General features: G+C 36.9%; 1 protein-coding gene and 1 long non-coding RNA gene across 4 annotated transcripts; both read left to right on the top strand.

Annotated features, from left to right (window-relative positions):
- The first annotated feature begins 34,666 nt into the window (after positions 1–34,666).
- Positions 34,667–37,305, top strand: LOC110924971. The gene is made up of 7 exons (XM_022168944.1): positions 34,667–34,830; positions 34,986–35,382; positions 35,479–35,610; positions 35,815–35,910; positions 36,095–36,241; positions 36,314–36,471; positions 37,026–37,305. Exons 1-7 carry the CDS (start codon positions 34,667–34,669, stop codon positions 37,303–37,305), a joined length of 1,374 nt encoding a protein of 457 aa, XP_022024636.1.
- Positions 37,306–59,014: 21,709 nt separating this feature from the next.
- Positions 59,015–62,172, top strand: LOC110921130. Of its 3 annotated transcripts, XR_004863099.1 has the most exons (5): positions 59,015–59,398; positions 59,471–60,713; positions 60,978–61,064; positions 61,429–61,646; positions 61,774–62,172. It is a non-coding gene; the product is annotated as an uncharacterized LOC110921130 (long non-coding RNA). The 3 variants fall into 3 exon arrangements; XR_002582200.2 differs by lacking the exon at positions 60,978–61,064 and having other exon boundaries at positions 59,016–59,398; positions 61,815–62,172; XR_002582199.2 differs by lacking the exon at positions 60,978–61,064 and having other exon boundaries at positions 59,016–59,398.
- Positions 62,173–72,089: the final 9,917 nt, after the last annotated feature.

Here is a 72,089-nt window from a genome sequence, read left to right as displayed (position 1 = left end):
TGTTCTCCAAAATACCACTTGTAAGTATGGTTCAATCAAGTTCAACTTAATGACCTTTATTAACCACTTGTCAATGAAAACCTCTTTCAACCACTTACAGATTCACTCATCAACCATAATCACTTGTAAATCAAAATATAACAATTTAAAGATATCACCTGTAGATTTACCAAACAAACATTTCAAGAATGATGCCGATTCTTGCTCCACTCTTACCAACATGGGAGCTCTGGCAAGCCAGGTGTTTATTCAAACATAATGTCCACCCAAGCCTGACCAGCCTTGGGTGATTTTGGTACACATCTATCCCACCAACATTTTGATTTGTAAAATTCTTTGGCACCCTTTACCTTCTTGTCAACCATCTTACCGAAAATATGTTTGACTTTCCCATTGAAAGCCTTCTCAACATCAAATTCTCCCTTATCAGCGAAGAATTGATTTGAGATCTCTACCTTTCCCACTTTCGACATCAGATTTTCCTTTGACAATTGAGGAAAATTTTCATCGTTCACTTCTAGAACGGAACTCACAATCTTTTTCTCAACCAATGACTCCTCTGATTTTATGGAATCAGATTCATTGTCAGAATAACTATCTGTTTTAATCACCCACATTTCTTTAATCAAATCACCTCTTCTTTTGTAAAACCTTTTTGAAGTTTCTCCTTCCTCAGAAGTAGAATTTTCAAACTTTTTAACATTTTTCACAGGTTGCTCTTTCTTATCAACACAAGTCTTTCTCAAAACAGAGTTAGAAGAAACTCCCTGTTTTTGGTAGTTGGTCTTTGGACAATTCCAAGCTATGTGTCCAACTTCCAGGCATTTGAAACAGGTTCTTCTGTCAACTCTTTGAGCAAACTTTCTCACATTCTTCTTCACTTCAGCAAGAAACTCTTGATTCGACTGCTTCCAGAATGGTTTCTTCTGTTCATCCTCTGAACGTCCTCCTGCAACAAATTTTGTATTTTGTTTATAAGTTTTCTAATTTTTATAATTTTCTGATGAAATGAAACCAAGACCTTTCTTTTTGAGATTACCATTATGGTTTGGTTTCTTTTGAAAACCATAACCACAACCATAACCCATTTTCTTGTTTACTCTTGTTTACTCTTTGTTTAATTCAGAAATATTAATTTCTGTTAATTTGAAAACCTTTTTGATCATTTCAGTTTTAACACTTCTTATTGGGAATTCTTCATCAGAAAATAATTTGTCTGAATTATTCAAGGTGTATGCAACCTTAAACACTTCATCATTCAAATTATTCTTTGATAACAAAAATTCTTTATTATAAACCCTCTTGACCGGCGAACTCGGACTCTTCTCAGACAAACTCGAAGTATCTGACTTAGACTCCGACTTTGACTCTTCATCCATATCCAACACTTGATCGACAACTCTCTTAACTAACTCAGACTCATGATCAGTGTCAAACGCTGTGAATGTGACATCAATATTTTCTGGTAATTCATCAGTGATTTCAGACTTTAATTTGATGTTTAGAGCCTTGTCTACTCGTTCCTCATTTGGTTTCCTGGGGGAATAACTCTCAAAGATACGAGGCGGACATCTGTTATACTTGACACTTGGTTTCTTACCAGTATCAATATCTTTAGTCTTTTCTTTCTTGAAAGCCTCAAGACCTACAACAGTAGGATATACACGATCAATCAAATAATCACAAGTAGTATAACTCAACAGTAATCGTTTAATCCTTTCACTCTCAATCTTCTCGAGTTCCAACTCCTTCTTCAGCTTAGCACAATCTTCAATGTACTCATTGATAACGCTCTGCTTTGTCATTAAAGTTGCACTCATTTTGTCATTTGCTTTTTCAATTTCTGAATTCGTTCTTTTCAAACTATCAATTGTCCTATTCAGCACATCGTACGACTCCTTCACATACTTCACATCAGACAATAAATCTTCTTTAATTTTCTCTAATTCAGCAATTTTCTTGTCTTTCTCCTCAAAAGCTTTGCACGATTCTGAATATTTCAAGCATGGTTTTTAAACTTCAACCATTTTTTCTACTATTTTCTCAACTTCGACAGTCTTTTCAACTTCAACAATCTTCTCTACTTCAACAACTTTTTCAACTTCAACAATCTTTTCAATAATTTTCTCAACTTCGACGACTTTCTCTACCACTTTCTCCACTTCAAAAATCTTTTCTGTTGCATTCTCAGTAACTGCTTCAACTTTTGTTTCTCCAGCTTATGTCTTTGCCTTTTCATCAGCGAGTAACTTTGCTGCTTCTAGCTCCCTCTTCAAACGGGCAATCTTCTTCTAATTCAGCATCTCAACTTTATCTGCATAGAAAAAATTAAAGCTGTCAGGATCAGTGCTTTTTCTACATTTGTTAAGATATTCTTCCTCATCATCTGTATCAACATCACTTCCTAGATCTGGAAATATTGGAATTCTTTTCTGACTAGCTTCATCTTCACCCAAAATTCTAGCAACAAGAGCCACATCAGGTATAGCCATATCAGGTATGTAATTGTCCCAGCTAAATCCCTCTGCAACAAACTCATCATCTTGATCTATTATCCCAAAATAAGCTTTCTTATTTGCTTCTTCGATCATTTTTCCATGAGCAGTTTTCTGATCCTTTTGTTGAGGTTGTTGATCGATCTGATGAAAGATTGATTTCTGATAATAGTTGTTCTTTTCTTGACTCCCAGTTAATTCTTGGTTTTTACACTCCAGTTTAAAGTGACCTTTTCCTTTACATCGGAAACCGGTAACCTTTGACTTGTCAAAACCCAGTGGAGAGGTAGCCATTCCTCGAAACTCATCTCTGCCAGTAATTTGTTGAAATTTTTCAGCTCTCCTACAAGCACTAGCCAAACACCACTTCACATCCATCAATTTAAGTTCTTCTGCATCGATTTGGTTGTAATCTTCTTTCGTGAGCATCGGATTACCAATTCTTCCGACAACTAAGCTTTCATATGACTCTAACATGGTGACAAGAGATGCCATGTGATGCTTCGTCAGCTCTGGAGAAAGATGTTGACCACTCTGAATGTTCAAGGTCACATTGCAATGCAGATTTGTAGGATTCTGTTGTTGAGGACTTGACTTTGTACTATTTGGATCAAAACTTGAGAATGATGAAGAATATCCACCACTTTGAGTTGTAGTACTAGCATTTGGACTTGAAGAACCATCAGCACTAAAAGAAGTACTAGTCTTTGGACTTTGACTGGGAGTAGTCTCAAACTTGTTCCCTTGGTAATACAAACTAACATCTTGTTTGGCATTTGGATTTGTCATGATAGCAGTTTTCCGAATATCCAATTCCTGCTCTTCAATTTTCTGAATGAACTGTGCCAAATTCATACTCTCGGACTTCCTCATGAGCTTTACAATCATCAAATAAGTTCCCCACTTCTGTTGGGGTAAAGCCTCAGCTAGCTTATCGACCCACTCATCATCCTCTTTCTTAATGTCCAATCTACCCATTTCCAATACCAGATGACAATATCTATCAATTGTCTGCTTTGTTGTTTCATGATCAAACGCTGTAAACATATCAAACGATTTCTTCAATAGAGCCTTTTGTTTTTGATCATATCTGCACTCCCTCTGAATTTCTGAATCAAAGCTTCCCAAATTGATCTAGCTGTACCATTATGTTGAAGCAAAACAAAAATATCTTCTTTAACTGCTTGCTGAAGAATGCTGATCATCAACTTTTCACTTGTGTATTTCAACTTGTCAGCTTCTGAAAAATCATTAAAACCCTTTTCAAGCCCACGTTCACTCTTTGGTCTCTCGTAATCTTTCAGTAATGAACACTATGCATCAAATTTGTATGCCTGAACCCAGTTCTCAAATCGACTTTTGCATCCCTGAAAATCCTCAATGTACATCAGCTTCGGTGGTTTCTGATGAGTTACCGTCTCATTCTCACTGTACAATGTTTCAGCAGCAGTCACAGGAGCAACCGGTGTAGCGAATGCATTGTAGAATTCCTCAGCCATGTTTCAATAATCAGGTTATACTTCGGGAAACACCTATAGAAAACAAAAACAACTAATCAGTTTAAACGAACTAAGAAAATGTGAACGCGTGTAACGGTTGAGTCGATCTAGAACTCGTGTCGAAAATTTGCGAACTCGTTTCAATGTTGTTGAAGTGAAATCACTGAATGAATGGGCCGATCAAAACGAAATGGATTTAATACTGGGCCGAGAACTGTAAAAGGCTGACGACAAATCCTTCACATTCAAGCACTTATATCGACACATGGGCCGATCACAATGGACAACTAATGGGTCTGGGCTGATCACAATGGACAACTAATGGGTCTGGGCCGATCACAATCGACAACTAATGGGTCGGTATCTTATTGATATTAAACAATTAATATGTACCACAAACTTGTTGATTGGACCGAGAATCTTGAATCACATGCAATTATCAACTCAAGCAACCTTAACCGACAAAATAAATGCGATCTGATTTAATGATACATCTCGAACTATTGATATTATCAACTAAAATGGCCGACACCTGTAATTGAGTTAATATGTGGATTGGGCCGGTAACAAAACATATGTTGATTGGGCCTCAAATATCAATAGTCAAACTAACAAGATTGGACCTCAAATTAAACGTCAGACAACTATCAGTCAACATTCACATGGATTTTATCTTTTATCAATACAATTTAACACAACTGATTGGGCCGCAACATTTTCAAGAAACACTTAGCACATGCAAACTGACTATATATGGCAGAAAACAATCTTTGATTTCAAAATAGATTGGGTCGCTTTAATGTAGTGGGCCGGTGCATCTAATTTGCTAAAAGAGTTTCACTTGACTTTATTAACAACCAAACGTGATTGGGTCAAAATTTTTTGTAATTATCAGATCACATGCAATTGCTAAACATGAGCCGACAACTAAGATACCAACTGATTGCTGATTGGACCGATTATCTGTCTTGGGTTGCAAAACGATGACAGTTCAAGCGAAATTAGTCAATAAAGTTCGAGCGGAATAAACTGTAAGTCTCAAGCGGAATCCCAAAGTAATTTGGAGCGGAATCAAATATCACTTTCGAGCGGGATACCAGTTCGAGCGGAATCAACTCGAATTTTCAAGCGAAACCTCACGTTCAAGCGGAATCAAGTCAACTCTTTCAAGCGGGATCAAGTATAAAACGTGATTTCAAGTGAAATCAGACCCAAAGTATTGCTGACGTCATCATACTTTCGAGCAATTTCAAGCAGAACCTTAAAAATGATCAGTTTTAGGTCGATTTTAAAGCTGAAACTTTCAAGGATTCTTTAAAACATGTTTACGCACAACATATGTGAATTTTATCTGATTTTAACCGTGAAAAGTTTTGAATTTTGAAAAAGAATGGTGTAGAAACAGAAATTGTGATGAAAAACAGGCTGTTTTGGCAAGATCTCTTCATCCTGAGCTCTGATACCACTTGAAGGATCGAATCGCGACCTGAATGAGTCGTTCGGAAGAGTTCTTAGGCTATACGAAAGGCGGAAACAGACGTATAGACTCGAAACAGCTTGATTATAACTTTAAACTTCTTGTATGTTGAATTAACAGCGATTACAGTCACAAGAAATACCGGCAGCACTTTGGTACAAGTTCCTGATTCCCCACCAAATGACATGATCACTAGCCTATTTATAGAGATTCTAATTCCCCACGAAAGTGCAATGTTCATTTCGTGGGAAATCAACATTTCGTGGGAAATCAGCATTTCGTGATTTCGTGGGAAATCATCATTTCGTGGGAAATCAACTCTAAAACTCTATTTTCCAGTACAACGTGCCCTGATCTAACATATCTAGTGTAAGACTCGATACAAGACGAAGTCGACAGATGTATGCACTAACAGCCGTGAGTGGGGAAAGAAGAAGGAGAAGGATGGTGTGTGAAGTGTGTGTGAGAGATATGAGAGTTATGATCTCCTAAGTTCACTTATATCCATCCAATTCTTCTATCCCTTGGACAACATGTTCCATTAGTACATAGCAAGATCTTCTAGCAATATTTACAAGATCAAGTAAAATCCATGTGTGGGGTCACTTTGTGACCGTCCCAACAAGAGGGGGGGTATAGGTTGTGTTTCAATGGTAAGTTAGAGATACTAGTTAGTTTTTAAGTGTAGTGTTTAGTGTTATGCATAATGTATGTCACATAGTGTGTTAGGGTGTTCGGGAACCATAAATAGTTCAGAAAATTAAAAACAATGTTTCTAGTAATATTTTTGTGTTCCGGGTAGTGTCCGGTTGTTCGGTTATATACCGTTCCGTTAAAGTGCTTAATTAATCCGTAAGGTGTCTTTTATAATACTTTTTGTGACACCTTTAATTCCTGACACTTTGGAAAATATACAGGACCATTTTGTCAAGTTCTAGCACATTACTAGCATAATTAAATGCTGAATTTTGTTATTAAGTGCTGAATTATGCATTTAGAGTGTGTTTTAGGCACTACCCGACACTTTAACTATCACCTAGTGACGCAGTTTTATGGTCCTCACTTCCCTACATTCCCTACTAGTGTAGTACCCTGTCTCTGGCTCATACTGGCCTCAAAAGTATTGTCTGTCTAGGTGCAGGCATTGTCAGCATATTTCTGAGTTATCCGCTCACTGTGCTAATTGTGCTTTGTGCATCAAATTTGTCACTAAAGGTTGTATGTAATATATGGAGTGACAGTATGAATGTGATGCATATGTATATATGATGCAAAAATCATAAAGCAGTTTAATTCGTCAGTTGTAATTAAACACAGTCATTAAGCATAAATCAATATTAATTAAACGTACGGATGCATGCAAATTTGACAGTTGTCACATCGTCCTTGTCTATTTGTTGATAGTCTTCATTTGTCAAATTAATGTTTCCAATTTGACCAACGACTAATCCACAATAAGCACTCACCATTGTGTTTAGAAGTTCTATATGTTCCCGAGTACCTTCCACACTTACTTTGGTAAAGTTTGAGGTATCTTTGTCACTAAAGGTTGTATGTAATATATGGAGTGACAGTATGAATGTGATGCATAGGTATGTATGATGCAAAAATCATAAAGCAATTTAATTCGTCAGTTGTAATTAAACACAGTCATTAAGCATAAATCAATATTAATTAAACGTACGGATGCATGCAAATTTGACAGTTGTCACATCATCCTTGTCTATTTGTTGATAGTCTTCATTTGTCAAACTAATGTTTCCAATTTGACCAGCGATTAATCCATAATAAGCACTCACCATTGTGTTTAGAAGTTCTATATGTTCCCGAGTACCTTCCACGCTTACTTTGGTAAAGTTTGAGGTATCAAATCTGATGGTGTTGGGGTTTGAATGTTGAGAGTTGTTGTTACCATAAAAGGCTTGTTGAGAGGCTGGTTGAGAAGCTTGTTGTTGGATTTGTTGTGGAACAGCTTGTGGAAAAGGAAGATAGGCTTTTGGATCAAATGGTTCGCTAAAAGGGTTTGTAAGAGAACCAACTGATTGAACTGGCTTGGGTGGTGGTAGAAAGGCTTTTGGATCAAATGCTTATCCATAAGGGTTTGTATTCGACATAAACGCAGTTTGAAGCTTCGGTTGCTGATTGGTACTAACATTGGTGTTAATACCTCCAAAGTACATCTCAGGATTTTGTGGAACTGGAATTCGTTTTACCTTCTCAAGCTTTTGAACGAATTCATAAATACTAAGCCCATCTAAAACACCGGTATGCTTTAGCAACTCAATGAATTGACTCCACTTGGGTGGTAAAGCATCAGCAAAATGCATGACCATTTTTGTTGTGAAGCATTAACCTTGTATGAGTGCATCTCACTAAGCAAATGATAGAACCGAGTAGCCATGCCGTTTAGTGTTTCATTTTCCATGAACACAAATCTTTCAAACTCCTTCTTTAACAGATCATGACGGATCTTTCTTGTTGTTGCATTTCCTTTTTCCTCTAGCTTCCAAGACCTCCCACAAATTCTTTGTAGTGGTATAATACGTGAATTGATGATAAATATCCTTATGAAGTGCTTGAGTAAGGATAGCAAAGGCCTTTTTCTCAAGATCATAAGCCTTCTTATCACTTTCGCCCATTCCTGCCAAAGTAAGAGGATTGGAGCCTGTTTCTTCGAGAGCTTCATTGTATGGTGTAGTAAAGCATGTCCACAACTCGGTATTTTGACCTAGAACATACATATGAAAGCGAATTTTCCATGATGGATAATCGTTCATATGATTTAACTTTGGTGGACGATTGTTGCTTCCAGTTTCACTCTCGCTTATGAGAAGGTTTTGAATACTCAGATTTTGATTAGCAACACATGCCCATTGACTAGCGGTGATTGATTTTTTAGGCATTAAAGATTGTATCCATTGTGAAGGATCTTGACTTGTACTCAAGCTCTCACTCCAATCCCAAGGATTTGTACTCATCTTGGATTGAAAACATACAACTGTGGAAAATACTAACTTGCCAAATCTACGGAAAACAAGTAAAGACCACCAAAAATGATTTTCGACTAAGAATGATTAATGATTGTCCACTAATTTTCACAACATATAATAGATTAAAAAATCTTCTGATAAATAAAAACAAAAGTCCACGAGTGTAACACCTCGTAAAATCATACACAATAAAATAAAGACACGTGTCATGTAAGATAAATGGGCCAGGAACCCGGATCAAGTAAAAGATGTATGGTAGGATTTAAAAAGGTCGACATGTTAATAGACACCTCTGAGCGACCAAATTATAAATCCCAAGACCTTAAATCATTATGATAAACATCTGATATATTTAACCGGTTATTCCTATAATAAATAAATTCAGCTTATAAAAGAATTTGGGTATTTAAATAATGTTACAACAAAGTTCCTAACTAAAATTCTTGTTCAAAAGAATTAAACTTCATTTAAAAGAATTAAACTTCATTTTAACACTGATTAAGTGGTCCAATTCTGTTTCAAAAGACCCAAGATTCGAACCACGAAAGATTGCATGGTCAAAGCTTGTAAGTTTGGAAGTTTTTTTTTTCGGGTCATCGGATACGGACCGTATGGCCTTAGGCTTACGGTCCGCAAGCTCTGCAACTGGGCGTTATAAGCCAAGGTCGGTTACGGACCGCAAAGCCAAGGGCTTACGGTCCGTAAGAGGTGCATACGGTCCGCAAGGCTTTTTGCTTACGGTCCGTAAGACAGTTGCTGGCAGCAGAAAATGGACAGATGCCTGTTCAGCCTGTTGCACCGCCTTAAGAGAGTGGTTTTCGAAATCAGGGTCTTGGCAACTGGTTTTGGCATTATAGGGACACATGGGACCATCATAAAACATTAGTAGACTTGGTTGGCATCATCTCATGCAATCTAAGTTTGTATATAAGGAACATTGTTGAAACACTTGGGACTTGCTCATTTCATTCTCATTCAAGACACTTCTCTGGAGCTCCCTGGTAAGCAACAAGCTTCCATAGGATCCCTAAATCATACTTAGGACCCTTGTAAGTATCCTTAATTTTCTTTAATTCGGTTTAGCTTAGCTTATTAGCTTAAAGTCAAACCGTCGTAATTAAGGTTTGACTTCGAGATTAATCAATAATTGTCCAGTAAAATCTCGAATTAAAAGTACCTATAAGTTGGTAATTATGTGGGCAATAAACCCTTAAAAGGGCACCCTCTGATTCCCATTCCTACTAGGTCAATTGTCGGGTCAATTAATGCATAATTAGAAATGTAGAAGCCAAGCAACCCGTTTTATCATTAATATAACTTGGTAATTAATGTAAGAACATGTCTAAACATGTTCACGCCGACAATTTTCAGTTTAGGCTCGGTTCTGGACCGAAAGTCGCATAGTTTGACTTCTGCTTTGACTTTCAGTTCTGACCCATTTGAGCATAGTTTAGAATTGCCTTAGAGCCTTATTAGGACCAGGTTTCATATAAGTATAACCCTCTGTGATTATACAACTTGGTTCATTAGTTATCCGATTCATATGCATGTTTCCGTTAATTGCTTAAATGTTGACTATTATGCCCTTTTCACCTTTAAATGTGATTTTTCATAAAGTAAAAGAGTAGAAACCTTCATTACTGATTTATAAACTTGTCCCTAAAATTTGACATCAGTTTGAGGTGTAGATTAGGAGTTATGCTCATTAGCGTAAATAAGAAGCTTTTTAGTAATTAAATGGCATAATTAGTATATAGCATATCTAAACCCAATTTTTGATATCAAACTTTTTACCTACTAATATAAAAAACATATTTTGGGATTTTTGGAGATTTTTGTTTATTTTCAGGCTGAGCATAACGTAGCGTTCTAAGTTTAATTCGGTTATTGTCGGTTTTGCCTTTTTGGGCCATAAAATGAGTTTTACAAATCCTTTTGATACCAAATCTTTTTCTACTGATCTAATATGATAAATAAAATATTTTGAGCCTTTTGGAATAATAAAAATATCAGCTTTCTTTTGAAAACCCGGAAATAGCTCCAAATCGCATTTTTAAGCGTTTTTAACATATAGCATGCATCAAAACTGTTTTAAACATGTAAGGTTTGATGCCTACTGATATATTCAGTAAATTTTTATATTTTAATAGTAAGCAAAAGTTTTAAACTTAGATTTCCAGTTTTGATCTTTTAGGCTTATGTAAAATTACCAAAATGCCCATACGGTGCATAGTATGGTTATAATTAATAAATTTCACGTATATATGATACCTTGCTGTTATAACTTATTAAACTAAGTATTTTTTACTGATTAAATAAGACCTGTAACTCAGATTACTATTTAAAATCTTTTATAACCTTTAAAGTGACCAAAATATCCCTACGAGGCATAGTTTGGGTTTAAAATCATTTTGGGCATAATAGAAGATATCTTACTGATGTCACAACATATTTCAGTCATATTAACTTAGGAAACCTGTATATGACTCTTATGGTTACCCATTACGCATTATTCGCGTTCGGTTTATGTAACTAGTTTGCATAAATTGACCAAAACGGGTCAAACCTTATTGTTTTTGTCTCAAAATCCAGAATGTGTTTAGTTTACCCATATTATAAAAGTCTCCAAACTTGTCGGGTCTAAATCACATTCTATGCCGGTCTTCGCTTAGTCATGCGTTTGAACCGTATCTTTCTTTAAAACTAACCGGTCTAAGCTTAGGCTAAATTAAAGACCCGTTAGGAATCTAATAGGTTATTATAAACCTTCGTTCCAGAATAGGAGACCCGGTAAAAGCTACGTGCACTTGCTTATTGTGATTATTACTTGCAAAGGTAAATACTTTTCACTTATTTTCCCTTATACGGGCTTGGGGTACGGTATATAAAATACCGCTTGGTCGGTTATTGAATCTTTAATCGTATGATGGTTAATTTATTGAAAGACATGTTTAAATTGTTTTGTTTGCTTAAAGCCTTTGGGGGGTTAATGACCATGTCCCGGATATCCTTGGCATCATTCACAGAAATGGCCACGACCTTAGCACACGCGGGTGTAGGCGTACACCCGCCAGTGCATTTATAAATAATAAGGTATAACTGCCAGTTTCGGGAATAACCCGCCGTGGGACTATACCATGTGGTGTGTCAATTAATCTTTAACCCGGTGTTCAGCCCGGACTACTGAACGTATAAGAAACATGTAATTCTTTTACAAGTTTATATATAAATAATTATCCCAAGTTATAAAATCTTTTGTGCCACGTGCATTCAAATCAATTTCTAAACATTTTCAAAATGAGTTAGTTAAATTGTATTTACCTGTGTAAACTGACGTATTTTCCCAAAAAGGCTAAGTGCAGGTACTAATCGGAATAGGCTGGTCTCTCCTAGCATCAAATAGAAGTCTCGCAAGCTTAGATGCCTAAAGTCTATTGAACAAGTTTCCTCTTTATTTTGATCCGCCTGTGGATCTGTTTCAACTGTTTTGTGATACTTAATATTATAATTTATTCGGTTGAAATAAATCTATCTTTTGCTTCCGCTGTGCGTTTATAATTTGTGTTGTTTGACTATGATGATATCAACTACGTCTCGATACTCCCACCGGGCCCACCGGTAATACGTGGAAATATCGGGGTGTGACAGGTTGGTATCAGAGCTAACACTGAGTGAATTAAACACTAGCCTTTTGTGTTTAATCTCAGTTACACAAATTGCACATTCCTCGATCCTCGAGTCTAGACAAATAACATAGGACAAATTCTGTTTTGTTTTATTTTGTCTTTTATTTCATATATATTCTTGTTGTTATCTTTGTTTATGTTGACAGGTTTAACAATGCCGCCACGATTCAGAAGGGGTAGAGGCAAGGCCCCAGTGACGGGCCATGATCACGAGGCCGGACCTTCCCACCGGCGCACGCCATCCATCACCATGAGCACCACTCCCCAAGAACCTTGGAGGACTTACATTGAACCGGGGAGACGATCCGTCTCCCTAAGCTCCTCACCATCTTACCTTCATTCCATTGGGCCACAATCGGAAAATGAGCCCAACAACCCACACCCTTCGTTTATACCTCTACAGCGATCCAATTCGCACCATTCCTTTGGCGACCCCACTCCTGTCTTTCAGAGCCGGTTCAACCCGGCAAACTATATTGAAGAAACCGTGGGTTTTAACCCACTAGGACCCGAAGACCATTTCTCTGGCGATCATGCCATGGATATGGACGAGGACACGGATCCCGTCGAGCCTGCAACCGGACCCCAAACCACCCCATCGAGATCTCTGATGGGTCCTCTTTTCATGGATCACCTTACCGTGGTCCGGATAGTTATCAGGCAAGGTTCAACCAGTTTGAGTGGTATTTTACCCCCTCTGAGCACTCGTCGCCCTACCAGCAGCAACAGCAGCAGTAGGATCCTTCTGAGGATTCGCGCTTTGTGGTAGTTACTCCACCGCCACCACCACCAGTTCAGCAGCCGCCTCCGGAGCCACCGAGGCGACGAAGATCAAACGCACGGATGTCCATGCGAGGAGGAATGCGTATCAGCACCCCTCAACCATCAAGTGGCAGCCACTACCCGCCACTCCAAGAAGGACCGCAGATGGGGGGACCTTCAAACCCCGTCTCAGAAGCAGACTCTGCACCTGTAGCGCCACCATTGGGTTTTGATAAACCAATCCCTGCATACGCTGGTTCGGCGGCATACAACCCATTTGAGCAGCCGACCCATACCAGCTACAACTATGCAAAGGTCGATCCATATCAAGCAGAGTGGGACTACAACGCTCTGCATCCTGAAGGGCCCTATGGTGGTCCTTGGACCACTAGGTACCCACCTTATGTGTACCAGCACCCGCCACCTCCTCAACCTCTGCATCAGCAGCCGCCACAGCCGCAACTGATCCCGTCAGAACGCCAACAAGAGGTTCTCGATAGATTGGACCGAGTTGAGCGGGAAGTTCAAACAGAGCGCAGAAACAACCGAGGCTTCTTCAAATGGTTATCAGACCTGATCAAGGGGAAGTCCAAGAGAAGGGATTATTGAAGATCCTTGTTTACTTATTTATTTATGTTGTAATCAAATCCCTACGTGGACTTTTGTTTCTGTACTCAGCCCCTGCGTGGGCTTGTCTTTTTGTATTCTGCCCCTGCGTGGGCATGTCTTTCTGTTGGCCCCTGCGTGGGCATGTTATTTCAGTAGAAGTCCTGTTTAGGGCAAAATTTGTACTTATTTGAATTTGTAATGGAATGATTAATTTAATTTTCATTTTTGTTGTTAATTATATGCATAAACATAAAACATAAAATAAATGAAATATAACATTCCTTTATATAAGATCTACCATTATAATAAAATGGCAATATATAAAAAGGGACAAGACCTAGCCATGTGTCACCTTAAGACAGGGCCAAGATGGTAGTTCCACAATTAGGATCAGATCCATATTAACATCTCACATTAGGATTGTTCTCCGTTTAAATATTAAAAAGAATCTTAAAGGTAAAACCTAGTCTATATGTTATTGCAGACATGGCTAAGACGGTAAAACCTATCCAAAAGATTCAAATCCTTGTTAACATCCGTAGATATGCTAACATTCTTGGCAAAATGTGATTCGATAAAATCGCATAAGTCATCTTTAAATTGGGTTATTCCAATTTCCTTATTTATATAACCATCCCTTAAGGGTGAAATGCCTACGGGCTAAAATTAATGTCCTTTGGGACTAAAGACAGTAGTAGCCTACAACTCCCTGTCTAGAAAAGGTAATGAACTTTGATTCAAACCTTAATACCTCGATTCTATAAAATCCTGGTTATAAATTAAATTTGTCTGTCTGACTAGGCTTTTTGTGCTATTATTATATTATAATAAGGGATGGTAATAAAGGTCCTGAATATGCATAAATAATTAACAAATTAACCAAAATGGTTATTAATGAACACTTCTGTAAATGTCTACTGCTGCAATTAAAAGTAATAAGTTAGTTTAGGTGATTGGATAATTCTGTTGCTCAAAGTTAGACACCCCTATAGACAATTTTTGCCCATGTTACCCTCCATTAATGATGGTATCTCATTTTGTTTTACCTTTAAACTTAGGAGATACTTGTGATATTCTTTATTTTTCTTAAGTATCTTTTTTTTTATCACCTAGACATATGCACCAAATTATCCAGATCTGATGACTGATGCTGTGTACATTGGCTTAGTAGTTCCATAGGGTATTCTATCAGCTACTCTTTATTAGATAAAAATAACCTTTTAAAGTTTATGTAACACTAATAAATAATAAAATGTTTGTGTTAAGCCACCCGCGAAATTCGCGGGTTCTTAGACTAGTATATGATATATGATTATGTTCTTATTGCAATAATACCGATTATAATACGAATTTTGGAGCACTACCCTCAATTATATAACGAAATTGAAATGTTTGATGGTAAAATCGATATGACGAACGGTTTATGGTGTATCGTTATCGCTACTGATGTAATCGAGACGAAGACGAAGACGACGAAGACGAAATACAGAGAACTGCTAATGCTTGAGAACTGAGAACTGCTGATGTAATTCGAGTGTCAGACGTGATTCTTGTATAAATACACCATCTTGCACATGTGCAGCACTTTACCATTACCCTATAACCATCACCAATAATCTACATCCTGCACATGTGCAGCACGTTGCCATTATCCTATAATCATCACCAATAATCTGTTTATCATTTATACAACATTCTTACACATAACATTTACCTTATTAAATATCAATTTTTACCATTTCTTTATTCACTTTTTAACATTCTTTCTATATTTTCAGGAACATTCATACACAATGAAGCTGCTACCATTGTTGCTGGAATTCCGTACCCCCCTATCGATGAAACCAATTCTTATTCCGATGATGAAAATGATACTAATGAAGATACATATGATGATTCTGAATACCCTTCACATACAAATGTACATGAACAACCCCTTAGACGTTTATCCAGACGTCATAATGCACCCAACCATCAAAAATTTGATTAAGTTCGTCGTCAAAATATTGATCATTTTGTTTTATTATTCGTTTTACATTTAATCTAAACTGTTTACATTCAAGTTGCTCACCTACGTTGAACTGTTGTTTACACTTAATTTGAAACGTCTGCGTTCATTTTGATTATGTTGAATTACTGTTTACATTCAATTTGACCTACACGTTTACGTTGAACTACTCGGTTAAACATCATTTAAACTATGTATTCCGATATTATGATTACAAATTCCGATGTTAATGATTGCACTTGCACTGTTTATGATTGCACTTGCACGGGTGATACTTTTTTTATCACTCATATTGTTATTGTTTCTACCAATGCACATGTGCATACATGAATATTTTACCTACATATAACTCGTTTCCTTTACATATACATCAACATATGTAATGTGGTACCCATACATAATAGGGTACCACATACGTATTATCATATGAACAAATATACAATATCTTAAAAAATACATATATTCATTACTACCATGTTTATTATTTTTTATTCATACACAGGTGCATTACCAACATTAACACACTATCACACAATCGTTATTACACATATGCATCACCAGCATATACTATACTAAACAAAATATGACATCCTAAATTAACGAATGTTACCATTCGTAATACATTATACATTACCAATATGTATGTTATATCAAACTTTGCACATGTGCAATACCAACATTACCTCTACCAAATAACATAATACATCATATATTAAAAGACATAATCATCCGTATTGCATGTCCACAAACTACCTACACCTAACATTCGCTTTAGTTCGCAACCTCACACCTTCTACTCTTCTTTCCAATTTCTATGCATCTTCCAACACTCCTCATGTTTCAATGCATCTTCGTCTATCGTTTTCCGATAATTTTTCATCCGTCAACCTATTAATCAAATACATCCTTGCTGTCAATCCATGAGCAGTTTCGAATATTTTTTCCTGCATACATTACATCAATTATTTCATGTATGCACATGTGCAGTAATCATATTACATACAATATGTATAATGCTTATGTTTTAAGGTAATAATGCACGTTTGCATATGTCGTAATACATTCATATTAACTTAATCTGACAAAATATGCACATGTGCATTAACATGACTGACCTTATCAACAGGTTTGTTTCAATAAAAAAATTAACCCTTACCAAATCAAAATTCGTATTACCACCAATCATATTTAACATCAATTAGTAACAAAACTATTATGACAAACTATGCACATGTGCATAACTTTTTTTTTAATGCAAATGTTATTCATGGAAGCTAACCTCCAAAACAGAGGCGGTCGAACCAACCGCTACAGCAAATCGAAAAACAACAACTCAACACAAGAACCTATAGACCGAAACAGAGCAGCCACCTTATATCGAACCTATACCATTTTTCCCAACTCACGGACCTATTTTTGGACCGATTCTTATACCATAAAAACCGACGGACTTAATATTACGGATAATATCTCCGGGAACCTTTTCTTGTTCCTTGCTAACCATATACACCAATTTGTCACGAACATAATGCCATATAAAGCTTCTTTCACTTCTCTATCCAGATGGTAAAACTCAGAGGCAATTCCGATATCTTTAGCTGAAAACAGAATAAAAGGACTCACCTTGCACCACTGACTGATGTGATACCAGACAGTTTACGCTACCCAGCACGAACAAAGAAGGTGTTTAGCTGTTCCATTGCCATCTTCACACAGACAACATTTCACGTCTCCGCCCCAACAGTTCCGATCCCAGAGTGAAGTCAGCGTGGAATACGATCTAAAACCTCCCTCCAAACAAAAATATTGCATTTTTTGGGACCCATTTCGACCATTTCACAACGTGCCTGCTACTGAAATCGGAGCCGCTATACAGGAAGTTCTTTACAGCATGACTGAAAAATCAGAGTCATTACCTCCCAACCATTCCCAACCATCTTTGCCATTGGACAAATTGACATTATCGAGGAGCCCGATCAACTCGTGCCATTACAGTATTTATTCGGCAAAGCTTGGGTTTCTCGAAAAATTCCAAACCCCCATAAAGTTTATATTATCCTGATTGTACTGGTCCGCCATCAGTCGTCGTTTCTCTTGTTCCATTCTAAATATATTTGGGAAACGGGTTTTGTGCATAATTATGCACATGTTCATTAACATGACTGGCCTTGTTAGCATATTATGACAAACTATGCACATGTGCATCAACATGAATGACCTTATTAACCTATTCTATCAAATTATGCACATGTGCATAACTGTATATCACCCAATGCTACCTTATTATCATATTCAACCATGAGTTACAGGTTCATATAACTTCATAATATAATTGATTACATAATAATATAACTACATAACTGTATGTCATAACAAAAAACAACACCAAAATAACAATACATACAAATTATATATCATTTATGAATAAATAATTGAGATTAGTATTCAAATTAATGTGCATATTAACAAACTATGACAATTTATGCATACGTGCATAACTATATAAAACACAAAATCACCTTATTATATTGATTTATTAAGTGAATCCTATTCAAATTTTTGTACACGTTAACATACTATTACGTTTTATGCACATGTGCATAACTATGTATCACACACCTCATTGTCTTATTCAGTGTATTCGTAATTTGTCAAACTTTGCACATGTGCATAACTGTATAGAACATAAAATTAGTTTATTCATGTTTCGTATAAACCTATTATGTATAAGCCTGTTATGTCGTGTTAATGCACATGTGCATTGACTGTATATATCATAAAATTATCTTATTATCCTGTTTCGTATAAGCCTATTCTGCCTTTTCTGTATAAGCCTATTCTGCCGTGTTAATGCACATGTGCATTAACACCACATAACTTGTCGACAGTCATAATTCAGTACTAAAACCCTATCACTTACCAAATCAACTTCCGTGTTGCCAATCATATCCAACATTATGCATATAACATCATTATTTAATAAAAGAATACATAAAACAACACATCAGAATCACATTACACATAGTTCATCACAACATTAGCCCTTCTGTTCACTCAAAAATCTGCATTAACTGTATATATATATCATAAAATTATCTTAGTATCCTGTTTCGTATAAGCCTATTCTGCTTTTTCTGTATAAGCCTATTCTGTGGTGTTAATGCACATGTGCATTAACACCACATAACTTGTCGACAGTCATAATTCAGTACTAAAACCCTATCAGTTACCAAATCAACTTCCGTGTTGCCAATCATGTCCAACATTATGCATATAACAGCATTTCCTTAATAAAAAAATATAGAAACAACACATCAAAATCACATTACACATAGTTCATCACAACATTAGTGTAACATCCTGTTTTGTGAACCAATAAAATTATATTTAAAATTTATAATTTATATATTGTTGAACGACTAAGTACAAGTAAAATGGTTAGTTGAAATATTTAGTTGAAATATGAGAAATCTGTACAAGCCCTGGCTATTATAAGAGACCGTTTAATATTAATAAATAAATATATTATTTTATTTACCTTACTCCGTTTTTAATGAAACTTAGGTTAAAACGTAGATAAAAATATGCTTGTTCTAATGACATATTCATCGTTTTATAAAACGTCATATTTTAAAAGTTATACAAGAAAAACGAGTGAAGCAGCTGAATTAATATAACTAAGCTAGCTAGCTAGCACGTCAAGCTAGCTAGCAAGCACGTCAATGTCCCACATCGCCCAGAAAGGAATTGAGGTGCCTGCTTGCTTCACATATATATAGGAGTTAAATTGTAGGATTTTAGATACACCAAAATTTTAACGGGAACGCTCTAGTATTGAGAATCCCGCGTATACGATACCCCGTTGGGTGTTGTTAGTAGTCGTTTTTGGAGCACGAGTAGGAGGAGGAGTAGGGAAACTCTACATCAACGTGCCGTAGATAGTCTTGAGGTATACTCTCGTTTAAGTTTATGTTTAGTTATTTATTATTTATTTTTAGTAGTTAATATTAGTTTTATTATTAGTAATAACGAGTTGACGCTAACCCGCGCATTGCGGCGGGATGTTGGTTATAATCTTTCATTTACATTACGCCTTGGGGACAAACGACGCGTTCATAGCACGTGCATTCGCCAACGCTGGTGTTGACTACCATATAACCAATCGAAAAGTATATGTAATAATTGTGAACCTGTTGCGGTGTGTTAATGCATAAAAATTAGATCGAGACGTAAAACATAGAAAATAAAAACTAAGTTGACCTAGTAACCACGCATTCTAATGGGCTATTAAACGGAAAAAATAGATTAAATGTTGATCACACACGTATGTTAAAGCGTCTTAAATCACAAAATTTAGATTGAAACGTAAAACGTAATTTTTTTTAAATTAAATTGAATTCATTTATGTGTTGCTAACAGTTAGTCTCAGTCATCATTAAGAATTACAGAAAGGCAATTCGATATCATAATTGTATAGTTTTCTATGTAGAAGTAGGAACATTAAACAATCCCATTATTTAATTAAAAGAATCTATATGTCACTCATATTATACAACTTGTGTATATCAAACAAATTATGTATATCAATACTTCACAACAGAGGATGGTAAAATATAAATTGCCCTCTAAATTTTAATCACAACTTCATATTTTTTACCAAACTACAAATTCTGCTAAAAAAGGAAATTAATGTACCAAAAAGATAATGTTAAAGTTCTAGTAAAACATGGGTTTCACTTTCAAAATTACAACAAGTGAAAAAAACATTCATCCATAGTAATATCATGACAGAGATAATGTAAACACAACTATGAAAGCATGGAACCGTAGCACGTTTTGATTCTTGCTCCTCCATAGTGTTGGTGGCAGCGAGTAATCTCCTCGCGGCTTCTCTCTTCTTAGCCGTGTGCCAACGAATCTACCCAATGGGCCATTTCTTTTTTATTTCCGCGTTAGTGGACGTTTTATTCTTGTAGCACGGTGGATTACAGTGGTGGGGGATCTGATTGGTTCCACTTGTACCATCACCCTCACTTATATTTTAAAACATGATTGTGATATTGATGTGTTATTACTATGAACAAATTTTGGCAGATAAATCCCAAGGATGTTACCGGAAGTCATGATGGTTTCGTAAAAGATGCAACGCATCGGTTTATGGCTTTACAATAAGTTGCCCCTCTTCATTGCTTGGTAAACATTGATTGTGAATTTAAGTTGCGCCTCTCCGTTGCTTGTTAAACATTGATTGTCAATTTTGTAGCGTTATTACTATAAACAAACTTTGGTTGTTAAAAATCCCAAAGTTTTATGGAACGCACGAAGAAGACTATATGTTTCAGTTCCAGGTGTAATCAAAACGACGCGCCGCCTAATCGTGTTTGATCATCTTCACAATAAGATATGCCTTTTGATGTTTTATTACTATAAACCCATACCAATGATGGAACACAGAGACATTCAATACCAATGTAATTTCACATGTACATCAAAGAAAACTAATGATTTTCTTCAGACGACGACATAAAACAAAAAAAAATTGTATTTGTAAAAACAAATTAACCATGAACTTTAAACATACTTATCGATTAAATGAATCTGCACCGTTAGTTGTAGATTGTACAAACAAAAAATCACACACAAACAGTTAACATTAAAAGGAATGTGTTGTTCATACCACACATGAGAGAACCGAATAATCAGAAAAGAATAAGACGGCACCGGTACCCCTTTTGATCGTCTTCTTGATTTGATTTGTTCTTCACAACCTTTGATATGATTCAAATTTGATGGCCCTATAATCGGATCAATAGACGCGTATGAATCAAGATGAACACGAACAATTAAGAAGAACCCTACCGACCCTATTTATACCCACCGGAGGATGTTACCGGAGTAGACACAACGGTTCCGTAAAGGATGCGACGTTTCGGTTTAGATTAGAAAAGTGGGGGAGAAGGTAGTTTTTGTGTGGGTACAAAGTCAAACGGTGCGTGCGTACGTGGGGAAAATTTTGGAAAGTAGTGTGAGTTATGACTTTACGATACAAAGCCAAATGGTGGTGCGAAGCATTGCGCCTATTCGTTGTTTGTTAAACCTTTCGTTGCTTTTTGTATTATGGGTATAATATATTAGTGGTAGTAGTGTTAGTATTATTTTTAGGTACTAGGGTTATTGTCAGGGGCGGGTATTGGGTAGCCTAGCCTTAGTTAGACATGGACTGGTCAACCATGCTTAAACAAGGTAGGGTTAACCAATATCCAACCATGATAATGACTAGTTAGGTGTACCATTACCTAACTTAGGATTATGTAAATTGTGTCAGGACCTCGAGATAGTACCTGATCATACTAGCAATTGTATCAACGGTTAGCTACTAGCAAGAGGTGAGTTTTATGAATGCTTTTCAAATGTGAACATGCTTGTCCTAAACTGTAATAATATGGCATGACTGTTGTACGCCTGTATATAACCTGAGCATGACATACACATGATATTTGTGGTCCCTTATACGTGCCGCTACGGCGGGATTTGTCGGTACTACACCTGTGGTGTAGTGGGCATTAACTGTATGGTTATGTAAGTTACGTGGTAACGTTGGGTTACGATAACATGGGCGTGTACAAGTCATGATTAAATAATGTGAATTGTAAATTGTGTATATTCATAAACTCACCAGTGTAATATCTGACGTCTTTTAAGCATGTGTCACAGGAAATGATGGTTAGTCTTGGGCGGGTTGTTTATCTCGGATAGGCGTGACTAGTGAAATAAAGTATCTCAAACTTTCTTATCTGGTGGAAATTTTGCGTGATCAGCTAATAGTAATTTGACTAAACTTTGTACCTTTAAGCTTCCAACTTTTGTACATTACCGTTTGTATCAATAAAGTAAGTGTTTACTGGTAAGTTGGTATCAATTGTGTATGGTGCATCCTTATCTGGGTGTGGTGTCGCAGTTGGTATCAGAGCCACAGGTTTTAGCGAATTAGGTATTTGGTATGGATACCTAGGCTTCAACCTAAGAGAACACGCCAGTTTATGTAATTTTTAGGATGCTCTGGCTGACTTTGAAATACGAATAATAGATAAATCCGGGTATGAACTTACTAAGGATATAGAGTCATTAGAAAATACCCATAGTAATAATTACAACCTATAAATCCTCATTTCGTTACCACTTTGTACACACTGCCCTTAACAATAATTACTCGTAAATCTTGTCTTCTTTACTCGTTAGGAGAAAATAGTAATAATAATAATAATAATAATAATAATAATAAAATCTAAAGAGTAAATTACAAAAATCGTCCTTTATGTATGTCACTTATTGCAAACTGTGTCCTTTGTCTTCAATAATTACAGAAAACGTACATGATGTTTGCAAACTCTTGCAAGTTATGTCCTTTAGCCCTAACTCAGTTAAATTTTGTTGTTAAATCTGACCAAATGAACCTCACATGACGGTATTTTGTGGTTAAATCTGACCAAATGAACCTCACATGAGAGTAAAATGACCAAAATACCCTCATGTGGGGTCCATTTGGTTAGATTTAACCACAAAAAATTAACTAAGTTAGGGCTAAAGGACATAACTTGCAAGGGTATGCAAACATCAAGTACGTTTTCTGTAATCATTGAAGATAAAGGACACAGTTTGCAATAAGTGACATACATAAAGGACGATTTTTGTAATTTACTCAAATCTAAAAGATAAAATGTAATACGTATATGTTGTATACATGAAGTGCATATATATAATTATACTTGTGTATTATTTGAGTAAGTAACATTTCTTCTCAATCAAGTATCATAGAGTAAAAAAAAATGAAGGCGGCCAATAGCTTACTTCATTGTTAATATAAATAGATGACAACCTCCTTCATACAAATCATACACAACCTTCTCTCGCACATAAAGCACATGAGCAGGTTAATGTTTAGTTAAACATTAATTCTTTTAAGTTTCAATATTAAAAATCTTTACTATGATTAATTAATTTATAAATTTAATTATAGTAAAATGTTCATAGTAGAGTTATATTTTCAACATGTTACATTTGAAAAATATTGTATTATGTGAATTAATTATTCTAAGTGCTCATTAATAAATAGAATATTGAAGTAGTATTTTTCATGAAAAATAGAGAAAATGTCGGCAGAACCTTCGGTTAACAACAATCGTCAACCTAACCCATCAGTTAATCCTGCTCGTCATAGCGAACCTGTACACTTAGGAGATGACACGATCGATCGGATTGCCGTCCGAGTTGCGCAAATCCTTGCCAACGCACAGGGACGCGAACGTCAGAATACAGAATGATCAGGGCAATCTGAGGGAAGCACTACACCTACACCTACACCAACTCCACGAGAAGAACCTCGCCCGGAAAAGAAGGTAGATGATACGAAAGTATCTAAAGCTATAGAAACAGAAATCTCTAAAGAATGTAATTACAAGACTTTCATTTCATGTAATCCTCCTTCATTCGACGGGAAGAAAGGTGCTATTGAGGCACATGAATGGCTAAGTGAGGTAGAAGCCATTCTAGACGTCAGTGATTGCCATGAAAGAAATAAAGTTAGGTTTGCTGTTCATTTGTTTAAATCCGAAGCCTTATTTTGGTGGAGGATACAAAAGCAAACTAGAGGTGATGATCTGGCACATCGCCTGAGTTGGAAGGAGTTTTCAAAACTGTTTACAAATTACTTCTGTCCACCAAGCGAAACTGACAGAATAGAAAAGGAATTTTTGCATCTTGAACTCGGGAATAAGACATACCGGGAATATGTCACCAAATTCAATGAAATGTCTCGAATAGTGTCTTACTTGGTGAACCCTGAAGAAAATCGTATTCGAAGATTCCTGTGGGGACTCCCCACAGAATATCGCACGTTTATCAAGTCTACCAAACCAACTACCTATCATGATGCGGTAGAGGCTGGGGCAACTATCGCCACTGAGATCCAACAAAAGAAAACCCCAGAAACTATCCCGAAAAGGAAATGGGAAAACTACCAAGAACAAAAGAAACCCAATTACAGAAATTTCAAGAGGCAATGAGGACCCCCACCTAGGTGCCCAACTTGTGGAAAAGGACATTCCGGTCCATGTAACCAGTTAGTTTGTAGAAACTGTAAGAAACCTAGACACAACTATCGTGATTGTAGAGAGCCACGTAAGTGTTTTAAATGTGGAGAGACAGGCCACTATAGTGATAGCTGTCCTAAGAGGAATGAGGAACCTAATAAAGCAAGAGGGAGAGCTTTTGTTCTGAATACTGAAGAGGCTCGTAGGAACCCTGATGTCATAACAGGTACATTTCTCCTTAACAACTTTTATGCTAAAATACTATTTGATACTGGTGCTGATAGAAGTTTTATATCTGAGCACTTTAGAGTTTTGATTAATCAGACTCCTTGTAAGCTAGATAAGCCATTTATAGTAGAACTAGCAGATGGGAGGGAAGAAGAAATTGTGAGTGTGGTAAAGGATTGTACCATCCAGATTAGTAAGACCCCAATATCCATAGACTTACTACCACTGAAACTTGGAGAGTTCAACGTAGTAATAGGAATGGATTGGTTATCTAGTCACCAAGCTCAAATATTGTGTGATAAGAAGCAAATTCAAATTAAGGACCCAAAAGGGGGAACTGTAACAATTGATGGGGAAAGACCTAGTAAACCCATAAGTTTTATTTCCATGATAAAAGTATCCAAGTGTATTCAAAAGGGTCGTTTAGCTTACCTAGTATATGCACTAGAGGCAAAGGAAGAAAAGAAACTAGAAGAGGTAGCAGTAGTGGCTGAATTCCCTTCCCTGAAGATCTTCCCGGATTACCACCTGACAGACAAATTGAGTTTAGAATCGACTTGATCCCAGGAGCAACCCCTATTGTCAAAGCCCCGTACCGCCTTGCCCCGACTGAAATGAAAGAGTTGAGAAACCAACTCCAGGAGTTACTGGACAAAGGATTCATACGTCCTTGCACGTCACCATGGGGAGCGCCGATTCTCTTTGTCAAGAAGAAAGATGGCTCAATGAGGATGTGTATTGATTATAGAGACCTGAATAAGATCACTATAAAGAATCGATACCCACTCCCAAGAATCGATGATCTTTTTGATCAATTACAAGGCGCAAGCTACTTCTCGAAGATAGACCTAAGATCTGGGTATCATCAATTAAAGGTTAGAGAAGAAGATATACCCAAGACTGCCTTTAGGACAAGGTATGGTCACTACGAGTTCCTAGTGATGCCTTTCGGCCTCACTAATGCACCAGCTGCCTTCATGGACCTTATGAACCAAGTCTGCAAACCATACTTGGATCAATTTGTAATTGTCTTCATAGATGATATCCTAATCTACTCTAAGAGTAGAGAAACACACGAGGGTCATCTCCGTGCCATTCTTAAGTTACTAAAAGAAGAAAAACTTTATGCCAAGTTCAGTAAGTGTGAATTCTGGACTAGGGAAGTCCAATTTTTAGGTCATGTTGTTAATGAAAAAGGCATACAAGTGGACCCTACAAAGATTGAAGTAGTTAAGAATTGGGAGGCACCAAGAAATCCCACAGAAATTCGACGTTTCCTAGGGCTAGCAGGGTATTATAGAAGGTTCATTCAAGATTTCTCTAAGATAGCGATGCCTCTAACGACACTGACTCAGAAAAATACCCCATTTGTCTGGGGCAGCCAACAAGAAGAAGCTTTTAATCTTTTGAAAACAAAGTTATCCAGTGCCCCAGTACTTGCATTACCCGAGGGTACCGAAGATTTTGTAGTATATTGTGATGCTTCTCATTATGGACTAGGGTGTGTGTTGATGCAAAGAGGCAAAGTTATCGCCTATGCATCTCGACAGTTAAAGATATATGAAAGAAATTACACCACCCATGATCTAGAACTCGGAGCAGTAGTATTTGCCCTCAAGATATGGAGACATTACTTATATGGAACTAAGTGTGTGATCTACACTGATCACCAAAGCCTAAAGTATATATTTGAGCAAAAGATGTTGAATATGAGACAGAGGAGATGGATGGAGTTGTTGAATGACTATGATTGTGAAATTCGTTACCATCCAGGAAAAGCTAATGTAGTAGCAGATGCCCTTAGTCGGAAGGACAAAGTTAAACCTTTAAGAATACGTGCATCTAGAATTGAAGTGAAAATAGGTTTACTAGAACGAATTAAGGATGCACAAACACATGCCCTGAAAGTTGAGCAGATTAACAAAGAAAGGATGGTGGGAAAATAAGAACTACTTGTTAAAGGAGAAGATGGAATACTAAGACTCCACAATAGGATTTGGATACCTATTGTGGGAGGACATGGTGATGGAAGAAGCACATAGATCAAAGTATACAATGCATCCTGGCAGTACGAAGATGTACAAGAATATTCGAAATGAATATTGGTGGCCAGGGATGAAGCAATCAATCAATGAATATGTGGAAAAATGCATGACGCGTTCACAGGTCAAAACAGAACATCAGAAGCCTGCAGGATGTTTAATCCAACCCGAAAACCCTGAATGGAAATGGGAGATGATAACCATGGATTTCATTACTAAACTTCCACGAACTAAGAATGGTCACGATACTATTTGGGTTATAGTAGATCGTTTAACTAAGTCTGCTTATTTCTTGCCAATACGAGAAGATTATAAAATGGATAAATTAGCAAGAATTTATGTCAAAGAAATTGTCACCCGTCATGGAGTACCTATCTCCATTATATCAGATAGAGATAGCCGTTTTACGTCCAGATTTTGGAAAAGCTTCCAAAAGGAATTGGGAACAAAAGTAAATTTAAGTACGGCTTATCACCCACAGACAGATGGCCAAAGTGAAAGAACCATACAAACACTGGAAGACATGCTTAGGGCATGTGTGATAGACTTTGGAGGAAACTGGGATGAGCATTTACCTCTAATAGAGTTTGCATACAATAACAGTTATCACGCAAGCATCAAGGCGGCTCCATTTGAAGCACTATATGGAAGAAAGTGTCGTACCCCAGTTTGTTGGACTGAGATTGGTAGAAATCCATTAGCTAGACCCGAAATTATTGAAGAAACTACCAATAAAATCATACAAATCTGAGAAAGAATGAAGACTGCTAGAGATAGACAGAAAAGTTATGCCGACAGACGAAGAAGACCCTTAGAATTTCAAGTTGGCGACAAGGTATTACTTAGGTCTCGCCTTGGAAAGGTATCATTCGTTTCATGAAGAAAGGAAAACTAAGTCGCGCTATATTGGACCATTTGAGATAATCGAAAGAGTTGGTCCTGTAGCATATAGGTTAAAATTGCCAACAGAATTACAAGGAATTCATGACACGTTTCACGTGTCAAATTGAAGAAAGTGTCTAGCGGAGGAGTCACTTAAGATACCCTGGCAGGAGATCCAGATCAATGACAAGTTGAACTTCACAGAGCGCCCCATTCAGATCATAGATCGACGCATAAAGAAATTAAGAAACAGGGAGTTTCCTCTAGTACGAGTCAAATGGGATGCAAGGAGAGGACCTGAAGAGACATGGGAAAAAGAAGACGAGATGAAACAAAAATATCCACATCTCTTTGCTTAAATTTCGCGGACGAAATTTCTATAAGGTGGGAGAGAGTTGTAACATCCTGTTTTGTGAACCAATAAAATTATATTTAAAATTTATAATTTATATATTGTTGAACGACTAAGTAACAAGTAAAATGGTAAGTTGAAATATTTAGTTGAAATATGAGACATCTGTACAAGCCCTGGCTATTATAAGAGACCGTTTAATATTAATAAATAAATATATTATTTTATTTACCTTACTCTGTTTTTAATGAAACTTAGGTTAAAACGTAGATAAAAATATGCTCGTTCTAATGACATATTCGTCGTTTTATAAAACGTCATATTTTAAAAGTTATACAAGAAAAACGAGTGAAGCAGCTGAATTAATATAACTAAGCTAGCTAGCTAGCACGTCAAGCTAGCTAGCAAGCACGTCAATGTCCCACATCGCCCAGAAAGGAATTGAGGTGCCTGCTTGCTTCACATATATAGGAGTTAAATTGTAGGATTTTAGATACACCAAAATTTTAACAGGAACGCTCTAGTATTGAGAATCTTGCGTATACGATACCCCGTTGGGTGTTGTTAGTAGTCGTTTCTGGAGTACGAGTAGGAGCAGGAGTAGGGAAACTCTACATCAACGTGCCGTAGATAGTCTTGAGGTATACTCTCGTTTAAGTTTATGTTTAGTTATTTATTATTTATTTTTAGTAGTTAATATTAGTTTTATTATTAGTAATAATATATTAGTGGTAGTAGTGTTAGTATTATTTTTAGGTACTAGGGTTGTTGTCAGGGGCGGGTATTGGGTAGCCTAGCCTTAGTTAGGCATGGACTGATCAACCATGCTTAAACAAGGTAGGGTTAACCAATATCCAACCATGATAATGACTAGTTAGGTGTACCATTACCTAACTTAGGATTATGTAAATTGTGTCAGGACCTCGAGATAGTACCTGATCATACTAGCAATTGTATCAACGGTTAGCTACTAGCAAGAGGTGAGTTTTATGAATGCTTTTCAAATGTGAACATGCTTGTCCTAAACTGTAATAATATGGCATGACTGTTGTACGCCTGTATATAACCTAAGCATGACATACACATGATATTTGTGGTCCCTTATACGTGCCGCTACGGCGGGATTTGTCGGTACTACACCTGTGGTGTAGTGGGCATTAACTGTATGGTTATGTAAGTTACGTGGTAACGTTTGGTTACGATAACATGGGTGGGTACAAGTCATGATTAAATAATGTGAATTGTAAATTGTGTATATTCATAAACTCACCAGTGTAATATCTGACGTCTTTTAAGCATGTGTCACAGGAAATGATGGTTAGTCTTGGGCGGGTTGTTTATCTCGGATAGGCGTGACTAGTGAAATAAAGTATCTCAAACTTTCTTATCTGGTGGAAATTTTGCGTGATCAGCTAATAGTAATTTGACCAAACTTTGTACCTTTAAGCTTCCAACTTTTTTACATTACCGTTTGTATCAATAAAGTAAGTGTTTACTAGTAAGTTGGTATCAATTGTGTATGGTGCATCCTTATCTGGGTGTGGTGTCACAATTAGCCCTTCTGTTCACTCAAAAATCATATATATATATCACGATTTTCAATAATTCATTTATGAAACAACTGTTTAAATGTAATAACCACATAATAACATGTCTGAATCGACTGTTGATAGTTGTTTTATCATATACGAGTACAAAACAAGGTGTATGAACTTACAATTTCACGGAACGGTGCAACAGAGGATCGATAGTCCGTTGGATGACTTGTGTTCTTCCGATTATCCCTATCTGTGCATTACGATCGTTTTGCCCTAATTTAGACTGGAATACAAATGTGCAATTGGTGATTATTTTGTTAATGCACTGATATATACTAATTTTGATGACGAATACATGATGAATTTTGGGGGATTTGGAGTGTGACGTGAACTGAGCTGATGAATTGTGTAGAGATTGGATCTGAGATGATGAATGGATGTGAACTGAATATAAATGATGGTTTAATCTGATGTTTGATGTCCAGGAGGAGGAGAGGCAGCTGATTTAATTTTTATTATGTATTTACAATAATGCCATGTGTTCACATTGGTTCTCGCGGTTCTCGCAATAAAGATGGTTCTCGCATGAACCCTACCCTATATATATATATATATATATATATATATATATATAGAGCGTGAGGTTCATTGGGGAACACTAAAAAAGTGGGGAAGCGGGGAACACTCTTAAAAATTTAACTTAATATGTTAAAAATTAATTTTTTAAAAATCTTTTCTGACGCTTCTCTTTATATATACTTGTAGAAGCATTTTTAATAAAAAAATCAAAAACTAAAAATATTAAAGAAAAACAATTAAAAAAGGCTAAAAATTTTTTTAGAAAAATTATTTTTTTTATTCGACCATTTTATAAAGAAAAGCGCTGAAAATTTAAAAAAAAATTGATTTTTAACATGTTAAGTTAATTCTATAAGATAGAATTGTTTTTTAAACATTTTTTTATATTTTTAGTTTTTGATTTTTTTTATTAAAAATGTTTTTACTTGTATTTATAAGAAAAAGCGTCGAAAAAAATTTAGAAAAAAATAATTTTTAACATGTTAAGTATAATTTTTAAGAGTGTTCCCCTGTTCTCCACTTTTTTGGTGTTTCCCAATGAACCCTCCCATATATATATATATATATATATATATATATATATATATATATATATATATATATATATATATATATATAGGGAGAAGATCATGCGAGAACCACCTCTTATTGTGAGAACCGCGAGAACCAATGTGAACACACCAAAAATGCCTAAAAATAGCTAAAAATCACACAAAAAAATTTTTTTTTGAATTTTTTAATATTTTTATAAAAAAATCGCTACTTTTTGAAGCCAAAAAAAAAATTTTAAATTTTTTTTTTTGGCTTCTAAAAGTAGCGATTTAACATAAAAAATATTAAAAAATTCAAAAAAAAATTTTAGATTTTTTTTTGATTTTTTTAGATTTTTTTAGGTTTTTTGGGGGTTTAGTTTTTAGCATTTTAGCTTGGGGGGGGGAGTTTAGATTTTTGGGGGTGGGGGAGGGGGGTTTAGGTTTTTTTTTTTTTTTGGGGGGGGGGGGGGTTAGGTTTTTTTAGCTGTTTTAGGTTGTGTTCACATTGGTTCTCGCGGTTCTCGCAATAAATGGAGTTCTCGCATGAGCCCCTCCCTATATATATATGAGAAGGATCCGTCAGGAACCACCCTTTATTGCGAGAACCGCGAGATCCAATGTGAACACAACTAAAAATACCCAAAAATAGATAAAAAAAACACACAAAAAAATTTTAATATTTTTTACATAAAATTCGTTGTATTTCGTTATTAAAAAAATTATTTTTTTGGCTACTAAATGTAGCGATTTTTAAGTAAAAAATATAAAAAAATGTGTATTTTTTATATTTTTTAAGGTTTTTTTGGGAGGTTTGGTTTTTAACATTTAGCTTGGGTAGGGGGTGGGGTTTAGGTTTTTGAGGGGTGGGAGGGTTATGTTTTTTTAGGTTTTTGAGGGTTTAGTTTTTAGCATTTAGCTTGGAGGGGTGGGGGTGGGGGTGGGGGGTTAGGTATTTTTAGGTTATTTTGTTGTGTTCACATTGGTTCTCGTGGTTCTCACAATAAAGGTGGTTCTCAAATAAACATTACCCTATATATATAGTATAGGATTAGGTTCAAACGTGAACAAAATCTCAAGAGTGAACTTCGTGAACTGATCTGGGCCCTTGATTTTTATGATCTGGAGATTAAAGTGAGTGGCATGATGGTAATTATTTGGTTAATTTTTTTCATTTAATTAAATACAAAAAGGGTATATGTGTAATTTCAATCTTAAATTGATTGCATAAATCTCTCACAAATCAAGTAATCAATTATCCTCTTAAATTGATTGCATAAATCTCTCGCAAATCAAATCAAGGATTAGGAAAGATGTAAATTAATTCAATTATTAAAATAATTATTTGTTTAAATGCGATGTACACATGTGTATTCTGATTTTGCCCTCTTTTTAATGCGATGTATACATGTGTATATTTTCTTTTTTTGTGATACCTCAGAATTTTTTTTGTATTGAATGTTGATGTACACCTGTGAATTACTGTACACATATGTACGATGTTGAGTACACATGTGTACTGTTCTATTTATATCCAAGTACACATGTGTATACCGTTGAAATATGAAGGTTACGTGGATCTTAAAAATCAAAATTTGAATTCTGATGATGAAATCTGAAATAAAAATTAAAACTGAAATATGGTGATTTGTTGTTTGTTTCGATAATTATCTTATTAATAAATAAACATAACGTGGATAATTAATTTAAATTAGGAAAGATGTAACTTAATTCAATTATTAAAATAATGATTTAAATCTAATTTTTTTTATATAATTACAATCCTACCCTTAACAACTAAAAAGGAAATCAAGGGTCCATATCTGTTCACGCAGTTCACTCTTGGGAGGTTGTTCACGCTAGAACCCTACCCTATATATATATAGAGGCCGGTTAACGTACAATACCTCTTATCCTACATTATGTACGCGATGCCCTCAGCCGTACGATCTTCAATCGATCAAACGCGAGCGAAACTAATTTAAATGATTAAATTAATCATTTTAATATATCTAAATCATACCAGGAAGGTTAAACGTCATTGCGAGGTCATAAATCTCTGTAATTGACCGATGATAGTTCAAAATTAAACCCTAAATCAAATTCAAAAACCTGAAAATCTTCTTCCCCAACCTCTCTTCGTTCCTTTTAGTGCGATATCGATAATAAGAACTACTAATTTGGGAGTTGTAAGGGTCAAACGGAAGAAGACTGACAATGATTGACCAACAATCAAAGAAGATGAACAGTAACACACACACAGATTTTTCACATGCGATATTCAATTTTCCACATGCGATTCTACACACCCCATGCCATTTTTCACATTACCCCATGCTAGCCATTTTTCACATGCGATATTCAATTTTCCACATGCGATTCTGCACACCCCATGCCATTTTTCACATTACCCCATGCCATTTTTTCACATGCGATATTCAATTTTTCATATGCGATTCTACACACCCCATGCCATTTTTCACATTACCCCATGCCATTTTTTCACATGCGATATTCAATTTTCCACATGCGATTCTACACACCCCATGCTATTTTTCACATTACCCCATGCTAGCCATTTTTTCACATGCGATATTCAATCTTCCACATGCGATTCTACACACCCCATGCCATTTTTCACATTACCCCATGCCATTTTTTCACATGCGATATTCAAATCTTCCACATGCGATTTTGTCCATCTACACACCCCATGCCATTTTTCACACTACCCCATGCTAACCATTTTTTCACATGCGATATGTATTGAATTCGCACCAGATCTGCACCTGATCGAACGGCTGGGATGATCGCGTACGTATCGTACGATAAGCGCATTTGTATTTTACTCATATATATATATGTATATATATATATATATATATATGCAAATCTAGCAAGGAAAATAACAAAATAAACATTCACTTTTTGAGTGACTTTTTCTAACAATAATTCTTCTAATTTCTAGGATACATAGTTCACAACATGTACAATGTGGAACTCATAACTTTTTTTTAGACTTTTAATATTTCATAAATTGAAAATTACCAATGTAGTTTTAGTTGATCAAAAGTTTTAAAAATAGACTTAGACATTTAAGGGTTGTTTGTTTTTTTAGAATATATATGTATATATATATATATATATATATATATATATATATATATATATATATATATATATATATATATATATATATATATATATATATAGGGAGGGGCTGATTACAGGCAGGTTTTACTGCAGAGTTTGTTCCTGTTTTACAGCTTGTTGCAGGCAGTTTTTACTACGGTGTTTGTTCCTGTTTAATGGTTATTTGTAGGCAGTTTTACTATTGGGTTTTGTTCCTGTTTTATGCAGTTTTACTGGTGTATTTGTGTGTATTCGGAGCTGTGCAGATTGGTTTTTTTATATTAATAAGTTTGTGCTTGATATCGTGGTTTTGACATGGTATCAGAGCCATAAGTGGCTCTTTGGTGATTCGTTCTTCCGCTCCTGCTTCCATGGTGGTATCTTTAGTGTTCGTGAAGCTATGATTGGGGTATTTGTTTTCCTCAAAATCGTGTGACTATTGAAGGGATTCTCGTTGGTCTCTGTTACAGGGCAAACCAACAGAATTTTTTGGACATTCTTAGCTTTCAATTAGGCTTGTAACCCTAAGTGAAGGTTACGAGTATGGTTACTAGAGTTATTCGCACCCACTGTGAGATTGTTCTTTCTCTCTTTGTTTTTTTATTATTGTTTTAGCTGTTCTGTGCTACCTGTCTTATCTCTTGCTTGGCTGATTTTGTCTTGTTTGCAAGTTCTTAGTTACCTAGTCTGCCATTTGTTTACAATATTTGGTGCTACTCTTGACTATTTGTTATGCCTGGTGAAGATTCTGTGATTACTACTAATAATATGACATCTACTAGTGCTACTTTGGTTGGCAAGATTGATGCTGGTGATCCATTGTTTCTTCATCCTAGTGATTCTGCAAATTTGACAATTGTTAGTGTTAAACTTAAAGGGTTAGAAATTAAAATTATAGAATTTGGTCAAATGCTATGCATCTTGCACTGCAGGTTAAACATAAAATAGGGTTTGTTGATGGTACTTGTCTTAGGTCTACATCTGATGAAAGTTCGGGTAGACAATGAGATAGGTGCAACTCTATTGTGCTTACTTGGATTCTTAACTCTGTGTCTGAGGAATTATATCTTAGTCTTGTTTATTCTAGAATTGCCTCAGATGTGTGGAAAGATTTAAAGGAAACTTATAATAAGATAGATGGGTCTGTTGTGTTTAATTTATATCAAAAGATTAACTCCTTTAGTCAAAATGGCATACTTGTTTCTGAGTATTATCGTAAGTTGAATTGTATGTGGAAACAATTGGATCAGTTACTTGCTTTACCTGCTTGTTCTTGTGATGCATATAAACAATTTAATGATTTTAATCATCTTATTAAGCTTATGCAGTTCTTAATGGGTCTTGATAGTTCGTACCAGTCTGTGAGAACTAATTTGTTAACCAGAGAAACCATTCCTTCTGTTAAGGATGCTTTTTCAATCATCTCTAGAGAAAAGTCACATCTTCATTCAAAAAATATTTCTGATAAAACTCTAAACAATGCTGTTGGTTTTGCTACTAAAACTAATTAAGTTAATGAAACAAAGAAAAAAGGTGTTAGAATTCCTAATCCTAATCTCAAATGTTCTCATTGTAATAAGACTGCTCATACTATTGAAAAGTGTTTTGAACTTGTTGGCTATCCTTCTTGGATGAAGTCAAAACCTAGTGCGAACAAGGGTAACAAGGTTAGTAATAATGATTCTGCTGATACTACTGATACTTCTTCTGCTGTGAGTTCTCTAACCAATGACCAGATAGCCCAATTGCTTAGTCTCTTGAATGATAAATCTAAGGGTGATCCTTAGAGTAGTGGTTTTGCTGGTATGTGTGCTAATTCTGTTTGTCTAAATAGTTTTGTGTACTTGTCATCCAAACCTACTTGTGATTTTAAACCTGTTTACTGTTTTTCAAATTTTATTGATAATGGGAAAAAGGTAGGGTGGATAGTTGATTTTGGTGCTAATCAAAACATGGTAATGACTGATGAGTGTCTGATTAGTCAAAAGGATGTATCTGAATTTAACATTAAGGTTAAACATCCTAATTGCCTAGTGCCTTGGTAACTAAAATTGGTGATATTAAATTAAGTGACAAGGTTATTCTATATGATGTGTTTGTGGTGCCTGATTATTGTGTAAATTTGATTTATGTTCATAAACTTCCTAGAGATTGTAAACTGATTATATCTTTTGATGAACATAAATTTGTATTCAGGTTTCTCAAACAAAGAAAGTCCAGGTGACTGGTAGTCAGTTTGATGGTCTATACTTCTGTGGTAGTTCTTTTGTTTCTAATAAGGTTTCTAATTCTAGTTGTGATATTAATCTTAGGCATGCTAGGTTAGGTCACCCTGCTGAACCTGTATTACATGTTCTTAAAAATGATTTAAATATTAAAACTGATATTAAACTAGATCCTTGTGAAACATGTCAGGGAGCTAAGCAGCATAGAGAACCTTTTCCCTTAAGTGATCATAAAACTATGGAATTAGGAGATCTTATTCATCTTGATGTTTCGGGTCCTTATAGAGTTCAAAGTAGGGATGGTTTTAGATATTTTCTTACTGTCGTTGATGATTACACTAGAGCTGTGTGAGTATACCTCATGAAGTCAAAGAATGAAGTGTTTTACAATATTAAAGATTTTTATATTCTGCTTAAAACTCAATTTAGTAAATCAGTTGAGATTTTTAGGAGTGATAATGGTACTGAATTTATAAATAAACAAATGAGTGGTTTTTGTTATGAAAATGGGATTTTACATCAGAGTTCATGTGTTCATACTCCACAGCAAAATGGAGTAGTTAAGAGAAAACACAGGCATTTGTTAAATATAGCTAGGGCTTTACTCTTTCAAGGTGGTTTTCCACTTAAGTTTTGGTCTGAGTGTATTCTAATTGCTGCTTATTTAATTAACAGGATGCCTTCATGTGTTTTGAGTGGGAAGTCTCTGTATGAACTTGTGTTTGGTTTTGCTCATGTTTTGCGTTAACTTAGGGTTATAGGGTGTCTTCGTTTCAGCATTGTGTTAAACAACTCTGATAAATTTACCACACATGCTGAAAAATGTGTTTTAGTTGGATATTTAAATGAAAAAAAGGGGTACAAACTTTGGAGTTTAGATCAAAGAATAATGTTTTTTCTAGGGATGTTAGGTTTTACGAAACTGTGTTTCCTTTTAAAGAAAAGAAAGCATATTCTGATCTTGAGACTCCATCTGAAGTTAACATCCTCAATTTTTTTTATTTATCTGATTTAAACTTTACTCAAGGCCCTCAAGTTGACCCAACTCCCAATGATGAGAATACGCAAACTAGTACTTCAACATGCCATGGGTCTGAGCAGTCTGGAACTGATTCAGAGATTGCTTTAGGTATGGCTGTTAATCAGCAACCTAGCAATGTAGAATCAGATTCGGACGGCTGAGCATGACCTTGAACATGAAGACAATAATGATTCTGAGGGAGATATTGGGGAACAAACTAACGCAGTTTTAAGGAGATCTTCTAGAAACATTAAATATGGCATAGAAAAAGTGTTAAACTATGCTAATTTGTCTCCTGGAAGTTTTTGTTTTGCTTCTTGTGTTAATAAAAGTTGTGAACCTAAGAATTATTTTGAAGCTAAGAATGATATTAATTGGGTTGATGCTATGAACTTGGAACTTAAAGCTTTACATAGGAATAAAACTTGGGAAATTGTAGACTTACCACCTAATCGGAAAGCAATTGGGTGTAAATAGATTTATAAAATTAAATATAAATCAACTGGTGAAATAGAAAGGTATAAGGCTAGGCTTGTTGCTAAGGGGTTTAGTCAAAAGGAAGGCATTGATTTCTTTGAAACGTTTTCTCCTGTGGTTAAAATGGTTATAGTTAGATGTGTGTTATCTATGGTTGTTCACTTTAACTGGGAAATATATCAACTTGACATTAACAATGCTTTTCTATATGGTGACCTTAATGAAGAAGTTTATATATGCTTACCTGATGGTTACAATTCTTCCTATGAGTCTAAAGTTTGCAAATTAAAAAAATCTTTGTATGGATTGAAACAAGCTCCTAGGATGTGGAATGAGAAACTTGTATCAGTCCTTGTTGATCTTGGTTTTGAAGAAAGTATTAACTTAACGAAAATGATTAAGTCGAACGATTCGACGGTAAGTTATTAACTTAACGAAAATGATTAAGTTATCCTTGTTTAGTTCGTTTATTCGTCGGTAATAATTAATAAGTGTTTGAAAGACTTTGCTTTCGAGAAATTTCAAATATATAATTGTTTATATAAGAAATAGAAATATATCGTTATAGTCGCGTTAGTCGTCTTCGAGAAGTGATAAGTTTATGGAACGAACATATGAAAATAATATTCAACAACTCGCATCATATATCGCGTCTCGTATGGTCGTTATCAAAATATTTGTATTCGCCGTCTAGGTGTTTGAAATAAATATAAATGTTATATTTATTTTTATATAGCTTTCGAGTTGTGATCGTTTGTAATAAACATAATAGTTATACTTATTCTAGGAAAAGAACCATCTAGTTGTTTGACGTTTGAAATAAGTATATAACCTATATTTATTTTTTTTATAAAAAGATGTCGTGTTGTTTGATGTTTTGAAATAAATACATACACTATATGTATTCGTATAAATAAATTCATGTTGTTTGATATTTGAAATAAATATATAAAATATATTTATTTTTATAAAAGGAACGAATCATTTGATGTTCGAAATAAATATATAAACTATATTTATCTTTATAAAAGAATTTTCGAATTTTCGAAGTGTAGAATAAATATAATGACTATATTTATTATTGTAAGTAATATCCGAATCGTCGTTCATTAGGTATTTGAAATAAATATAAAAGTTATTATATTCATTTAAAAAAAAACACTTCGTTATTGACGTTTTCCGTAGGTTATAAAGTGTCGTTGAACTAATATGTATCTCGTTTTATTTTTACGGATTTTCTCGAAAAACGGGCAGAGTTTCCTCTGTTTTTGGACGCCCCGACAACGCAAGTTGTCGTTATTTTTTCAAAACAAAAAATTTTTCAAACATTATAAATAATATCTATATAAGATTTTGTCGGATAAGTAGAAATAATAGTTCGGTTCGAGCTCGTTTTTCACGTTATAAATAAAACTATCAAAATAATGATATAAACCGCGCCGATAATCTTTACCATCTCGTGTTGAATGTCGAACCGTTGACTGAGTTGACTGAGTCGACCCGACCCGCTTCATAAGCTGACCCGACCCGTCTGACCCGAACCGTCTGACCCGTTTGCTGAGTTGGCTCGGTGGACCGAGTTTGACCGAGTTGACTCGGTTTGACCGAGTCAACCCAAACTGCTCAAAGTTTACCCGAGCCGTCGCGCCGCGAAACCGAACCAGCATCCCGAAAATGAACCGAATGTGAACCGAACTTGATAGCCCCAAAAGAAAAACAAAAGGAATAAGTAATCACCACTGCCACCGACACCACCACCGCTCGGTGGTCCGGTGTGCCTGCAGAAACTCTAATCTTTGACCCGAGATTACCGACCCAAAGCTGAAACGTCAAGTCCACTGTTGACCCGAGTCTGAGACAAAACCCGAAACTGGTGAAACCCGTCAAACAAAGGCAAAGTCCGTCGGATAAAAGATCCGACCACCGGATAAAAGAACCGACCGGCGGTCCGAACCTCCGACCGCCGGGTTCTCTCTCTCTCGGTCTCGATCTCTATCTCTCTCATTCTGTTTCTCTCTCTCTCCTCTCTGTATAGCACCGCCGCACCACCACCGGACGGTGGTGGTGGTGCTCCGATTGTTAATCGAAGAAGGAAAAAGGAGCAGGGGGGTGTGTGCTTGGTGGTTATCGGGTTGCAGGGGGAACCGAGGAGGGGGGTTGTCTCGCCGGAAAGGTCCACCACCGCCGCGTACGGCGGCGGAGCCGCCGTATCGGTTCGCCGGAGAGGAGAGAGTGAACAGGGTGTGCGTGTGTGTCTGATTTGCAGCTGACACCGGCCGGAATCACTCCGGCTCCGGTCGCCGGAAAGTGTAACAGAGCGAGAGAGAGAGAGGTCGGGTCGTGTGTGTGCATTAGTTTAACTGATGTTGTGTGGGAATGAGAATAAAAGAACAGTATGTTCTTATTTATAGAAAATTTGGGTTTTGTGGGTTTTGGGCTTGGGCCCAAGGCCCACAAGGCCAATCCCCGTGTTTAGTGGCCCGTAATTCCCCACGAGACTCGTTTTAGAAATCCAAACACGTAGAAAAAAAGTGTCATAATTCATTATTTTAGGGTCATAATATGTAGAAATAGTGTCGATAATCGATATTAAATCGCGTACGCTAGTCGGTTTCGTTAAAATCACGTGAACAGCGTAGTTTCGTCGTTCTTAGTTCGTTTTTCAATCCGTTTTCTACTACGGATAATAAAAATTAAAACGAAGCTAAATATATTAAAATATATTAATATCGAGACGAAATTCGAGTCCGGTGCGTCAGTTTCGTCGTTGATTGTCGGTGCGTTACCGTTTCCATGTTTTTCGTTTGCGTCTGCGTTTTGTGTCGTTCGGAAGCACGATAAATTTGTAAAACTAGATTTATAAACACAAAATACTCCTACAAGATTCATACTTGTACTTGTCGGCGTTGTCAGTATTCTGTTCGGTTTCAATATGTATGTATGTATGTATGTATGTATGTATGTATGTATGTATGTATGTATGTATGTATGTATGTATGTATGTATGTATGTATGTATGTATGTATGTATGTATGTATGTATGTATGTATGTATGTATGTATGTATGTATGTATGTATGTATGTATGTATGTATGTATGTATGTATGTATGTATGTATGTATGTATGTATGTATGTATGTATGTATGTATGTATGTATGTATGTATGTATGTATGTATGTATGTATGTATGTATGTATGTATGTATGTATGTATGTATGTATGTATGTATGTATGTATGTATGTATGTATGTATGTATGTATGTATGTATGTATGTATGTATGTATGTATGTATGTATGTATGTATGTATGTATGTATGTATGTATGTATGTATGTATGTATGTATGTATGTATGTATGTATGTATGTATGTATGTATGTATGTATGTATGTATGTATGTATGTATGTATGTATGTATGTATGTATGTATGTATGTATGTATGTATGTATGTATGTATGTATGTATGTATGTATGTATGTATGTTATGTATGTATGTATGTATGTATGTATGTATGTATGTATGTATGTATGTATGTATGTATGTATGTATGTATGTATGTATGTATGTATGTATGTATGTATGTATGTATGTATGTATGTATGTATGTATGTATGTATGTATGTATGTATGTATGTATGTATGTATGTATGTATGTATGTATGTATGTATGTATGTATGTATGTATGTATGTATGTATGTATGTATGTATGTATGTATGTATGTATGTATGTATGTATGTATGTATGTATGTATGTATGTATGTATGTATGTATGTATGTATGTATGTATGTATGTATGTATGTATGTATGTATGTATGTATGTATGTATGTATGTATGTATGTATGTATGTATGTATGTATGTGTGTATGTATGTATGTATGTATGTATGTATGTATGTATGTATGTACGTATGTATCTATGTATGTATGATTTATATACCAAAATGACAAGCCCTAAAAGCATATATATTCCGATAGGTATTACTTATAAAGATTACAAAGCCGAATTATTCAAGTAATTGAGTTGTGTATATGTGAAGGTGCTCCCAAAGAAAACTGAATGTCAACTAAAGGAGTATTGGAGCAGCCTGGCACTGGAGGAGAAGGCTGCTGGTCCCTGCCACTAAGAAACAGAGAGTTAGTTTGTTTGTGTACATAAATAAACCATATTTCAAAAACACTAAAAAATGAAAAATTAAAAAACGAAAAATATCTTTTTCAATTTGATTTTAACAAGCTGATCGAAGGGCAATCCGATCGGATGACCATCCGATCGGAGGGCCATCCGATCTGAATGTTTGAGTGGTGGTTTTTCATGTCTTTTCAAATGGTAATTCGATCGGATGACCATCCGATCGGAGAGTCATCCGATCCAAAACACACTCACATGGTTGTTTTATCAATGTGTTTATCTTTTCATCACACTTGGAACGAATGACAACCTGATCGGATGACAATCCGATCGAAGAGCCATCCGACCCAAATGCATTCTCATGGGGGTTTTCATTATTGATCTTAATTGTTTGATCGAATGACAATCTGATCGGATGACCATCCGATCCATTGCACACACATGAATACACATGCTTAAATGTTCACTGCTTGTCTGCTCATGTTTGATATGATTGTTTTTTAATCTTTGTCAAAAATAAAAAAAATTACAAAAATATGCTGATTGAATATGCCGAAACCCTCACGGCGGAACAAACATGATTATCTCACAAGATTGAAAAAACAGTTTTCAAACTGTAAAATATCAATGTGTTGAAAATCATGGGGGTATAGTTTCTGCAAAACAGAGCATGTAAAGCAGAAAATGGATGGCGAGACAAACCTATTTACATCGGTTATCAAATTTTCTTTAAATGTTTTGAATTTTAGGGGAGTAAGAAAAATTCAGAAAATCCAAAAAAACATTTGAAAATTTGAAAAAGCCAAAAACATGATAAAATTCAAAAATGAGTTTTGTGTAAAAAGAGGAAATGATGGTACATCAGTAGACAATCACAGTACGCTAAGGAATTGGAAAGTTAAAAATTGAAAAACGATCTCACTGATGATATGCCAGTAGGTTTTTACACGCTTAGTAGATTGAATTTGAGATATAAACCTAAATATCAATACTTGCTTATCTCGCGGGGAACATCTCTCGGATATATGGGTAACCCTCGAAATCTTGTTTGAGAGATTGCCTGATTCTGAGATACTAGGTCTTTATACTGTTTGATATCTGGGGTATTATACCTGGTCTTCTGATATTGCGGAAGCAATGGCCTAGACCTCGTATAATACTTTACGCGCTTTAAAAGCTTGCCCTCTGCATAAAAATTGAAAAATATCGAAAGATATGAATCAATTGCAGCTGAAGAAAAGATTCTCTAAAGGGAATACACCCAAAGTTGAGCCTTCATCTCTTTTTTGACTGAATGGAAGTTCATACCTGAGCTCTTAAGGTCTCGCACTAACCCAGAATACAGATAATCAAATTAGTATATTCACCTGTAAGACTGAATCTAGGGAATTTTGATACGGGAGTATATTCTGAGGTGGGACACGCGAATAAGTGTAAGTCCTTAAAACATTAAATCCGTATCTCGAATTAGTTGAACTTTGTGTGAAAAATTTAAGTGGATCAGTATACTGACAATCTAAGTGAATCGTTTAGAACTTAAAGTGTTTAAAGCTCAACGGTGCTAGTGATTTGTCATAAACCGATATGATCATCTGACACGAACTCAAACAAAAATATTGTCTGTAAATATGTTTGTAAATATTTCTTTACTACTTTATGTTTTAGAAAAATACAAAAAGATTTTTGATTCTGCTTTATTTTTGACAACTGATGTCTGAGTGCTGAGTTTCAAAATCTAAGTATGCTGATCATGTTTCTGAAAATAAACAAGTTCATTTGACACTTGAAGTTTTAAACTCAAAAATCAAAAACAGTTTGTGATATCTCCAAAGTCATTAAGTTGGACTTGGATGATAAATCGTGAAGGTTTTGGATGTTTTAAAATCTGTTGTAAAGAGTCAGGTTACACTTTTGGCAAAACCACCCTGCCACATATTTGTAAAAATGTGTGGCTAAAGGATTTTCATAACATTTTAACACACCTTTAACCACACATTTTATTATTAATGTGACCATTTATACCAGTTCAGAACCTTTAGCCACACTTTTAGAAAATAATGTGACATTTAATAGCCACAAATCGAATGTGTGGCCAAATGTGATCTATGGCCACATATTTTTGTTTCATGTGACGAAAAAACATGTATTGACACCTTCAGCCACACTTTAAGAAAAACATTGTGACATATATTTGCTACACTAGCAAAGTGTGGCTAAATGTTATCTACGATCACATTATATATTTTTCTGTGACCAATAATGTCACACCCCAACCGATGGCGGAATCATCGGGGCGCGGCACTGAGCGAAAAAGATTGTCCAGAAGTTTCCACAACAACTATAATATAAATTCAGTTTACATGACACGTCCCATACTGTGTCCCAAATAAATAACAAGTTATCATAGAAGCAACTAGGCAAATAATTCCGTTCCGACAACTCAGATTTAATTATTACAGACAAGTGTTTATTATTTCTAGACTCCCTAGCCTCGATTTCATCACCATGCGCCTAAGCATCCTAGCAACTTAAGCACCTGTCACATACGTTAAAATAAAGTCAATACATATAATGTAAAGGTGAGCACACAAGTTTGATAATAGCATATAGAGTTCGAATAGTTTACGCATAACCAGGCACGTACACAGAGGAAAACGATGCATGTTAATTATCGACATGGGACCATCTATACCAACGACTGCGGGTTGACCGTCCGAGACGGTTCGCAATACATGATTACCACCGTAATCCATGCAAGTAGTTGTCCTTAACAACCCCCGTGTGAACGGGTGCTGAGTCCAAACTATAGTACTATGTTGCTAAGGCAGGTAGATAGCATTCCACGTGTAAACATAATAAACAGCATTCATTTAGTCCGATAGCACATGCAATCGGTTAGCGTTCAAATAGTTCGTGTTTGATTGTGATTTGATAAGTAACGTATGTAACACCCAAAAATGCAAAAAGCAAAAAAAGGGATCGAGTATACTCACAGTGATTGATTGTGGATTGAAGGGAGCGCTGAGAGTAAGACTAGCCTGAATAGTTCGATAGCATAACGATAAGTAACGCGGAAAAGTAAACAAGTGTGAAATGGATCGAATGGGCTGGTTGATCGAATGGCAGGTTCGATCGAACGGGCTGTTCGGTCGGCTGGTATGTCCGGTTGGACAGTCCTGTTCGATCGGCCGGTAGGCTCGATCGGCTGGGCCATTCGAGTGGATTGTTTCTTCCTCTGGTGTGTTTGTGTTAGAGGATTTGAACTTTTGAAGTTTTTGTTGCAGCATTTGAGGACACTGAAGTGTTCCTACCTTTCAAGTCGATCGATCGAACGGTTCGTTTCGATCGGCTAGCTCACTCGATCGGCTAGGATCTTCAGAATTAGTCCTCAACTAAATGTCACTCGATCGAACAGTCTGTTCGATCGGCTGGCATTCCCTACTACGAACGAGTTGTGAAAACGATTAAGTGTTGCAGAGTAGTATCTCATGATCCGAAGAGTAATGTTCACCAAACACAGTTCGATCGAACATCTCTTCCTCAATACTATGCTTCATGAAATTTTAAAAGTGTGGGACCATGTGCTAGCCGATCGGCTGGCCCGGTCGATCGGCTGGCATGTCCGATCGGCTGGGCTGTTCGAACAGCCTAGCCGTTCGGCCAGCATTTCTGACCTTGTCGGCCTTTCGTCTAACACTTGGCTGTTTGTTTATTTGTTATTCTTTCAAGGTATCTTGACAACGTGTTGAACTATGATAACCTCCGTTCCTACTTGTTTCTTTGGCTCGGACAGGAATCACCCAAGCCCGGCCGGTGAACGGTTCGGAATGTCGGTTTAGAGTTTAACCCGAAATCGGTGAACCTTGTTCATAGAATCTGAATCTTGAACCCCTTTAACTGTTTGAATGATTAGTTAGCCGGTTCAAGCTCCGTTTCTATCGGTTTGAAGGCATTGAGTGTAAAAGAGTTGAAAGAAAGTTGGGATTCCTTCTTTCAATCCTTAGCAACTTGTAGATGTTTAGATCTTTGATAGATCTTAACTTGTTTATGTGGAAATCGGTTAGATCTAAGCCATTCATAGTTGAATGAGGCCAAAACCTGATGTTCTTCAAGAACACCATGGTGACATCACCCAAGAACACCTAGATCTTGGTGATTTCACGATTAGAATTCAAGTTTTGAAAGATAGAAAGGTGTAGAATCAAGTAATGATCAAGATCGTACAAGAATTAGAGTGAAAACTTACCGGGATTGAGAGAAATCTGAGAAAAGGTGAAGAAGATGGCTGGTTCGGTCAGAGCTTTCCAAAAATGGAAAGTATGACAACGACAGCCCTATTTATAGGCTCCAAAAGAGGAAAGTGGCAGCCGATCGGCCAGGAGCTCCGATCGAGTGGGCTGCTCGATCGGCTGGCAAGATGCTAGCCGATCGGCTGGCCTGTTCGATCAGGTTGCCTCCTGTTCGATCCGCGGCACACTTTGAGTATTTTGCGACGATTTTCGACGTTTCGATTTCGATGGACGATGATACGAATACGATAGAGTTCCTAGTCAAATTACTTTTAATCCCAATCACTATATCTAACATACAATCTTCTATAAGTCACGTTTCGACGTCAGTTTCAACTAAGTTTGATTGCTTTTTGAGTTTCGATTCGATTTTCGATTGATTTGCTTGAATACCACACCTAACATAAAGTAAACACGCACAAGTAACACATAAGGCACACACACACGTATAACAATACCACAATTCGCATAATTCGAGTCTCGAGTTCGATTGGTTGTTAGATCGGTTTGATTACTGATTAGTTAACTTTATCGCATTGTTACTTCCTACTATTCATAGTCGTAAATCGGTTCGCTTTAAAACACATTCGATTACTTCGATTCTTGCTGATTACAACACTTACTCCACATAATACAACTAAAACATGAAATAGACTATCTACAGTCAAAGAAAGTCTAAGTTGACTTGGACTTTGACTTTGACTTTGACATTCGAAAACACGGGGTGTTACAGCCTCCCCTTGTTTAGGGAATTTCGTCCCGAAATTAGGCTCGAAGGCTACACAACGCCGTGATTTACCAATTTGATGCTTCAGATCTATTTATTTAAACAACTGCGGGTACTTGGCCTTCATGTCGCTTTCGAGTTCCCAAGTGAACTCCGCGCCTCGTTTGTGCCTTCCCATCGGACCTTCACGATCGGGATGCGAGAGCGCCTGAGTTGCTTGGTTTGGCGATCCATGATTTCGACAGGCTTTTCCACGAAGTGTAGTGTTTCGTTGACCTGAAGATCGTCGAGCGGTACAATTAGATCATGATCAGCAAGGCATTTTCGGAGGTTAGAGACGTGGAAAGTCGGGTGGACGTTACTGAGTTTCTCCGGTAGTTCGAGTCTGTAGGCGACTTTTCCGATTCTTTCCAGAATCCTAAAAGGTCCAACATATCGAGGCGCTAGTTTCCCTTTCTTGCCGAATCGGACCACACCCTTCCAAGGTGATACCTTTAGAGTACGTAGTCACCAACTTCAAATTCAAGGGGCTTGCGCCTTTTATCGGCGTAACTTTTCTGTCTGTTCCGAGCTTTTACCAAGTTGTCTCGAATCTGGTGGATTTTGTCAGTCGTTTCTTGTAGAATCTCGGGACCGGTTAGTTGCGAGTGACCGATCTCGTGCCACACAATAGGCGATCGACATCTTCTACCATACAAAGCCTCGAAAGGTGCCATTTGAATGCTGGCATGATAGCTATTATTGTACGAGAATTCAACCAATGGCAGGTGTTTGTTCCAACTACCACCAAAATCTATAACACACGCTCGGAGCATGTCTTCCAAAGTATGGATCGTTCTTTCAGTTTGTCCGTCGGTTTGAGGATGGAATGCAGTACTCAGATTAAGCGACGTTCCAAGGGCCGCTTGAAACGTTTCCCACAATCGCGAAGTGAACCGAGCGTCACGATCTGAAATGATGTCACGAGGCGTACCATCATTATGAATGATCTCGTCGGTGTAGATTTGGGCTAGTCGTTCCACCTTATAGTCTTCTCGTATTGGCAAAAAGTGGGCTGATTTCGTTAGACGATCAACTATAACCCAAATACTGTCGTGACCTGATGGCGTGGGCGGGAGTTTCGTTATGAAATCCATAGCTATACTCTCCCACTTCCATATAAGTATCGGCGGTTGTTCGAGTAAGCCAGAAGGTCTTTGATGTTCAGCCTTGACTCTTGGTTAAACAGCTTCCAACGTACAGAGCGATATCCCTTTTCATACCCGGCCACCAGTACTTATAATGAAGATCCTGGTACATCTTGTCTGCACTGGGATGAATAGAATATCGGGACTTGTTGGCTTCGTTCATGATAATCTTTCGCAAATCGGTCCGCTTAGGGATCCAAATTCGGTCCAGATAATATAATATCCCATCTGGTTTACTTACTAACTGAGCTCCATGATAGATCCTCTCTTTCTTCAATGTACGCTCGTTAAAGCAAGCATGTTGAGCTTCGCGAATAAGGGTTTCGAGATTGTGCTGGGCTTGGATGTTTCGAGTACTGAGCACGTAACTCTTTCTGTTGAGCGTGTCAGCAACCCCATTCGCCTTGCCTGGGTGATAACGAATCTCACAGTCGTAATCATTGAGAAGTTCTACCCATCGGCGTTGACGCATATTAAGCTCTCTCTGATTAAAGATGTGTTGTAAACTCCTGTGGTCAGTGTAGATCGTACACTTAGTGCCATACAGGTAGTGTCGCCAAATCTTCAATGCAAAGACAATCGCGCCTAGCTCGAGGTCAAGGGTTGTATAGTTCTTCTCGTGGATCTTGAGCTGACGAGATGCGTAGGCTATAACCTTGTCTCGCTGCATGAGAGCACAGCCGAGACCAAGGTTAGAAGCATCACAGTAGACAATGAAGTTGTCGCTTCCGTCGGGCAGCGTAAGAATTGGTGCGTTGCACAGCATATGCTTGAGGGTTTGAAAGGCAGTCTCTTGTGCGTTTCCCCACACAAAAGGCTTGTCTTTATGAGTAAGAGCGGTAAGCGGCACAGCGATCTTAGAGAATCCTTCGAAGAGTCGTCGATAATAGCCTGCTAGTCCGAGAAAAGAACGAACTTCTGACGGGTTCTTAGGCGTAATCCAGCTTTTGACAGCTTCAATCTTCGCAGGATCGACATGGATACCCTGACTATTCACTATGTGACCCAGAAACTGAACCTCCTCCAACCAGAATTCGCACTTGGAGAACTTGGCATAGAGTTGGTTCCCCTGAAGTAACTCGAGAACCAAACGTAGATGTTGCGCGTGTTCGGCTTTCGACTCGGAATAAATCAAGACATCGTCGATGAACACGATGACGAAACGGTCAAGATAAGGCTTACACACGCGATTCATTAGATCCATGAAAACCACGGGTGCATTGGTTAGACCAAAGGGCATAACAACAAATTCGTAATGGCCATAACGGGTTTGAAAAGCGGTTTTAGGAATGTCTTCCTCTTGAATCCGTAGCTGATGATACCCTGAACGTAGATCGATCTTAGAGAAGCATGCTGCACCTTGTAGCTGATCAAACAAATCGTCAATTCGGGGCAAGGGGTATCGATTCTTAATGGTTAGCTTATTCAACTCCCGATAGTCGATGCACATCCGGAACGACCCGTCCTTCTTTGACGAAAAGGACTGGCGCGCCCCAAGGAGAGGTGCTTGGGCGAATAAAGCCTTTTTCGAGTAATTCCTGGAGTTGGTTCGAGAGTTCTCTCATTTCAGATGGTGCGAGTCGGTAAGGGGCTTTGGCAACGGGGTTAGCTCCAGGAATGAGGTCGATACGAAAGTCGATATCACGACTTGGCGGTAGTCCGGGAAGATCGTCAGGGAACACCTGAGGAAATTTACGAACCACTGGAACATCTTTGACTTCAACTTTCTTTTTCTTTCCCTTCTCCGCTACTACAATGTTAGCCAAGAAGGCTTGGTATTCCTTGCGGAGATACTTGCTGGCTTGAATACACGACATAAGCTTGAGACCTTTCGACGTTGTTTCACCGTACACACACAGAAGATCACCATTTGCAAGCGAGAATCGAATCATCTTTTCGAAGCATACGATTTCAGCATGGTTTGTCCATGCCTATTATGACATCAAAACTTCCGAGTTGCATTGGGATAAGGTCGATTGGGAAGATGTGATTGTTGAGTTCGAGAGTACAATCACGGAGTACTAAATTAATGGCAATAGTTCTTCCCGTAGCAACTTCGACTTCGAATGACGTGGATAGATAAGAGTGCTTACGACTAAGTAGCTTCTCGAATTCAAATGACACAAAGCAGTTATCGGCTCCAGTATCAAACAAACATGATGCATAAATACCATTCACAAGGAACATACCATTAACCACGTTGTTATCCGCCTGAGCCTGGCGGGCATTGATGTTGAAGGTTCGGGCATGGGCTGCTTGCTGCTGTTGCTGAGGTTGCTGTTGCTGCTGCTGCTGTTGTTGCTGCTGGGGCTCTTGCTTAACCACCCTGTTCGGGCATCGGTTTGCAAAGTGGTTAGGGTCACCACATGCAAAGCAGACTCGAGCATTAGTTGCTGGCGCTTGAGCTGCCTGTTGGCCTTGAGGAGCAGGGAGTAGAGCTTGGTTGACAATAGCTTGAGCTGGGGCTTGACGAGGACCATAGCGACAGTTCGCAGTGAAATGACCGTACAGATTGCAGTGAGCGCAAAAACGACAAGCTAGACCCACTGGATGATGATACGAACATGTCGGGCAGAGTGGGTGAGGGCCTGTGTATGCACGCTTCGCTGGCGGTGCATTGATCACTGGAGCTGAGCGCTGGTGCTGCTGCTGTTGAGCTGGTACAGCTTGTGGTGGAGTAGCGGTTGTTGCGGCAGCACAGCTCTTGTTGCTGGAGCTGTTGTTGTTGTTCTTCTTCTTCCTCCTCGATGACTTGGAGGGTTGAGCAGATGAGTCGGTGGGTGTTGCAGTGGCTTGATGCAGAGACTTGGTTGGCCTATCCCAGTAACCAGACTTTACTCGCTTATCATTGATCTCAGCGGCGAGTAGGTAGGTTTCTTCGATCGTTGCTGGCTTGGCGGCGTGAACAAAGTCGGCTACACAGTCGGGTAGGGCTCGGATATACTTCTTGATGGCTTGATCTGAGGTCTTGACTTGATCGGGACATATGATGCTAAGCTGCTTGAAACGAGCAGTGAGAGCAGCATTGTCTCCATCCTTCTGCTTGATTCCTCAGAACTCGTCCTCCAGCTTTTGGCGTTCATGAGGAGGGCAGAATTCTTTGATCATAATCGTTTTCAACTCCTTCCATGATAGCTCGTAAGCTGCATCATTTCCGCGCTTGTTTCGTTCGGCCGTCCACCAGTCTAGAGCACGGACTGGAAGACGCCTGTAGCATTGAGAGTGCGGAGATGTTTAGGACATCCGCTCTGGCACAGAGTGACTTCGACTGAGTCGAACCAGTGAAACATGGCTGTAGGACCATCTTCGCCAGTGAACTCTTTTGGTCCGCATGCTTTGAACTGCTTGAAGCTGAAAGCAGCCTTGCTTGAATCCTTAGGGATTTCAGCTCGAGATTCTTCTGACGACTTGCTAGCGTTTTCATACACCTCACTCACAGCTTTCGCCACAGTTTTGGAGATGATGGCAGCGAGACGTCTGTCCCTCTTTTCCTGGCAGGTAAGTGGGGTTCGGTGTCGGGATCCAGACGACGACATGGTCTGCAACAGACATCGTCACGAGACTCAACACAACGAAATCGAATCTCACCTCACACGTCTACTACTATCTAAAGCTTAGAATCACGTCGAAACACGTATCACATAAACACATAAACCACAGATACACGTAAGCACAGAAGCACATAAGCACAGAGTCACATGAACACAAAAGCACGTAACCACTTAATCACAGAGGCAGTCAGAAAACAGAAACCTATCCTTCAAAGCTCGCGTGTCGTTCGTATAGCGATTGCGTATGGCATATCGAGTAGCACAGTATAGTGTATCCTAGCTTAGTCGTATAGCATATCATACTGTAATATGGTCTAGATTGCAGTAACTGGCGATCGATTAGGGATAGAATAACAGTACAAGTCGTGTGTATCGATTAAAACGATAGCAGAATCGAATAATATCCCGAAGTATAACAGAGAACGCAATATAAACACAAAACAGAGAAAGCACACATAAACACATAAAATCAACAGGGTACGCGGTTACAGTTCTCAGAATCGAAATACATAAAATCGAGAGGTAGATTGTCTGCGGCTACTAGACATCGACTACCCAAGGCGATTCGACTATTCGTAGTAGACTTGTCGTCACTTTCGACTCTGGAGGTCGTGTTTGTGCCTCGATTCTTGGGCATTCCGCACGCGCTTCCCAGGTCATACTTGTGAGTTCAGGTCATTGGAGTCCATCGAGCCCTTGGTGAGATAAATAAAATCCAGAACAAACTGCCAAGGTCAGGGTTTCACCCCTTGGCTTAGTAATTTCTTCCTTGTTTTTAATAAAATAAAGGAGATTATTCGTCAAAGTATGGATTTCACTCCTGATTTGGCATAACCTCCTTTGTTTGTTGGTGAAAATAATGAGATAAGCATGAATAAACGAATGAAATCAGCATAAGTCAGGCAGTTTGGTCAGGAGTTTGCGGCTTTCACACCTATTTCTAACTAAATTTACCGACTTTATTTGAAAAAAATTGAGTGCAGTGATAGTGAAGAAGTACAGAATAAGCACATAAACTTAGTCTGATGGTTCCTAACTATAGTCTAGGTCTCTAAGACAGCGACCCGGACTAGGTCGTGTCTGCCTAATTCCCTATAGTTATGGCTCTGATACCAATCTGTCACACCCCAACCGATGGCAGAATCATCGGGGCGCGGCACTGAGCGAAACAAATTGTCCAGAAGTTTTCACAACAACTATAATATAAATTCAGTTTACATGACACGTCCCATACCGTGTCCCAAATAAATAACAAGTTATCATAGAAGCAACTAGGCAAATAATTCCGTTCCGACAACTCAGATTTAATTATTACAGACAAGTGTTTATTATTTCTAGACTCCCTAGCCTCGATTTCATCACCATGCACCTAAGCATCCTAGCAACTTAAGCACATGTCACATACGTTAAAATAAAGTCAATACATATAATGTAAAGGTGAGCACACAAGTTTGATAATAGCATATAGAGTTCGAATAGTTTACGCATAACCAGGCACATACACAGAGGAAAACGATGCATGTTAATTATCGACATGGGACCATCAATACCAACGACTGCGGGTTGACCGTCCGAGACGGTTCGCAATACATGATTACCACCGTAATCCATGCAAGTAATTGTCCTTAACAACCCCCGTGTGAACGGGTGCTGAGTCCAAACTATAGTACTATGTTGCTAAGGCAGGTAGATAGCATTCCACGTGTAAACATAATAAACAGCATTCATTTAGTCAGATAGCACATGCAATCGGTTAGCGTTCAAATAGTTCGTGTTTGATTGTGATTTAATAAGTAACGTATGTAACACCCAAAAGTGCTAAAAGCAAAAAAGGGATCGAGTATACTCATAGTGATTGATTGTGGATTGAAGGGAACGCTAAGAGTAAGACTAGCCTGAATAGTTCGATAGCATAACGATAAGTAACGCGGAAAAGTAAACAAGTGTGAAATGGATCGAATGGGCTGGTCGATCGAACGGCAGGTTCGATCGAACGGGCTGTTCGGTCGGCTGGTATGTCCGGTTGGACAGTCCTGTTCGATCGGCCGGTAGGCTCGATCGGCTGGGCCATTCGAGTGGATTGTTTCTTCCTCTGGTGTGTTTGTGTTAGAGGATTTGAACTTTTGAAGTTTTCGTTGCAGCATTTGAGAACACTGAAGTGTTCCTACCTTTCAAGTCGATCGATCGAACGGTTCGTTCGATCGGCTAGCTCACTCGATCGGCTAGCTCACTTGATCGGCTAGCTCACTCGATCGGCTAGGATCTTCAGAATTAGTCCTCAACTGAATGTCACTTGATCAAACAGTCTGTTCGATCGGCTGGCATTCCCTGCTACGAACGAGTTGTGAAAACGATTAAGTGTTGAAGAGTAGTATCTCATGATCCGAAGAGTAATGTTCACCAAACCCAGTTCGATCGAACATCTCTTCCTCAATACTATGCTTCATGAAATTTTAAATGTGTGGGACCATGTGCTAGCCGATCGGCTGGCCCGGTCGATCGGCTGGCATATCCGATCGGCTGGGCTGTTCGAACAGCCTAGCCGTTCGGCCAGCATTTCTGACCTGGTCGGCCTTTCGTCTAACACTTGGCTGTTTGTTTATTTATTATTCTTTCAAGGTATCTTGACAGCGTGTTGAACTATGATAACCTCCGTTCCTACTTGTTTCTTTGGCTCGGACAGGAATCACCCAAGCCCGGCTGGTGAACGGTTCGGAATGTCGGTTTAGAGTTTAACCCGAAATCGGTGAACCTTGTTCATAGAATCTGAATCTTGAACCCCTTTAACTGTTTGAATGATTAGTTAGCCGGTTCAAGCTCCATTTCTATCGGTTTGAAGGCATTGAGTGTAAAAGAGTTGAAAGAAAGTTGGGATTCCTTCTTTCAATCCTTCACAACTTGTAGATGTTTAGATCTTTGATAGATCTTAACTTGTTTATGTGGAAATCGGTTAGATCTAAGCCATTCATAGTTGAATGAGGCCAAAACATGATGTTCTTCAAGAACACCATGGTGACATCACCCAAGAACACCTAGATCTTGGTGATTTCACGGTTAGAATTCAAGTTTTGAAAGATAGAAAGGCGTAGAATCAAGTGATGATCAAGATCGTACAAGAATTAGAGTGAAAACTTACCGGGATTGAGAGAAATCTGAGAAAAGGTGAAGAAGATGGCTGGTTCGGTCAGAGCTTTCCAAAAATGGAAAGTATAACAACGACAGCCCTATTTATAGGCTCCAAAAGAGGAAAGTGGCAGCCGATCGGCCAGGAGCTCCGATCGAGTGGGTTGCTCGATCGGCTGGCAAGATGCTAGTCGATCGGCTGGCCTGTTCGATCAGGTTGCCTCCTGTTCGATCCGCGGCACACTTTGAGTATTTTGCGACGATTTTCGACGTTTCGATTTCGATGGACGATGATACGAATACGAGAGAGTTCCTAGTCAAATTACTTTTAATCCCAACCACTATATCTAACATACAATCTTCTATAAGTCACGTTTCGACGTCGGTTTCGATTAAGTTTGATTGCTTTTCGAGTTTCGATTCGATTTTCGATTGATTTGCTTGAATTCCACACCTAACATAAAGTAAACACGCACAAGTAACACATAAGGCACACACACACGTATAACAATACCACAATTCGCATAATTCGAGTCTCGAGTTCGATTGGTTGTTAGATCGGTTTGATTACTGATTAGTTAACTTTATCGCATTGTTACTTCCTACTATTCATAGTCGTAAATCGGTTCGCTTTAAAACACATTCGATTACTTCGATTATTGCTGATTACAACACTTACTCCACATAATACAACTAAAACATGAAATAGACTATCTACAGTCAAAGAAAGTCTAAGTTGACTTGGACTTTGACTTTGACTTTGACATTCGAAAACACGGGGTGTTACAAATAACATGTGTAATCAAAACCTTTAGCCATACTTTTAGAAAAAACTGTGACATTTATTAGTCACAGTAAAAAAGTGTGGCCAAATTTGATTTACGGTTACTGTATTTGTTTCGTGTGACTAAGCACAAAACTATTCCAAACCTTTAGCCACACGTTAAGATAAAACATCCATATTAGAAAACTATGGCCAAATGTGATCTACGACCACACTATTTATTTAATAATGTGGCTAAAATTTAATACATATGGCCATATATATTATTTTATGTAACCAAAGGTTGGACAATATTTACATTTAAAATTACAAAATTTAATGTGGTTTTACATTAACATTCGTCACACAATCATCATGTTGTTTGTTTTGTGTGACGAAATGTTATCAAATGTCATTAGAAAAATGTGTGACCATATGTTAAACTTATTACATCTTTAAAAAATCCCCATAAAATATTTAATTCCAAACTTAAACTTCCACCTAAAATATTTCATCCTAAAACTTCCCCCCAAAATATATCATTCTAGAACTTAAACTTCCTCCAAAATATTTCATCCTAAAACTTAAACTTCCCCCCCCCCCCCAAAAAAAAAAAAAAAAATCATTCTAAAACTTAAACTTCACCCCAATATATTTGATTCAAAATTTTCCTCTCAAATAATATTCTTATTTAAAAAAATACATTATTTAATATTAAAAAATAAAAAACATCTTACTAGACATTTAATAATTCAAACTATTATTAAATATTATATATTTTAAACTATATTTGTTTTCTTCTAAATAATATATTAATGTATGCATATTAATAATGGTACCGATTTTCTCGTAGTTAATTGTTTTGGGTACTGGTACTTTCAGTTCGATACGCTACCGGTAGTTTACTGAATTTTACTTTCAAATAGCGTTGCGGTACGAGTAATGTACAGTACCATACCGAACATTTTTTTGTACCGGTACCTGTACCCATATTCGATGATTTACGGCATCGGCATTTTCAGTACTGGTATGTTCGGTACCAGTACCGGTACCGAACTCATCCCTAATCGTATATGTGTTAATAGACCATATTAGGCTTTACTAGGTCACAAAATGGCCAATAGTGGTCATAGATATGTTAATCAACCATATTGGGCCTTAATGGATCACAATGGACATTAGTAGATCACACATGTCTTTATGGACCATATTGGGCCTAAATGATAGTGGATCATACATGTCTTAATGGATCACAATGCACACTAGTATATCATATATGTATTAAAGGATCATCACAACGGGTAATAGTGGCTCATATATGTCTTAATTGACTACATTGGGCCTTAATGGATCACAACAGACAATAGTAGCTCAAACATGTCTTAATGGACCATATTACGCCTTAACAACTCACAACGAGCGACAGTAGATCATATATGTCTTAATGGACCCCCCATTGGGCCTTAATGGATCACAATGAAACTTAGTAGATCATACATGTATTCGTTGATCATATTGGATGTTAATTGATTATAGTTGACAATAGTGCGTCATACATGTCTTCGTGCGTCATACATGTCTTCGTTGACATATTTGGCCTTAATGGATGACCGTGGACACTAGTAGATCGATCACACATGTGTTAATAGACCATATTGGGCCTTAATGGATCACAACAGATAATAGTAGATCATACTTGTCTTAGTGGACCATATTGGGCCTTAATGGACCACAATGGCCAATAGTAGATCATACAAGTGTTAGTGGACCATATAGGCCTTAATGGATCACAATGGCTAATAGTAGGTCATACAAGTGTTAGTGGACCATATTGGGCATTAATGGATTACAATGGTCAATAGTAGATCATACAAGTGTTAACGGACCATATTGGGCCTTAATGGATCACAATGGTCAATAGTAGATCATACAAGTGTTAATGGACCATATTGGGCCTTAATGGATCACGATGACTAATAGTAGATCATATAGTTCTTAATGGATCACAATGGACTATTATAATAGACCATACATGTTTTAATGGACCATATTGGGCCTTATGGATCACGATGGCCAACAGTAAATAATACATGTGTTAATGGATCATATTGTGCCTTAATGGATCACGACAACCAATATTAGGTCATACATGTCTTAATGGACCATATCGTAGAGGTGCACAAAATGATTTTTTCCATAAATGGTTTGTTTATCCAAACCGCCGGTTTTTTCTCATTTTTGCTTTAACCTGTTTTTACTTTAAGCGATTAGGTTAATAACCATTTTCTTCGGTTCTTCACTTTAAACGGTTCAATGAATAATCGAGTTTTTTAGTTAACTAACCGTTTTTTTAATTTTTTTAATTTTTTTAATTTTTTCGATATCGGTTAATAAGTTGTTTCCATTATTCAATGGCCATGAGGTTTAATGGATCACGATGAACAATAGTAGACCATACGTATTTTAATGGACCATATTGTGCTTTAATGGATCACGATGAACAATTGTAGATCATACATGTCTTAATTTACCATATTGAGTCTTAATGGATCACGATGGATAATACTAGATAATACATGTCTTAATGAATCATAATGGGCCTTAACGGATCATAATGGACAATAGTATATCATACGTATCTTAATAGACCATATTGGTCCGTAATGGATCACAATGGACCATAGTAGATCGTACATGTCTTAGTGGACCATATTGGGCATTAATGGTTCGAAATGGACAACAATAGATCATACATGTCTTAATGGACCATACTAAGCCTTAATAGATCATAATAGACAATAGCATAATGGGCCTTAATGGATCACAATAGATTATAGTAGATCATACATGTCTTAATGGATCACAATGGACAATAGTAGATCATATTAATGAACCATAATGGGACTTGATGGACCATAATGGACAATAGTACATCAGACATGTCTTAATAGACTATATTGGGCCTTAATGTATACTATATACTACCTTGAAGCAAATTGTACCCTAACTTTGCATTCTTCTGCACATTTAATCATACCCATTTTCTCACAATTACGACCGATTTTTGGTTGAAACCATAAACCGAACCATACTGTACGGTTTGAAAAATTCTAAATTGACCGGCCGAAACTTTATAAAAAACTGTCTGCTTAACGTTTTTGTTAACCGATTTAGAAGATTTTACGGTTTCAAACCAAAGTATAAACAACCATAATAATTGTTAGTGCCTAATTCTCTTGAGATTTCGGCACTATTTTTAAATTTACTTAGATGATCTATTACTAAATTTTTTACTTATTCAATTTCCCAATTTTATCAAAAACCCAAATTCCCCCTAATCCTTAGAGCATTCACATTCATTCCATTATTTTTTTTCACCCTAAATTACACTAAAAAACACTATATTTCTCTCTCCTTTTCAATTAAATAATATTCTTTTATACCTTTATCATTAGCTTTTCTCTTCTCCAATCACAACCACTTTCAAAATATATTAAAAAATTATAGGGGGTGAACAGTGTCCCCTCAAATATACTGATGAACAGTAATATTTTCTCTCTCCTCCACTTACAACCACTTTTTATACTCTTTGTATTATAAAAACTCCGCTTTAGTGGGTCGGATGTGAATGCTCTTAAAACCTAAACTGAGCATTTGCCCTCCAACATCCCTCTCTCTGTCTCGCTATCAATCAACCAACAATAAGCATCGATTATTCGAGATCTCCGTGACCTATAGCTTCAAGCGGTGGTGTTGCTCAAGCGCTAAGAACTATCTCTTGAATTCTATTTGTTATTCTTATTCTTTGATTGAAATCTGTGCATAATTTTGTAATCTACACTAGTGTTAGGGTTTCAATCTGCAAAAATCGACTCCATCTGTTGTACGACATCTTTCTGTTTCCAACGCAATAGATCTCGGATCCAAACGTAAACCGAAAACCTCTGCTCATGCTATCGATTGAAGAATCGGTGGTTGTGCTTCTAGGAGCGTGGACAAGCATGTATGTATGTGTGTATGTATAGATCGTTGGTAGCAGTTGTTACTCATTAAATTTTAAACAAAAAAAATGCAGATTTATCAAGGTGCGAAGTTGATTTGGGATTCAAAGGTGAAAAGATGTAGAAAGGAGTTGAAGACTTCATGGAAGCAGAACAAAGAAGAAAAACGTCTGGTGTTTGTTGGTGGGTCAGTGGTGTTTCGAGCTATTTGACCGAAAACCGGATGTCGGGTAATTATGTATGCTTGCAGATGATACTATGTGTTTACTTTGGGTCCATTTTGTGATTTGCTAGATATAAAGAGATTAATTGTGATTTGCTATGTGTTTACAATGGTGTAAGGGGCAACCTGTAAGGATCGCGTGTCCTTTTCTCCCAGTTATCCAAACTCATAATTCTAACCCATAATTGGTGATTTTCAGAAAGAGGTTTACCTTTGTTCCTTTATTATGCACACATGTATTAAAAATGTTAATATTTTTTCTCAGTTAGTTTGGTTTGGTTTGTTAACCATGAATAAAGTCATAAACTACATCAGTATTTAAGATGGCTTACTATATTTTTATGGTAAAGAGGTTAATTGTGAATTTAAAAGGTTTAATTTGTGTGCATAGACTTGTGATCATTTAAGTGGCAGAGAGGCTAATTGTGATATGGATTGGGGTACTGATGGTGCAATGGGAACTTTGTAAACATTGGTTCAATAGCACTGCTTTTGTAAAATTAGTGAATTGGGAAATTAAAAAGGTTTATATAATTTCGTTATTTTTTTGGTAATTTTATAATTAGTCATTATAGTTATTTAAATATATATTTAATATATTAATTAAAAAATTATATAAACAATGAGCTTTTTTAGGCTCGCAAGCCGGCTCGAGCTCGATAAGCAAAGCTCGGGCTCGTTTACCAAACAAGTTTGTTTTAGGCTCGAGCTCAAACTCGTTTAAGCTCGGCTCTATTCGAGTCGAGCTTAAGTAGCTCGCGGGTTAGCTCGGCTCGTTTGCACCCCTGGAACCACTCCATTTTTGTTTTCAGATTCCATTTCTCATTATGTTAGATACTTTTGTTTGTATCCGATTTTTTTAATTATCTTGTAAAATGTGGGCAACTTTTTACTTGTGGGGATGGATCATTTGGTCAAATTTGGCTGGGTGATTACATGTCATAAAGTTCTCTTCTCTGGTAAAAGTATCACATCTTGCATCAAGGCATGTTTACCAAATCACACTGGCAAAAAGAGAAATTACCGTTGAAGACCGCGATGTGCGTGCCTAAACCTATTAAGATTTAAGACTTCCAGTGATGCCATATTTCCAGGTAAAAAGCGTCCTTGTTCTTGTTATTGCCATGTTTGGTCTTTTTTTCACTTTTTTTTGCCGAGGCCTATGAAATTGGTTTAAGTGAGTGTTGATTGTAGTCTTCTAAATAGCTTCAATTTTTAGAGATTTCTAATAGTTATTTAGGATTATAAATGAACAATAATAAATTAATATTACATGCTACACATTTGATTCTTGAAACAATTCTTATTGCCAAACTTTGGTTGTTGAGTGGTATATGATATTTGTTTCGTTTCCTTAGTAATGCAGGTGCATATACTGTATTTTTACTTACACCATCAGCTTGCCACTCACTTCATTTCTGTAAAATCAATCCAGATGTTAAAAGGTTTTAGAGCTTCTCCTTTAGTCTTATATGTTAGCCACGCCACTTTAGGATATGTTAAGTTTCATGAGGTTTTTTATAGTTCATTTATTACTATAAATGTGATCTAAAAATAGACTTTCCATCCAAACATTTTGCAAGTCAAATGCTCATAAATTATAATCTAGGTGATACCGCTACACCTGCCCTCTGTCGAGAGAACAATACAGATAGATAGAACAAGTGATCAGATTAAGGCTAGGCTGGAAAAATAAATGGTTAACGAAGTAACAATAAGTTATGTCATATGTATATCTATGCATGTGGGGAATACTTATTCCTCGTTTATTGAAGATGATAAATAGTAAATTTCATAATTATTGTGTAGAATCGTGCAAGGAATCCCATGGGGGGTGGATACTCTCAGCAAGGTTATCAAGCCCAGCCGGTGTGCCATAACAGTCGGATTCTATAGTTGAGTACATTGAAGTTGAAGAGAAACTGCTGGCCTAAAAACCAAAAACTTGGACTTTGTGCAGGCCGCTAGTCTCCCTCATGCAATTGAGACCATGTATAATGGTCTAGAGCGAGCCAGTTTCTCAGAAGGTAAATCCCTCCTTGTCTTAAATGGTGCTAGCGAAGCGTGATTCAGGTTAAACAAAATCAAGATGTTAAATGCTCAAATACATACATATTAATGATCTATGTTTGACCTGTACTGTGATTCCTTCAGGTCATTATGCTGCTGATTTAGTTACCTGTTGTAATTAATAGGGCTAGTTACTTGCTATTGTTGGCACATTTACATCGCTTGCAAGCATGCCTGCTGGCGATAACCCAATTTCTACTGTTGTATAGAATTAAACCCTAGTAGCACCTGTTCCAGCAAAGGTAAACAAGGCTTGATCTGTCATGTTTATCTATTGCCAATGTGGCATCGAATCAGACAAGGAGCAAGAACAAGAAAGAAGCATGAAAAAGTTTTTAGTTTGTATACAGTCGTTTCCCTTTGAAACTTTTGTAAACTTTTGTAGATAACTTTTGATTAGAAGTTTGTGTTTAAGTATTTAAATTGAAAACTTATGTATGGATTTGGGTTTATTATTGTTAATATAATTTGGTTTTTTGGGTTTCTGATGTTTGGTGTTGTTTTAATTTTAGAAAAAAAAATGAAAATAAAATGGCTAATTACACGACAATTGCCACATAAAACCACAATAAATATGTGTCACCAAAGGTTAGCAAATAGCCTCACTTAAAGTTATAAAATTTCATGTGACTGTGCATAATCATTCACCACACTTTTATCACTTTGTTAAAAATATGTGTGACAAAATGTATACAACAGCCGCACCTAAAATTACAAATGTGTGTTTAAAAATAGTTTTTAGCCACATTTCTAGTAAATTCATGTGGCCGTTGTCACCCTTTAGCCACATAATGCTTGATTTCAACAACCCATTCACCATAGTTTTTATAGATTAATGTAGCTAAAACTAACATTTTAGTGACTATATAATAGAAACGGACATGTGGTTGTTGCTAATCTTTAGCCACACTTAATGGGTAAAAGCTTGATTAAAACAACCCTTTTTGGCACACTTTTTTTTAATTGATGTGGCTAAAACAATTTCTTTTGGTAATTGATGTGACTATATAGTAGTAACGGTCACACTTAAAGGAAATACATGTGACCGTTGCTATCCTTTAGCCACACTTAATGGAGGAAATGTTAGATTTTAACAAAAAAATGTTAGTACCCTCTAGCCAGTGGCGGATCTAGAAGACAAGTTCAGAGGTATCCCAAAACTTTTTTTTTGGATACAAGGGTATCCTTATATTTGCTCAGGGGTATCCCCGATACATAAAACGGAGAGAAAATATTTTTTTTTACTAATTTTACACTTCCTCGACAAAGTTGAGGGGTAGCCCATGCTACCCCTCCGTGTACATTACATCTGCCCATGCCTCTAGCCACACTTTTAAGTTCTACAACCACTAAAAAGTGTGTGTGGCCGTATGATACCTACGATAACTCGAGCTTTGGTCACACTTTACCTGAAGAAAATACGTGAGGCCAAAGCCATATCGTCACAATTTTTTTGTGTGGTTGTATCCCTATTTTGGCGTAGTGAATCGTTTAGAACTTAAAGTGTTTAAAGCTCAACGGTGCTAGTGATTTGTCATAAACTGATATGATCATCTGACACGAACTCAAACAAAAATATTGTCTGTAAATATGTTTGTAAATATTTCTTTACTGCTTTATGTTTTAGAAAAATACAAAAAGATTTTTGATTCTGCTTTATTTTCGACAACCAATGTCTGAGTGCTGAGTTTCAAAATCTAAGTATGCTGATCATGTTTCTGAAAATAAACAAGTTCATTAATTTGACACTTGAAGTTTTAAATTGAAAAATCAAAAACAGTTTGTGATATCTCCAAAGTCATTAAGTTGGACTTGGATGATAAATCGTGAAGGTTTTGGATGTTTTAAAATCTGTTGTAAAGAGTCTGGTTACAGTTTTGGATTCTTAATACTGCCAAATGTATGAAGTTTGTTGATAGGGGAAGTGGAATCAAGTTAATCCTGGTTATATTCATATTATTATATTTTAGAGTCAGGTTCTTGATTCAAAAAGTTTTTAAAGAGCCAGGTAATCATTCCAGGATGCTCAAAACGTTTTCACTTATAAATGTTTGAGAGTTGCAGATGCTATTCCAGATTACGATCCCGATAGCCGAGTCTAAGGGGGAGCCTGAAGACGAGCTCGACGCAAGGGGGAGTTGTATCTGGAAAGCCAGGTTTCGATCCCAAAAGCACGAAAGCTTGATCAAAGGGGGAGCCTAAAGAGAAAGAGTCTAACGAGAGGGGGAGAAGCTGAAGCCGAAGACAGATCCACGGGGAGTCTGTTCGAGAAAGAGGGAGTCTGTGGTTGCTGATGATATCAAACCTTCAAGAAGATTCAGAGAGAGAGAAAAGACAAGACGCTACGAGATTGACTGCGGCAATATCCAAGGGGGAGTCTGTTAGTGCAGTAATGTCTATCGCCTCCGTCAATCCAATTCGTAGCAGAATCTGAAGAAAACATAGCTTTATATTGTAATTTGTAGGAAAAAGGCAAGGTGGAAATATTGTAAATAAGAGGAAATCTCTTATAAGCCTTGGCCTATAAATAGGAGGCTTATGCCTTAGATTTAGAACTTTTGGCCATTTGCATACTTTTGGGAGATTTGAAGGTTAGAGAGAGAAACTAGAGAGAGAAAGTTGCAAAGGTCATTCGTGGTGCTTGTAATTGTCGTATATTATGTAGAATCACATTTATAGTATGTTCTTGTGTTCGGTCCACGTACGTGTACGGATTCCGCAAGTCACACGTATCGGTTCGCAATCATTCGGGAGTCAAAAACCGATCCTACAGTATGTATGGATGGATGGATGGATGGAAAACTTATTGGTTTTTTGAGTCCTCTCTAAGAATTTAGAACTTTAAAACTCATTGGGCCATCTATAATCTAACTAAAAGCTTATAATTTATTAGGTCACCTAAAATCCATAATTACCTACATAAAAATAAATCAATATAAATACAAATAGGAAACATACATAGTGCGACACAGTTAACACCACGTCACTAGTGACTAGTCGACCATCAGCCTCTACTCTCCGCCATCCGACTACCCCCTTAGCCCACCGGTGACCGGCCCACCACCACAGTCCATGGTCCACCACCTTGATTACTTGAATGTATTTTTTGTTCACTTCATTGATTCACACAATTTAGCTTCATTTGATAGTTTTAAATTTACCCCTAAGTTTGGTGCGTTATTGAATTTGAGCCTCAATTTGGGTGTGTAATTGAATTTTAAGCCTTAAGCTGGGTGTTTTGTTGATTGTTAGACTTAGAATTGAGTAATTGTTAAACTAAGAATTGAGTGATTGTTAATTGTTAGATACTAATATAGAATTTAGTAATATTTTTGACTTTTAAATTTGGATTTAATTTTTTTTAAATTATGTCTTCTAAACAACCATCCGTTGCTCAAAAATGTAAAAGTAGAAAACTAGATAAAGCAATGAAAAAATCGCAATAATGCTATGAGAGCTTTATGAATCATCGGTTAGCTATTACAGTATGTCATTTTATTATTCTAATACTATATTTTTACTATGTTTATTGCTCTAAGGTTAATCATCATTTTAACAAGAAATAGTTTATATAATTCGCTAGATCTAAGGGTCTTTTTCGATTCATATAAGACCCTTAAATCCTTAGGGACCAGCTCTCCTAATTATGAGGTTGAAATATACTTAAACCTCGCCTTATGTGTATTTTTAAACATTTAACAGATATTATATAGAAATTTTATACATAACTATAATAACTTGTGAAAACGCTTTAAAATCATTTAACAGATATTATATAGAAATTTTGTGTATAGATGTTACTGATAAAAACATACATATTAATTTTATACATAGACGTTACTGATAAAAATACATATTAAATATTTAATATTTGCTACGAATATAAAAAATGTATTATAAATATATTATATTATGTGGTTATCAACTACTTAAATAGATTAGCTTGTTCTCCAAGACTTCATCTCCTATATATATTCATTGTATTCCTTTGTAAAGATATACCTCAATCAATAAGATCAATCTCTTTCTCCCTATTGTTCTCTTATAATCTTGTTCTAGTAGGCTAGTTTCACAACACGTTATCAGCACGATCGTCCTTTATATATTTTATTTTGGTTAGAGTAACCAACGTACCATCAGATGACAGAGTTGTTGCTGTACAATAGAGTTAACACCAAGATCAAATATCCATGAGGAACTACTCCAACCAACCAAGTTATTCGTCCCATGTATGTTTCTTTTTACTTGGCATTGAAGGTAATAATTTCTGATTCTTTCTAACTAAATATGTTACGTACAAGTATGCTAAAAGAAATTGATGAATTTACATGGGTAGAAAAGCGCATCAGTAACTTGCATATCCGGCTAAACTTTAATTCTTTTTGCTTGTACGTGACTTCACCGGAAATTTTGGATAGTTAATAATCTAAATTTAATCGGCAAAAAAAAACAAAAAAAACAAAAAAAAAAAAACCCGGACAACAAGAAAATATCGTAACTTTTGATTTAATCTTATCTTACAATTGAAATTGTCAAGATTTGTTTTATCTATTTTTTCTATGGGCCTGATTGGAGTTATCCATAATATATTTACGAGTTTTAATTTAGAGTATTTGGGATAAGCATCCAAAGTATCAAGTTCGGTATACTTGTTACAAATTTTATTTTATTTTTTTTAAGTTTTCTAGATTGAATTTTAATATATTTCTTCTCATATTATCTTTACACGATATAAGATAGTGTCATGATGCCCCAATTTTAGATTCAGCTAAGTTGCTTATTGGCATAATATGCTTATCACCCTGCTTCTCATTGGTTAAGGTTAGAAAATTTTAATAAATTTCGTTACCAGTTATTTAATTTTACATGTGATAATTAATAAAGGGTGGGATATATTTTTATCTTTAACTTAATTGATTTATTATCTTTCTTTTATATCACAGCTATTAATTTAGTTGATTTATTATCTTTTTGTTTTATCACATTTATTTAGAAAAAAAGAATGTTTTTTTTATCAACATATTTTTGTCTCTACCAATAATTTTATTATTTGATGGATTTAATGGGCATGCTTGTTATTGGTGTGTTTTTATTGTATGGTGAATGATGATATAACATATGTGTTTACATATTAGCTTTATTAAATTTTATTAAATTAAATAAGAATAGTATAAGATTCAAAGGTATGAATGTTTATCTGGTTAAAAATATATACTTGCAAATGAAATTTGAATTGAGATTTTCTTTATAAAAATTTGTTACTATAAAACTAAAACCACACCTATTTGTAAGCAATACAAGAGTCATATGTTATTAAAACATCACTGAAACACGAAAGTGATACTTGTTTATGTTTAAAACTAAAGTGTCAAATAATTGTATGTAAGTGATACTTGTGATTGGTTATATCATGATAGATTATACTTAAATTTTATATATCTTTTGCACCCTATGAAAAAGAACATCTTATATCATTTAATTTTTATAATAACTCGTTTTATATGTTGATATATTATAATCTTGTGTATTGTATGATGTGGCTTTATGGTGTACATTATATATGTCATCAATCTATAATTTATTTTACGGATTATACCAAACAGTACAACTAAACTAAAGTTATGGTTTATTGTCACTTTCATGAGAAAGTATAAATATGTTCATGATACGACACTTGAAGTGTCACACTTTCTAAATCTCATTATCAAGTTATAAAAGGTCGTACGATGTAAGACCGATATAAATGTTATTAGACTCGGACATTTATTTACTTATCAATTGGTGTATTGCCAAGAGAGTATTATTTATGAGGAAAATGTTGATAAAAAATTTCATTTGTCACAAGTGAGATATGTTCCTATATTGCAATATCATTAATAGAATATGAAAAGATTGAAATGATTTGATGGCCTTGTGACTGAGTAAAATGAAAATCTATGAAAGTTTCCATATTCTATCTGATTCTCTAAAGTTAATGTGATAGCGTATTGATCATTGTAGAGGTAGTGATCATATACATAATTGAGCAAATTGTTATGATGAGATCAATCCTTTAGAATTATAATGATGGTCATATTAATAATGAGATGGACCACTAAAAGTGGCAAACTAAGGAGTAATTATATAACATTGTTAGGGCAGGATTTTTATGACCTGTGATCCTTACATGATATCCTAACAAGCGATCCTTGTTTATTTGGCAGATAGTGATCCTCAGAAGAGCTTCAGGATCAGGATCATGGATCATCCTAAGGATCCTCATACTAACGATTGTTCTCTTTATATTTAATGTTGTTTTGCAGGAATTACGAGTTGGACCTGGTCTTGGCAACGTTATTAAGGAATCTTTCACGCTAATTTCGCACATGCATAACCAGAAATAGACGTTGTGGAGAATATGGAAACTTAGCACAATTTACGGGCAATTAGTTAGGCTAAATTTATTTATATTTCTAAAGGGGTAACGAGCTAGTAGTTAGGTGACTAGCCTAAAATTCAACCACACACACTTATATAAAGGGCACTCTACAGCATTCGGAAGACACAACACATTTCTTACATGTACTAGCATACAACACCGTAGTGATCCTTGTACCTAGCTCGTTACCATCCGAAGTTGTAAACTTTGTTTGTTATATTGAAGTTTGGTGATCGGTAGTTTCCATCACCCGAGGTTTTTTTATGCCGGAGATCATTCATTGATCAAGGGCCTTTTCCTCGTATAAATCCATGTGTCACTTGTGCAATTTACATTTAAGTGATCCTTATCTTTGTTTATCATACCAAGCATCATTCCCCGTTTACAAAGAGTTTGGTTGCATTATCCTTGTGTGATTTTTGACCAAAACAGTTTGGCGCCCACCGTGGGGCAATTGGTGCTTCATTCATAAGAAAATTTTTCTGTTGGTGATCATTCCGGAGCGTTGCATGGCTTCATCATTGAAGAATACCTCCACAGCGATGTCGGCAGTCAATTCATCTCAGGGCATTCCACCTTTGCCTCCACCAACTGCTGGATCTCAGAAAAATGCTGAGAAGAGACCTACTCCCATTTTCTCTAAAACTCCATCTTCTTCTGCTCTAACTTCTTCTGCTCCCAGTACTAGTGATATATTTACTTTGATTTTGCAGATGAGGGATCGTATTCAGCGGCAGGATGAAACTAATGGCAGGATCCTTGAGGAAATCAGAGATCTCAAAAGACAGAAGAAAAAGGCAGAGGATCATTCTCCACTGATGCCCAAATCTTTGAATTTTGATACTCCGATGATTACTTCTCAGCCATCAGAGGTCCCAAACATTCAACATGTGGGTGGATCAAAAGGAGTACACTTCGGCTCAGCAACAGTGACTCAAGCATCAGGTCCATATTTCCAACCGGCAGGATCCTATACTCAGCATATGGGATCCTTCATGAATTCAGGAGCCTACTCAGGAGCACAACAGGTTCTAGGATCCTCCTTTGTTCCAGGATCATCCCAGGTTCAAGGATCCTCCTTTGTTCCAGGATCATCCCAGGTTCAAGGATCCTCCTTCGTTCCAGGATCACCCCAAGTTCAGGGATCCCTCCAGATGCCAGGATCCTTGAAGAGTTTGCAAACAGGAAGTTCAGATGTCCATCAAGGAGATTTTATTCCAATGCAGACCATTGCTTCCACTGGTCCCTCCATCATCCCAGAATCCCAGCAATATGGATTCACATCCAATGTTCCTAACTGGAACCCGATGGGAGGTAACATTTTTAATAATTCTCTTACCACTAACCATGGATTCATGCAGGATACAGGTATCAACCATGCTATGGCCAGAGAACTACAGAAACTGAAGGATATGATATCAAGTGTTCCAGGGGTAGTCAAACCTATCCCAGAGATTGCAGATGGAAGCCATAAGGTATCTCGTTTTGCACCACCAATTTGTGATGCTGAGATACCCAAAAGATTCCATATTTCAACTATGAAGCTGTATGATGGTACAACGGATCCTGAGGAACACATAGCACAATACAGGGAGAGGATGGAGATCAATCCAATTCCAGAAAGGTTAAAGGAAGCATGCCTATGCAAGGGATTTGGATCCACTTGTTAGGGCTAGATTTTTATCATAGGTGATCCTTACATATGATCCTAACCAGTGATCCTTGTTTCTTTGGCAGACAGTGATCCTCAGCGGAACTTCAGGATCAGGATCACGGGACATTACGGTGATCCTTATACTAACGGTCACCTTCGCTTACTACGATATTGTTTTGCAGGAACATCTAGCAGGATATGCTCTAAAGACCATGATCCAGGGACGCGTCTTCACAAATATGGCAAGAGCTAAATCGAAGAAAGACGTTGCACAGGATATGGAAACTAGGCTTGATTTATGGGCAGCAATTTAGGCTAGATTATCTTTATTTCTAAAGGGGTAATGAGCTGATATTTAGTCATTTTACCTAAAATAGGTCACCCACACATGTATAAGTACCACTCTTCTTCATTCGGAAGGAGACACACGAACATACAAGGCAACTCTCACACACTTAGACACCAAAAGCAATAGTGATCCTTGTACTCAGCTCATTATCATCCAAAGTTGTAATCATATTTTTGTTATATTGAAGTTGGTGATCGGTAGTTGCCATCACCCGAGGTTTTTTATGCCGGAGATCATTCATTGATCAAGGGCTTTTTCCTCGTATAAATCATTGTGTCTTTGCATCTTCATCACAGAAGTGATCCTTTACTTTCATAGTTAACCAAGCATCATACCCCGTTTTCATAAAGTTTGGTTACATTATCCTTGTGTGATTTTTGACCAAAACAGTTTGGCGCCCACCGTGGGGCAATTGGTGCTTCATTCATAAGAAAATCTTTTGTTCGAAATCATTTCAAAGAATTACATGGCTTCATCATTGAAGAACACGTCCACGGCGATGTCTGCGGTCACCTCATCACAGATCACCTTGCCTCCTCCACCGGCAGGATCTCAGAAAAATACTGAGAAGAGATCAACTCCCACTTTCTCTAAACCTCTATCTTCTTCTGCTATGAATTCTTCTATTCCCAGTACTAGTGATGTATTTGCTTTAATTTTGCAGATGAAGGATCGTATGCAGCGGCAAGATGAAACCAACGAAAGGATCCTCAGGGAAATTGGAGATCTCAAAAGACAAAAGAAAGCGGCAGAGGATCATTCTCCACTGATGCCCAAATCCTTGAGCTTCGATACTCCAATAATCACTTCCCAGCCATCAGGGATCCCGGACGTGCAAATCATAGGGGAGTCAAGAGGATCACGTCTCAACTCGGCAGCAATGACTCAGACATCAGATTCACATTTTCAGCCAATAGGATCCTATCCTCAATACACGGGATCCTTCATGAATCCGGGAGCCTATCCGGGGGCACAGCAGTTTCAAGGATCCTACTTTGTTCCAGGATCATTCCAGGGCCAAGGATCCTCCTTTGTTCCAGGATCATCCCAGGTTCAAGGATCCTCCTTCGTTCCAGGATCATCCCAGATACCAGGATCCTTACAGATGCCAGGATCCCTAAAAAGTTTGCAAACAGGAAGTCTAGATGTCCATCAAGGGGACTTCATTCCAATGCAGACCATTGCTTCCACTGGTCCCTCCGTTGTTCCAGAATCCCAGCAATGTGGATTCCCTAACGTGAACCCAATGGGAGGTAACACTTTAAATAATTATCCTACTACTAACCTTGGATTCATGCAGGATACAGGTACCAATCATGTTATGGCCAGGGAACTACAGAAACTAAAGGACATGATCTCAAGTGTTCCAGGGATAGTCAAGCCTATCCCAGAGATTGCAGATGGAAGCCACAAGGTATCTCGCTTTGCACCACCAATTTGTGATGCAGAGGTGCCCAAAAGGTTCCATATCCCTACCATGAAGTTGTATGATGGCACAACGGATCCAGAGGAGCATATAGCACAATACAGGGAAAGGATGGAAATCAATCCTATCCCAGAAAAGTTGAAGGAAGCATGCCTATGTAAAGGATTTGGATCCACTCTAACTGGATCAGCTCTTAAGTGGCTGCTAAGTCTTCCCCCTTACTCTATTACTTCATTTGCTAATTTAGTTAATTTATTCAATAACCAATTCTCTTGTAGTAGAAAATTTGAAAAATTAACTAGTGATTTGTACAGGATAACTCAAAATAATAATGAATCATTAAGGGATTATATAACTAAATTTAGTAAAGAATCCTTGGATATTCCCAACTTGGATATGGCTACGGCTGTTGAAGCCTTCAAAATGGGACTTCTTAAGGATTCATTATTCTATGATGATCTTGTTATGACACCTTGCAGGAATTTAGATGAAGTAAGAACTCGAGCACTCAGGTTTATCCGACTAGAGGATGACAAGAGGATCCAGGAAAGAC

The sequence above is a fragment of the Helianthus annuus genome, chromosome 7 (genome assembly GCF_002127325.2).
Source record: "Helianthus annuus cultivar XRQ/B chromosome 7, HanXRQr2.0-SUNRISE, whole genome shotgun sequence".
Taxonomy (NCBI): Eukaryota; Viridiplantae; Streptophyta; class Magnoliopsida; order Asterales; family Asteraceae; genus Helianthus; species Helianthus annuus.
This window is presented reverse-complemented; position numbering and strand designations above follow the sequence as displayed.

What these genes read in the sequence shown, in the direction of transcription:
- LOC110924971 (XM_022168944.1), top strand. Translation starts at nt 34,667, where the DNA reads ATGACATCTACTAGTGCTACTTTGGTTGGCAAGATTGATGCTGGTGAT. An exon ending in ATAAAACTCTAAACAATGCT is followed by an intron (nt 35,383 to 35,478) that starts GTTGGTTTTGCT and finishes CATTGTAATAAG; the next exon opens with ACTGCTCATACTATTGAAAA. An exon ending in TATCTGAATTTAACATTAAG is followed by an intron (nt 35,911 to 36,094) that starts GTTAAACATCCT and finishes ATTTGTATTCAG; the next exon opens with GTTTCTCAAACAAAGAAAGT.